Genomic DNA, 61028 nt, shown 5'->3' with positions numbered 1-61028 from the left:
GAAATTACATATTTTCAGATTGTTGGTGGTGGTGTTGTGATAATAAAACTTTCCGGCATAGAAAAAGATTATAGCTGGTATAGATCTATTAGTTGTATCGATATCTTATCGATCTTCAATGTCGATCCAATTGAATTGGTGCCGTGTGCAGTATATTACGGTGAAAATTTAAGTGAAGTCGACTTCATGTGAAGTTGATATTTAAGAATTATTAGATAAAAAGTTAGTCAAATCAATTAAATTATTTAATGGCTCTCAAGTATCAATTTCATGTGAAGTCGATTGAATCTGAATTTTTACCTTATATTATATATATTAACCTGATGTTCATTCACAGAATTGCATGATAAAATGTATGATTTTTAATAATTGGATGGGTTATTAGTATACTAAGATTAATTATTTAAATTAATTATGATTTGTATAAGATTACGTTATGCGTATATTAAAATCAGTTATTAAAATTAATTATGAGTATAAAATATATTAAAATATAAATATATATTAAAAATAAATTTAATTATATATATTTATATACAAATATATTAATAACTGATTTTAATAATTAATTTTAATATATAAATAATATTTTTTATTTGTATATATCGTGTATAATTTAATTTATTTTTAATATATATTTTATATTTTAATGTGTATTATATTTTAATAATTAATTTTGATATACATTTAATATAATATTAAATTAATTAGCAAATGATCATTTGATTGGTTTGGTTCATAATATAAACTAGTTGTGAGCAAATTGATTAAAAAATAGAAAAAAATTGATAATAAATGATCAATTTTATCTGAGTTTTAAATAGTTGATTAATTTAAAATAATAAAATATAAAAAAATAATTTTTGAAGATATATATGTTTAAAATATAAATATATTATTTTATTATATTTAATTATGATTGAATTTTTAAATTTTTATATAATTATAAGATGTATAAATGAATTTTGATATAGTGTGAGTCTAAATAAGTGTAAGACACCTATAATTTAATTTGATTATTATTGTGGAAGGAGTAGGGTAGGGAAGATAATAATGAAGTGAGTGGAGAGACAGGTGGAACCCACGCGCCACCAAATGATTTGCGCGTGAGTATGTCTAGACCTAATCAAACAAAACGACAACTAACCTTTCCTCCACTACAAACTAGGAGTGGATGCCACGTGTCATCTTCCTAACTCCTATTTGCTTACTCACTAAACGACACCCTCTTCCCACGATATTAATAACAGTAGTGCTACGTTACCAATTTTTTATCTGTCAAAATCTGCCAATTTGAGTTGGGTTGGACATAAAGTCCATTTACTAAATAAAGTCACATCTAAATTAATCATGGTTTAATCCTAATTTATCACGTGTTGGTAATAGTTGACAGACTCTCTCTTGATAACGTATACTTTTCCTATTAATAATTACCTTACCCTTACGCCCTTTCAACTTGCTGGATAATCTTACGATATTAACACACCAATTCTCTATTAGCTTACTTTAGCTTCCATTTTCTTTTTAGACCATGCATGCCTAATTAAATTTTCAGTTTAAGCTCTATCTACTTTGGTTTTTCGCGATATTTTTCGATTCCACATACCACAAACCTAATTCGTTGTAGAATTTGAGATTTATTTTAAAATTTATGATTGGAAGTTATTATATGCAAAAGACATGATTTAAATTTTTAATATTTTTTAAATAAATTAATAAATTAATTATTAGAATAATCCAATTTCGTTGTTTAAGGTCTATCTATGATTATCTACTAGTGTATATATGAGAGAAAAAATTGAGTAGTTACGTGGGAATATATGATTTACATTTTTAAAGATATAAAATTAATCATAACTCAAATCCTAAAAGAAAATGAAATAAAATAAAAAAAATTATTATTTTTTAAAACTCTAAAGTACAAAGAAGTACACAAGAATATATAAGAATAAGTCATATTTTTATTAGAGAAATAATGATTTTGTTTTAATTTATAATATAAATTTTTTTTATTAAATATGTCTGTATCTGAAAACGATAATAATAATTGTCATTGCAGTCAACAATATTAAAGAAGTTATGGTTGTTTTCTATGTATTTTTGTATACTCCTATCTGTTATATGTATATGATCATGACTTAAAAATGTGAGTTTAGTGGATTTTGAAAAAAATTGAAATAAAATTTGTTAGAGTGTGGCAAATCCGTCCTAAATAAAAAAAAAAATCATTTTAAAATATTAAAATTGAAAAAAAAAGAAAAAATAATGATTTTTTATTTTATTTTCAAAAATATCCTAAAAAAAAAGTTACATATGTAAATATAAGAGTTAGAAAAACAGCAGAATAAGTTGGAAAACTGAGCCCAGTAAAAAAAATTATCCGCGTAATCTATCATGCTTAATTAACCTACGAGCTTTAGTGGGGAGTGACAGTGGATGTCCGCCAAAATTTTATTTTATATAAAATGCAAAGAGATTAAGTATTTTTTATATTTTTAAATTATTTTTTTAATTTATAAATTTTATCAAGTATTTTTTTATAATGAATTGATTATTAAATTGTAAACTTAGCTTTTTATTTAATTAATTTGATAAATTAATCTTTTAAATTTTTCAAAAGAAAATTATGGTAGATCGATCCTTCAAAAGTTGAGTCAAAATAGTAAAACGAGCAAGAATTTTAGAGTATTTATTATGTTTACAAACAATAATATTAAGGAAACAATCATCTAAAATTATTTTGTTTAATTTAATATTTATAATTTTATGTATTTAATATTTAAAATTATATATTTATTACATTATTATTATATATTTATTTTAATCAATTATATTGTTTACATTATTATTATTGTCATTATTATTATTTCATTGATATTTTAAAATAATCAAATGATATAATATTAAAAATAAATATAAAATCAAGTAAAATAGTATGATAAAACATCATATTATTATTATTATTATTATTATTATTATTATTATTATTATTATTATTATTTAGTAACATATATTTGAATCATGTGATTCAATATTACTTATTCCACTTAATAATTAAATAGAACATCGGGTTCAATACTAATGATGAAACAAAGTTCCATTGTTATATTAGTTTTTTAGTTTTACTAAATTTTTAATTAAATTTTTATATTTTTTATTAAATTTTTATATTATATGAATTTTTGTAATTAAGTCTATTTTATGATAAAAATATTATAATTAATAGAATATTTTATTAGATAAAATAAATATATGTCTAACATTTAATTAAATATTTTTTATAGTTTAACAGAATATTTATTAATTTTAATATTTTTATCATAGTAGAAATTTAATTATAAAATTTGATATAACATATAGACTCAATTAAAAAAATAAAAAAAATATAGAAATTTAATTAAAAATTTGATAAAATTATAAAAATTGATGGAATAATTAAATAAAAAATACTAGCAGTAAATATTTTGGATACTAATAAACGCCTAAATAAACTAAAAAATATGAATATATTGCATTATCTATTTAAATATATTAAATGTTAACTTACGAAAAATAGATACTAATACGAATACGAAACACGATATGACACAACATGAAATACATAGACGTGCGAATTTTAATTTTCTATAAGACACAGAAATATGATATATATATATATATATATTTTAACTATTTTTAATATTTTTTTAATTATATATAATATTTAAAATAATTTTTTGCGTTAATAAATGATAATATATATTATTTTTAATCTCATTTTAAGAATATATATAAGTTAAGAATAAAGTTGGACATAAATGATATATAATAGTATTTAAGTGTGTCCAATCGTATCTAAAAAAGTATTTTATATTTTTTATTAAGACACAGTTAAATACGAAAGACATGTGTGTCAATTGTCATATGAGTGTCATATTTAAAATATATTTGACACTCAAATACGACAACTCAAAAAAATGTCTATATATACTCCATAGAATATTAACAAATTTAGCTCATTTAATTTATGTAAAAAAAAATAATTCACTTCATCAAATATATAATTATATTTACCACAAACCAAACGAGTTGAAATATTTCTTTAATCAATAAATCTTATCTCTTTTTCTTTTTTCTGCTCATATCAACTTAAATTATTAGCAAGTAGCAAACAATTTCATTAGCATCCTCAACTCGTTATAATAATTAGCAGCCCTAACAATGCAAGATTCAAGCTAGGGCTATACACTACTTCAATACTTTTTTTGAAACATTATTATAAGCAGGGGCGGAGCTAGGTACAAGCAAAGGGGGGCAATGGCCCCCTCTAATTTTAATTTTTTACATGTAAATTATATATAAATTTCAGTTTAGTCCCCCTTAAAATTTTATTTTAGTCTTATTTTATTGTGTAAATATTTTTTGCCCCACTCCAATATTTTTTTTAGCTCCGCCCCTGATTATAAGTATAATATAGATAGATTGGAGTATACCATTGAAAAATTTATGCCTTTTGTCTTTCACTATTACAAATTTTGGGAGTGGGTTGGTGGTGTGATTTGAGGGGAAAACAATGGATTTGGTTAGTTGAACTTAAGCTACCTCGGTAATAATAAGCTAAGACAATCTCACAATCATTATCATTTAAAAATTTGTATGTACAATCAATCAATCATCGATCCACATACATTACATGTATATTATATAATGCTATCATTATGATTTATTCATGCATATCTACTATTTATATGATTTAATGACTTAGATTTAGACGGCTTAATTATAATTATTTGACTCTAGTAGTATTCCCATCACACTATATATGAGTGTGAATATCTTCTCTATATATATTGTAGTACTTTTGGCCCCTACAAGATCAGCATATATAATTTCCCACTTTTGACGACTCCACTCTATCTATATTCTATTGTCTCTATTAATTAATTAATTAATTAATTAATTAATTAAGGAGATCATCATTTGCTTTAATGGTATTTGATAAAATTGTAAAAGAATAAAAAAAAAGAAAGAATATTATATTTTATATTTTTTTATTAATTGAATTGAATTATGAAAATAAAATTAAATATGTATAGAGCATTGTTTAGTAAAAATAAGATAAGATAAGAGGATAACATAAAGATAAAAAAATAAAATAATAAAAATTAAAATTATAACTCAATTTATGTATTCTGTTAGACTAAATTTGTAAATCACGAGATTTTTTTATTATTGTCATGAGTTAAGATGAAAAAATAGTTTAACAGTATTTATTCTCTCTATATATAAAACTAGAAATAGAGGTTAATAATATTATTCCAGGATTTTATATTATATATAATAAGGATGAAACATTTATCTTTCTAATTAGATATTTATAAACATCTAATTACTAACAGAAAGATGGAATTAGATACTTTAAAAAATCGAGACATTACAAATATTTATCTATTTTTTATTATATATAGTATTCAAAAAAATGTTTAAGAAGATTTTTATATAAATATATAAAATACTCTTTTAATTAATAATTTATTATGTCTTGAATAATGAAAAAGTGTATTTAATTTAACAACATAACACAGGTTGATCAAAGATTACATTAGGGAATTTTTATTCTATCTTATTGTTATAAATTATTGTCGTAAAATAAAAATATTCTATCTTATTGTTATAAATTATTGTCGTAAAAAAATTAAAATTTTAATATATACTTATGGTTTTTTGGATCATCCATAAACATTTCTTAATAAATAAAAATTAATATTCTGCACTTCCTTCTTTTATCTGAAGTGTATTAGAATTCGTGTACATTTTTAACAACATAATTTATTCACAAAAATATATAGTCTTAATTTTTTTACATAAATTTATTTTCAAACGATATATATATATATATATATATATATATATATATATATATATGATTTTCTTTAAAAAAGAAACCTCTCCTTGGAAATAAAAATAAATTAACATAAAACAGTTAACTGTAATACATTGAACTTGATCATCCAATTCATGGAATCGTGGTCCTTTAGTTGATTTTTATTTTTAACTACTAAAGCTAATGCACTGGTAAGAATAATGGAATCAAAATTGAAATTTCACACATTTACATTATTCAACTTGACAAATCAAAAGTTTATTTGTGCTAACTTTAGAAAGTTCTTGTACAAAAACATTTTTCAATTTCTTATCTTGTCATGTCCATCATATTGCGTTCCACTAATATTTTTTAAATGTATAAGAAAATATATGTGTTTTTATTCTAAAATTGTATTTGTATGTTCTTATATTAAAATAAAAATTATTTTATTTATGTCAAAAATTTATTAAATGAATTTAATTATTTTGTATTTTAAAGACGTATTTTAAGAGCATAATAATATAATTTTTTAATTAATTTAATTTTTTTATAATATTATTAAAATTACTATTAAAACACATGCTAGCAAGATCCTATATATTAAATCAACTTAATACCATTCAATTAATGAACTTATTTAGTAAAAATTTTTATTTTTAAATTTTTTACTCGATTCTAATATTTACTATAAATTACATATGTACTTTTCTCAAACATAAATTGAATAAAATCATTTAAAAATAGTTGAAGACTTGAATAAAAATTTGGATCCCGTTAGAAAAACAATGACTTATTTGTGTTCGGGTTTACAAAAGATCGAACTCTTGACCTTTTAAATTTAGAGCTCAAATACTATACCATAATATCACTTATTCCTAAAGCTTCAATCGATGAAAAAAAGTAATACTAATAATTATATTTTTAATATTCTCTAATCCTCTATGGTACATATTATACAAATATTTTATTGACTCCTCATATTTTTCTTAAAAATTTTATTGATTAAAAGATAATTAATAATAAAATATTGTTGAGTATTTAATATTTAATATTATTTAATTTTATACATTTTAACATATTTATATAAATTTTTTATTATTTTTATATATTAAATGTTTAATCTCACGACTTAAAATTTTTAGATCCGCTGTTTATCGTATATAAAAATCTTCTCCAAATTGTAAATTATTTTGCAAGCAAGTCCCTCGACACAGTTAATTTACTATTGCGCATGTCTTACATGATGGGGAAATAGAAATATAAGTATTGCGTTGAGTTTAATCTCAAAATAATTAATAATATAATTAAATAGTATATGATATCTTAAATTAAATCTCAAAACTCTTATTAATAAACCAAATATAATCTGAGAGGTCGCGAATTTGAATTATTCTATCTTAAAAAAAATATATAATCATATATTGATGCGCTAAAATGAACATGAATGTATATAGAACAAAGCATGTTATTTGTTTTTTTTTTTTTTATTATCTTAGAAGCATCTAAGACTATTTTTAATCGGTGAAAACTTAGGTGCAGTCGACTTCACGTGAAGTTGATACCTGAGAGCCGTTAGATGATTTGACTGATTTAACTAAATTTTCATCTAACCGATCTCAAATATCAACTTTACGTAAAATCGACTTCATCTGAGTTTTCACATTTTTAATCACCGATCTTTCTTTCGTAAATCCCCACGTACCCCTTAGCTTTTTTTTTTTTTTCACTTTTTCATCCTTTGAATTTATTCTTGCCTCTTATACTTCATTTAATGTAAAGTTTTCACTGTGCGGCACAAACTTTGTGTGTACTTCAAACTGCAAAGAAATTCAAAGACGTGTTCCATTATTGAATTCGAAAACATATATCATATTTTTCTTAAATCTCGTTCATTCATTTTATTTATTTATTATTTATTTATATGGAGGGTAACTAACATAAATGGTTATCACATGCAGAGGAAGGAGTAGGAAGAGAATAATAGAATATATATATATATATATATATATATATATATATATATATATATATATATAACCTTTTTTTTTTCATGTTAGATGGTTCCTTTACTCAAATGCTTGACCTATAAACTAACACCAAAGCACATGGGGGAGACAAAATCATTTTCGAAAAATAATACTAGAAAGTAAATATTTTTACCCTGTTTTTGGAACGGAAATTGAGACTGAGAGATTGAAATTGAGATTGAGAGATAGAGATATATTATATTTGGTATAAAATGTACTCAATTAAATTATGTTTAAGTATTATCAGAGGCGGAGTTAGATGAAATATTAGAGGAAGTAAAAAATATTTATACAATAAAATAAGACTAAAATAAAATTTTAAGAAGGGCTAAACTGAAATTTATATCTAATTTACATGTAAAAAATTAAAATTAGGAGACCGTTACCCTCCTTTTCTTATACCTGGCTCTGCCCCTGAGTATCATATTTGGTTTAAGATAAATATAAAGATTAAAAAATAAATTTAAAATTTAAAAAATTATATGAAATTATTTTTGAAAAAAAAAATATTATTAAGATTTCAGTATTCAATTTCAAAAAATTTAATTTCCTCTGATAACTAAATACAATTCTAAATTCTAATTTACAGTCTTGGTTTTAATCTTTAGAAACAAACACTATCTTAGTAAAAAAAATTAGTTAATATTTTTTTAAATGTAAAATAAATATAAAAAGTCATTATTTAAAATTCTTTTAATAATGATAACAACAATTATAATATAAATTTAATTTTAATATACTGACTCACAAATAATGTAAAACTTTTATTTTATCGTTTAGTTATTATTTAATATTTGTTGAATACTATTTTAACCAGCATGTATTATTAAAAATAGTTATTTTTATCAACATAATATGTAATTATTTATACAAAAATATTATAATAATAATAATATTTAACTGGATTTTTTAATGAAAATTCAAAAAATAACTATTTTTTTATTAAAATGACAATATATAATTGTATACTTCCTTTAATTTTGTGTCTATGAATAACGAAGAATTGGTTAAAATAACAAATATTTGGACTGTTAACTAAATGTTTTAGACTGGATCATTAGAATGAAAAATCTAAAGTTTCTTTTAAAATCTCTATAATTCAAACCAAATTAGTGGAGTTTTTGATAAATAATGCCACCGGAGATTGCAGATTTTGTTTTTGATATTGGAGTAGTAATGATGTTTTTTCAAAATGTGGGTTGATGGGGTGTTATTCTCAAATGTGGAACCGTTTAATTAGATAAACAAAAATCGGACCGTCCGATTTGTGAGAAATATAAAAATTAGACCGAAGAATTTGTGACAGTACAGGAATCGGATCGAGGGATTTCTGTTAAAAAAAAAATTTAAAGTATAGAAATCGGACTTTTCGATTTGTGTATCTTCCACACTTTTAAAAAATACTAAAAATTACAATATTATACAAAAAAACCCCGGATATTGTACCTTTTAATGAAAATAAAGATTATTCTTTTTATAATAGAAAAAATTCACTAAAAAAAAATCATGAACAATACTCATATTTTCTACAAATTTAGTGAAAATATTCGTTCATAAAAAAAAAAAAATCCAAATCTAAATTATATACTAATAAACAAGTTTCTGAATTCTCATCCATCCATTCATTCAAATATATGAAAAAGGTGTTGATGAGTTCCATTACTATTTATAGATAAATTTGCATTTTCCTGTTATGAACAATGACAAATGAACCATACAGATGTCAGGATCCTCAAAGATATTCTCTCTCTCTCCACTTCAATCAGTGTGTCTTTAACAAACATAGAATTCTTTTGAAGGGTAAGAAACAACCTGAACAAGAAAGTGAAAAATGCATGCAGAGACATGTCATTAACCACTAGCACTAATGTACCATTTTCTGCTCTCATAGTACATCTATATTTATATATGAATGAAGGTGAAATCAAATGATAAAAATCTCAGAACACCTATAGTTTAGTGCCTATATATATAAAGATTTCCTTTTCAAGTTTGAGGGTATATTGGTAATCAGATTCTCATCATAACAGCTATGAAGATGCTTAAACCAAAAACACCTTTTTCCTTTATAGACATTGGATATTGTTATTAGGTCTGGTTTTTCACATTAATCTTAATTATACCTTAAGATCAATTATTCCAAAAAATGAGAATTATTATTGGACAGAGAGAATATAACAGCTTCCAAAAGAAAATGGAAAGATAACCTCCAGAAATGGTTAAACTAAGAACTAAGAAGGTTTAACAATGATAGATATGTAGAAAGATATATGTTTATATATATATATATATATATATATACACTCTGCATGTTTTGTATTCTTGTTAACATGGTCTTAAATAAGAAAGGCATTATGGTGAGTGACCCTGCAGTTTTACATTATTCAAATAGTGCTTTCTGTTTTTTCACATGCCTACAACATAGTATGAACAATGCATTAATAATAAAACCTCAAAAATTAAAGTAGAAGAAATCTAACATCAGAAAGCTCAAAATCTCTCTCTCTCTCTCTCAGGTGTATATCACTAGCTAGGCATGTTAATAAAGAGGCCACTTTCTTATATCAATTATGGTAATGTGGGCATAGACATTAATAGGTGCATTGCTGCTACCACTAATATTTATTGTCAGATCAGGTGGTACTAGCATTCTCTTTTTATAGGTTTCAAATCAAATCTTACATGCCATATTAAATCTATCTATCTATCTATCTGTATTGCATAAAATACAAAACAAAAATCATATGATGCTGTTTTACCATTTCCTTTCTTCTTGTCTACTTGTGCCATTTCTAGTCTTTGTTTTCTTTGTACCTTGAATTTTGAACCTACCCTTTTGGATTTTAACATATAAATGAAAGTGGAGTTTGGTTTTAATTTGCATCAAATTACTGTTTATATTATTTGGTCTGCATGTAATAACATTATTGCTATTCCAATTTTAATGTCTATGAGTTGCATATGTCAATTTTAAACAGTCTTACTAAAAAAGTAGCAGATGATTAAGAGAAAACAGTGATGTCACCATTAAAGTTAAGATCTCACAAACCTAAATGTAGTGTTAATAATAAAAAAAAAGCAATGGCTCAGAATTTCTAGAGGTTTTGGGGTGAGAGCTTGGTCATGATAAAGAATAATGTGAGGTAAATAAATAAATAAAGGTGGGATTCCACAATGCAAAGGAAGGCCTAAAATACTGTATTTGAACACAGTGAAGATCCTAAGCCTGTGCTATATATTTATGTGCTTTCTTTCTCCTCACATAACACATTGACAAGAAGTTAAAAGGAACTTCTTAACTTCTCTCAAAACCCCTCCATTATATTTCATCATTCACCACCATAAATCTCTATCATATCATCACTTTCTTTTATATTCTTTAACCATCATTAGCCATGCCACAAAACTGCATAGCACCAAAACCAGAATACAACACTAGTAGTAGTAGTAGTAGTAGTACTCATCATCACTCTATGGAAGCAGCCTTAGAGAATAATAATACCAATGAACAACAATCCATACAGAAACTCACTATGTTCCCCATAACTTTGAAGGTAACACACTAATATAAATACTAGTTATAGTTACTCATTCATGGCATGTATATCAGTGTTGCAAAGTTACTTTGCGTTTTTTTGGTTGAATTTTCAGTTTGAGGAATTGGTGTACAAAGTGAAACTAGAACAGAAAGGAGGATGTTGGGGAAGCAACAAATGGAGCTGCAAAGAGAAAACAATTCTGAATGGAATCAGTGGTTGTGTTTGCCCTGGTGAGATTCTTGCCATGCTTGGCCCTTCAGGGAGTGGCAAAACCACACTCCTTACAGCTCTCGGAGGCCGTCTCACCGGAAAACTCTCCGGCAAGATAACATACAACAACAATCCATTCTCAGGTTCAATCAAGAGAAGAACAGGTTTTGTAGCACAAGATGATGTTCTATATCCTCACCTAACTGTAACTGAAACACTATTCTTCACTGCACTTCTGAGGCTTCCAAAGACTTTAACAAGAGATGAGAAGGTTCATCATGTTGAGAGAGTGATCAGTGAATTGGGATTAACAAGGTGTAGGAGCAGCATGATTGGAGGACCTTTGTTCAGAGGAATTTCTGGTGGAGAAAAGAAGAGAGTTAGTATTGGACAAGAAATGCTTATTAATCCTAGCTTGTTGCTTCTTGATGAGCCTACTTCTGGTTTGGATTCCACAACTGCTCAGAGGATCTTGAACACTATTAAGAGACTCGCCGGCGGCGGAAGAACCGTTATAACCACCATTCACCAGCCATCTAGCAGGCTATACTACATGTTTGACAAGGTTGTGTTGCTCTCTGAAGGCTCTCCTATTTACTATGGTCCTGCTTCAACTGCTTTGGACTATTTCTCTTCACTTGGATTCTCTAGTTCTGTCACTGTTAATCCTTCTGATCTCTTGCTTGATCTTGCCAATGGTAATTAATCAATATTTTGATATATATATATATATATATAAAGTTTAAGAATAACAATAATGTGATGATAACAATGGAAAACTTTGATTCAGGGATTGCTCCAGACTCAAAGCATGCAAGTGAACAAAGTGAGGGATTAGAACAAGAAAGGAAGCAAGTTAGAGAAGCTCTAATATCAGCTTATGATAAGAACATAGCAACAAATCTGAAAGCTGAGCTGTGCAGTGTTGAGGTGAACAACTACAACAACATGATGATCAAAGATGCTTGTGCAAGTAGGTCTTTCTTTTCCAACTACCCTTTTTGAGTTTTCAGTGAAAAAGATATTGCTCATCAATGGTCTTAATCCTTCTTTCTGTTGATGAAAATTTGATGCAGGGAATCAGATCAATCAGGAGCAATGGTGCACAAGTTGGTGGCATCAGTTTAAAGTACTATTGCAGAGGGGAGTGAGGGAGAGAAGGTTTGAAGCATTCAATAGGCTGAGAATATTCCAAGTCATAAGTGTTGCTTTTCTTGGTGGACTCTTGTGGTGGCATACCCCAGAATCACACATTGAAGATCGGGTAAGAAAATTTTTGCATTCAGTTATCAAGTTTATCTTCTTTTTCTACTTTTGTTATAACTCATAATAACATCATTTAACCTTGAACAGAAAAAGAGGTTATGGAATGTAATTGACCTTTAACATATGAATGAAATTTACTTTATTTTCCTTTTCAATTTCCCTTGTCAAACATCACATCTTGAAATATCTAAAATTCTGAAACTAATCAAGATTAGTATTGATTGATTGAACCACATTTACTTTAATAATCTAGTTTTATAGTTTTCAAAAGGTATCAACTTTGTAAATCAAAGTTATAACTAAAAGTAAGTTATTAGGTGTAGACAACCATAGTAAAAAGTACTTAAATTTCTATGCAGTTCTGTGATATGGATTAGAAACAGTCCAAGAAATCTAAAGTTTGAAACTTTGAGTATGTTGTTTTAAAGCCCTTAAGAGGGGCTAACATGGGGTTATTGTGTGGTGAAAATGCAGGTAGCATTGCTGTTTTTCTTCTCAGTTTTCTGGGGATTCTACCCTCTATACAATGCAGTATTCACATTCCCACAAGAGAGGAGAATGCTGATAAAGGAAAGATCTTCAGGAATGTACAGGCTGTCTTCCTACTTCTTAGCAAGAACAATAGGAGACTTGCCATTGGAGCTTGCACTTCCAACTGCATTTGTGTTCATAATCTATTGGATGGGAGGACTCAAACCTGATCCTGTTACATTCATCCTTTCTCTTCTTGTTGTTCTCTACAGTGTCCTTGTTTCTCAAAGCTTAGGCTTAGCATTTGGTGCTATATTAATGGAGATCAAACAAGCAACCACTCTAGCTTCTGTCACAACCCTTGTGTTCCTCATTGCTGGTGGATACTATGTTCAACAGATTCCACCTTTTATAGTGTGGCTAAAGTACTTGAGCTATAGCTACTACTGTTACAAGCTTCTTCTTGGTGTTCAATACACTCAAGATGATTACTATGAATGCTCAAAGGGTGTGATGTGCAAGGTTGCTGATTTTCCACCAATCAAATCAATGGGATTGAATCATCTTTGGGTTGATGTTTGCATTATGGCACTTATGTTGGTTGGTTATAGACTAATTGCTTATTTAGCACTCAATAGAGTAAGGTAGATTCATACACATAGCAAGGAGAAGAAGAATTTCAAGAAAGGTTTTTGTACTAATTCAAACTGAGCAATAATATTACTACTAATAATAACTAGAATTATATTAGGCTTTTCATGTTACTTCATGTAATCAAATCAAATATAAATATATATATGTATCAAAATCTCCCTCAAGGATTGAGAGATAAGTAGCAAGATTTTTCTATAATACTACCAAGGTGTTGTTACTTTAGAATAAGTTTCATTCATGTGCCTAAACATAAGGGATATGCCACTTGATAAGAAGTAATGATAATAATATCACACACAAAATCTAATATGTAAGAGAAAAAGAAAAAAGGTCAAATATATCAGCAAGATGTTAAGTCTCTCAAGAGTGTCTTCCTCTGAAAAAATAACTCTTCTGTGGACTATTTTTGAGGCCTTAAAAGCCATAATTTACTCGTTTCATGTTTTCCTGCATAATTTGTGACTAGGGAGATTACATTTGTGGCTCGGTAAGAAGACGTTTAGTTGGGAGGACAGGAACTTTGATTTTGGTGTTAACATGTTTCGGAAAAACACAAATTCTTGACCTGACTATGTCTTTAAGGAGACTTTTTCTACTGCTGCATTTCGTTTTAGGAGGGGCATTTCGCACATGAATAGCTGTCCATGATGTTTTTTATGTCAGGAATCGATTTTACAATGTATTTGGGATTGTCCAAAATTCCAGTTAGTTTGGCAAGCTTTGGAGATCTCCGGTCAACAACTGAATTTGATGAGTTGGTTCTTACATAATAACAAACAACCTCCTTTTAGATTCTTTTCTGGTCTCTAATGAATTTGGCATTCGAGGAATAATGAGATTTTTCATCCCCACAAGCCTTGGACCGCTAGGTTCTATAAGTGAGTCAAGCCAGCTCGAGCTCGACTCGTTAATAGCTCAATAAGCTAAACTCGTGAGCTGGTGAGCTAAGCTTGAGCTTAGAATTGAACTCATAAATTAAATGAGTCGAGCTTGAACTTGAATAAGCGTAGCTCATTAGCTCGTAAGGTGGCTTGATTATATATATATATACATTTAATCTATACTTTTAATATTATATATATGCATATGAAATAGTAATATATAATTATATATATTAATGATCTTAATTATTTAAAATTTTATATTTATTTTTAATGTATAATTTTGATGTAAGACATAAATAAAAAAATTATAATTTATTAATAGATAAACAATATATAAAATTGATCTTTTTAAATATTTTAAAAATATATAAGTTATAATTTATTGATACAGAATTATCGATTATGTTCCTATTATTTGAGCCAACTCGTGAGCTCGAGCCAGTTCGTGAGCTTTCGATGAGTCGAGCTTGAGCTTAAGAAATAGGCTCGATTGTTAATGAGTCGAGCCGTGAGGCAAGCTCAATTTTTGTGAGTCGAGCTTGAGCTTGGTCTAGCTCGGCTCAACTCGGCTTACTTCCAACCCTATGGACCACGGACAAGGTGACTGGTATGGCTTTGTCCTTGGAAAAGGAGCTCTAGAATATTTTTGAGTTGCAACGAGTGTCTATCCCCTCCACCATTAGGAGCTCTTGGATTCCTCTCTCGGTGGGTACCTTTAAGATTAATTGTGATGCTAACTATCCTGGCAATGGTGCTTGGGTTGGTTTTGGCTGTGTTAGCAGAGATTGAAAAGAAAAGTGGCAATGAGGCTGTCTGAGAACAATTGAGAGTCATAGTATTCTGCAATGATAGTTGTTTGCTATTTAGAGAGACTTTCTTTTAGTTTGGGACTCGGGACAAAGAGATATTATATGTGAAACAGACTGTGTAGATGTCTTTATTATTGTCAATAATTTATAGGATTGATATGGTTTTATTGATCATTTGGTGTTAAAAATCCGAGATATCATGTCTTGGAAATGGCATGCTGATCTTCAATTGATCTTAAAAGATGCAAATACAATAGCAGACATTATGACAAAAACAACAATAAAGACCCTTTCTCTTCAAGTGGAGCTTCTATTGCCTTGAAAACAGTTTTTTTTAGTTGTTGTTTGTTTAATTGTTTTTTTTCCAATCACAAAAAAAAAATTGAATTCTCCAAAAGGCACGAGTAATGTTATAACAAGAAGTTTTTAATATTAGCAAAGTTCTAAATATCAGTCCGATCAATGAATCAGTAAAATTATACGTTCAAAGTTTAACAAAAATTCAACCAAAATTAAATTAAATATAATAAAATAATATATTTATGTATAAAGTATATATTTTTTTAAAAAAAATTAATGTCTCTTGTAATTTACTATTTTAAATCGGTTTGACTGATTAATTCATTTTTTGACTATTTTTTTTATTTTTTAATTAATTTGTTGCCAAGAGGTTTTTATCTTGAACCAAATCGATTAGTGACCAATTTCTAGTTGACTGGGTCAAACCAGTAAATTGATATGGTTCTCAAAACCATGGTATTTGGTTATCCGATTGACTGAAGAATATCATCACAAACTTTGGTTGAATTTTCACTTATGATATTTTAATTAGAATGGCCATTATTAACACTTGAAACAACCAAGTCACATTCATCATCAAGTAATGCTAAGATGATGGCAGTTGGAATAAGCTAAGCTTAATTAACCCAAAAATAATGAAGAAATAGCACTAAAATAATTGGTGATAGAAAGTGGTGGGTGGATATAGCAATGTGTTTTGTGTGTACCCTTTAAGACCAATGAAATCATAATGTTGATAATTGATGTAAAATAAGAAATGACATATAAAAGATCCGTGTCACACTCTACTTCAGCATAGTGCTTTATCCACTCTAAATCACTTTGAATTTGAGAGAAAAAGGACTATAACCACAGTAACATTTCAAACAGGGAACACTATCAATATCAGAGTAAAATAAAGATGAAAACTTCAAACAAATAGTATAGGAAATATTTCAAGTGCTTCGGAGAGCACTGATGCACCAATTATTTTAACCGTTGATTTTAATTAATATATATTATATATATTTTTATAATTCAGATCAACGGTTAAAATAATTAGTGCACCGATATTCCTGGTGCACTTAAAATGTTTCCAGTAGTATATGGTTTACCCTTATGAGATCAATAAAGAAGCAGTAAAGAATCATTACTACAGAAAAGTAGTTAAAAAGAAGAGTGACTTCATAAATTAAACATGATTATGAACTTGACATTGCTCATTTTTCTACTATCTTTATGCAAACTTATTATCAAACTATTACTCTTTTCAAATTATTTACCTATGTGTCAATGGTGGCATTCTTTTTAAAAAAAACTGCATCACACAAGTGTCATTAGATGAAAAAAGCGCATTTAATTTAGAAGGTACTGAAGCATTTGGCAATTTCAGTATAACAATGCTAAAATAAAATAAAAAAATACTAGATGGTTAAGCACCTTCCGAGTCAAATGTATTTTTTCATTTAACAACTCCTGCGTAACAAGAAAAAAAATGTGCATTACTCTTGGCATGCTCCTTTGCATCACGGAAATGATTGTATAATTAATTAATTAAAAATGACATTTGTTTTTTAGATGTTAAAGATATAATCATTTATATGTCTCATTTTATTCGTTTAAATTTTATAGAGAAGTAATTCTGTGATATTAGAATTATTATGTATTATAGTTACTATTCATAAACTCAAATATTAGAAGTGTAAAACCGTTAAAATTATCTCAAAAAGTGATAATTTTTTATAGATAAATTGGTAAAAATGTCTTTTAGCTACAAAAATGCTCTAAATATTAAGAAAACGATTAGTTCAAATCGAACGCTTTTTAATTTTCATATTGAAAAAACAGTGGTGTTATCTATTGTTATTGGAATTTTGTGTGTTATTCAAGAATGTAGAAGATGGCTATCAATAAATCGAAAGGTTCGATTTAGGGTTTTTAACCACAAGATCAACCCACCGATTTGCTCCAAACTTAAAAAAAAAAAAAAAGAAGCTGGTCACACAATACCAAAGATCCAATTTATTCATCACCCGAATTTGAATTTAAAAACTTCAAATCGAACCCTAAACTTTCTCTCCTCCACAATTCTGACCCTCCGATTTGTAGATTGTTATTAAAAAAAAAATGTCTCTATATCCATTAAAATCATGACAACAATTCTGAAAAACACGTAATGGGAATCCATTACTAAAAAAAATAGCCTCAAATCGATGTTTCATAACAGAAAAGGAACATTCCCTTGTTTTGAATATCATCCATTAGAGGCCTAAAGTTTATTGTACAAACCCCACGTTGAGATGTCCAAACAACCAAAGGAATCTTATACTCTTAGGAAGATTAGGTCCTAGAACAATGCATGCCACTGACCTTAGCATACATATTTGACCAAAAATATGAAAAATAAAAAGAAAAAGGGTCATGATGGCAGTAAAATATGCTGTATGTTTCCCAACATTATAACTAAAAAGAATAAACTAATTTGAGGAATCTTAACTTATGAAAGAAAGAAATGAATCATATCCTTAACAGATGTTGTTTATTAGCATTTAGTTAACCATGAATCCATGATATAGTTCATTGATACTAACACAAGAAATTTTTGTCAAAGTTGATAACAAAAGGATTCCAAAATTTTTTTGTCATAGGAACTAGATACCACTAGAAGAGTTCAACATTTGTAGGCTTTTCTAGATTGATGAAATAAAATCCAGTGGGAAACCATGGAATTGAAATTTGAAACATTGTAACATGTGAGTGGAATTTTGAGTGGTATGGACTTGTCCATGGCAGTGATGCTATATTCCCAGCACATTGCAAATGTCCAAAGTGCTGCTAGCATAGCATCATTGAATTTCATTCATTCAAAATAAAAGGCCAACATAAAAGTCTTGCTTGCTTCTCCATGAAGAATAAAAGAGAAAAAAAAAATCAAGAAATTCAAATGACATGTACCTAATTTCTACACACCAAACTAACAATATTCTGAATTGTAACTAAACTAACAATATTGACATTCTCTGCTGCTTGTGATAGTTGCCTACTTGGTTTATGAGCTTTGACAATAATTGAAGTTCATAATGAAAGTTTTATTATGTAACAATTGATCTTTGTTTTCCTCTAAATGAAATAATACCCTATTTCCATACTAAGTATGCTCAAGTAAATTGTTAGTTGTGATTAAATGAGACACCAGGTCTATAATAAAAATAAGAATAAAATTTCATAGCAGTTCACAGTAAGAGTGAAATTTACTTGAGGTATAGTTCAAAGTTAAATCAAGAATTTGATATCTAAATTTGAGAACTTTTTTTTTTTTTTTTTTACGAATATTGTTTTACTTTTGATAAATTAGATAAACACTTTTAGGCACCATAACATTAACATTCACCTAATATTATATACCTCTATAATTATATTTCTTCATCCTTTTTGAACTGCATTGAGATTCTCCAGTGTGCTGCTTGTAACTCTTCTTCTAGGGCCTCAAAATCCTCCCGGCCATTAGTCCTTAGAGCAAGAAGTATGTTTTTTAATAGGAGTCAATCTTATTCAAACTACGAAGACTTATTTTTTTTTTTGGTGTCTAAAAAGAAATAGTTATAGTTGTCATCATTGTAGTTAATCATATACAGTTATTTTTTTTGGTGACTTAATCATATACAGTTTGCTTAGGGAACAAATTTTTTATTTTGATCAATAATCAGTAAATAGACAATGATTAAGATTTTTTTTTTAATTAAGCTTGAGACTCAAACTCAAAATTTTTAAATAAAAATAAAAAAATTATACTATTTAAGTTATAGTTCGTTGGATTAAGATTTAAGAAAAAAAATTAAAATTGATTAATTATTAGTTGAAAAACAGTTTGTTTTATATTTTTTTTTACCACTTATTAATTCAAGTTAAATTGAAAAAGAATTAAACAATAAATATTTATTATTTTTTAATGCAGAAACTCACCTGCAGTCGACTGCAGGTGAAGTTGCTTCTGAATAGCTGACACGTGTTACTATATGGTTTAAAAAAAATCGGTTTATTTTATATAAATGGTTTATTTTAAAAAACCGGTTTGAATTGGACCAAGTAGTTACTTTTATTCCCTTCTTCTTCGTTTCGTGCGTAAAATTCGTTCTCTTTCAATCCCTTTTTCAGAACTAATATGAAACTTTCAATTAGATATGTTCCTTTTATTTATATTTCTTAATCAAATTTATTATTTCAAATGTATTTCTTAATTTATGTTTTTATTCATTCCTCTGTGAATGATGAAAATTATTTAATAAATACGTATATATTTATGTCATCACACCATTTTGATGTTCAAGATCATAAATGCCAAGATGGAAGACAAAAATGTAATTATGGTATAACGTAGATTAGTTGATAGCATGAGCATTGTTGAAATTTTGGCATGATCTCTTTCATATTTGTTATATGTCTCTTTAGTTGGTGATGTTATAGTTTATTGTGATGATATGATAGTAGTTTAATTGTATTAGTTAGGTCCTTTTTATTTGGTTGAATTTTTTCTATGGCTATCCTATTCTTGATGGCAATGTCAAAATAAATATTTTCATTAGTTGTTTTTTTTTCTCTATTTTTGAATCAATTTTATTTTGAAAAAATTTATTAAAAATTTTTGTTGTAAACAAAATTAATAATATTATGTTTAATTATTTAAGGAGACTAAATTAATATTTTGATTAGATACTTTTGTTTTATTGAAAATAAATTCTAGTTGATAAGTAAAAACACAAAAACGTGCATGACAGTGAAATCATAATTTCTAGACAAGTAAATTATAGTCTTATTATCTTAAAAAAATAATTTATTTATAGAATAATATTAAAAAATCAACAATAATTTGCATGAAAATAGTTTATTAGTAAAATAAAAGTTAATTGATTGATTACCATAAAATTTAATTTAACGATAAATTTGCAATTGAACATATTTTTACAGCTTAATTTAAAATCTGTTTACAACTTAATTTAAAAGCAACTGAAAATACACAAAAAAAAGGAGATAATATTATTTATGCCATTCCTATAAAAAAAACCGTAAATTTTGTTTCTTTTTCAGAATACTAAATTTTACTTTTTCAAACAATTTGTATACATATATTTAACAAAAATTAAATAAAAAAATTTTAGATAAATTTAAATTCAAATCGGTTAATATAAATAAAGAAAAAGAACATATCAAATTCATCTGTTAGGAATTTAGAAATAACACGCAGAAAGAATTTAAATTATTTTAAAAGTAGTTATTTGATCTATTCAAACCGATTTTTTTAAATAAACCATTTGTATAAAATAAATCGATTTTTTTTAAACCATACAATAACACGTGTCAACGATCTAGAAGCAAGGTGAGTTTCCACCATTTTTTAATTTGTTTTAAACTTAATTATCCATTATTATTCAACAAAAATAATAGAAACAATCAGAAGAAAGAAACGACGCCCGTTCCGCCGAATCATCTCGTTATTCAATAATCTTGCTCGGAGAGAGAGAGAGAGAGAAGATGGATGGAGAAGAAGGAGGAGGCATAAGGCTGAGCAAGAGGTTCAACGACAACGGCGGCGGCGGCGAGGTCGACTACAAGACGAAATCTGGAACCGCGTGGAGCCACTCTTACCTGAACCAGAAGCCATGGCACCCTCTCTCTTACCCGAACCAGCGCCGCAAGTGGATCGCCGAGCAGACCCACGCCCACCGCCAGCGACGTTCCGAAGAGGTGGCGCGTGAGTACGCTCAGGAGCAAGAGTTCTTCCGCCAGACCAATCTCATCTCCAAGAAAGACAAGGAAAAGGTATAAAGCTCCCTCTTTTATACCTACCCTCTTCCTTTTTCCCTATTTCCTTGATTGGATCGCAATTTTCTCTTCAATTTTGCTAATGGGGTCAATTGGGTTTAGGTGGAGTTGATGCAAGCTGTTAGCTTTATGTATGTTCGTCCTCCTGGTTACAACGCTGAGGCTGCCAAAGCTGCCGAGTTAGCTGATGAGAAGAGAAAAGAGGAATTGAGTAATGGTGCTGGAGGACCCTCATCCTCTTCAGTGTAATTCTATTTGTCTACTACTTCTGAATTATTGTTGTTTTTTTTAGTGAATGAGAGGTTAAAAGTTGGATTTTTTTTTCAGTTATTTGGTGGCTTGATTTGTTTGTTAATTCGTTCCATTGATTTGCTATGCAGGCCGCCGAGTTCCTTGCCTGACAAGGATCATTTAGGTGAAGAGAAGAAGAAGAAACCAAGGCCTAAAGATGTTTTTGGTCGCCCTCTGCCAACCGAAGAAGAATTTGAGATTCTGAAAAATGCACCAAAGTATGTATATCCATTAGGTTTATTTATTTTCTGTGTTGTTTTGTCTTTAATTATGATTTAGAGAGCTGTGCTATTTTCTTTTGTTAAATCATGGAAATGGGAGCTGTGTTAAGTCAACATTCAGATGTTGAAAGTGCTTGAAATCTGTAGTAACAAGTGCTGCCGAGATTAGATCACTTTGTTAGGTGATTGTAAATTTCTGTGTCATTTCCATACATTGCCTTTTAACACAATTCAGTGTGTTTCATGGTTAAATTGTTTTGCTTCCATGAGTACTGGTACAACATGAATTGTTATTGATTTATTTAGTTGTAATCTTAGTAACTGAATGTTTTTTAGGCTGGAAACAGGAGTTGCTGGTAGGGTGAAACCTTTTGGAGTTGAGGTTCGCAATGTAAAATGTTTAAGATGTGGGAACTACGGCCATCAAAGTGGTGATCGTGAATGTCCCTTGAAGGATGTTATAATGCCTAATGAAGAGAGCAGATTGAAAAGAGATGACCCCTTGAATGCTATCCTCGCGCACACAGACCCTACTGAGGTCAGTTACTCACGTTTAGTATACTATTGTTTTGAGAATTTCACAATTTAGTCTTGACAATGTCAACTGTTTCACTTATGCATCATTTGAGTTTGGCTTATTTAAAATGTTATAAGTTAATTCTTTGACAAATTTGAAATTTGTTTGCATATGAATGTTACTTGCTTTTCTTTTACTTTTTTTTCATCCTTCCATTAAGTAATACATTGTTCAACTCAATCACACCATGATACCACTAAACTGCAATATGTTTGTTACAGCCTTACCAAAAAATAAAAAATAAAAAATAAAGGAAGAAAGAAAGAAAGAAAAAGAAAACAAGCTTATATTGCATTGTGTAGGTGTATATCTGATTGCAAATTGATATTCACATTTGCTGAGAATTGCATTAAGAAAAATGTCAATTGTGCCTGTCCTCCTAAATCTCTAACCCAATTTCTATTTTCTCTGATATCTAAGGAGCCTAAATTGCATGTATATGGACTTTGCATATTTTTTTTTCTACATGCGCTGATTCAGACGAAAGTCTTAGAAAAGAAAGATCCTTCCCATGTGGATTAGGAATCTTTAAGTCAGGCTCCCACCAAATTCCATAATAGTTACACTGGTTTACTGTTGGTTATTGCATTCTTATGTACTTGTAATGCAAATTATTGTCTAGATGCAGTTAAGATGAATATCACCCCCCCCCCCCCCCCCCCAAAAAAAAAACATTTAAACATATGAATATATATCTTAATCTTAATTCTGCTGTTTGGCAATGATTCAGCCTCTAAAATGGGAGCTCAAGCAGAAGCCAGGAATCAGTCCTCCTCGAGGAGGGTTCAAACCGGATGATCCCAACCAGCAGATTGTTGCTGAGGAAATATTTGACGAGTATGGAGGTAACTGCTTGCTGCCCTTATTTAATAAAATATTTGGTACACCTTGGAGTCTTGGATGGATAGTATCCCTGATTTTTCCAAGTCCACCATGACCACCATTTTACAGGTTTTCTTGGTATGGATAGTATCCCTGATTTGTTGACCAACTTCTCTAAGAAACCAAAGAAGTCCAAAAAGAGCAAGTGCAAGAATCAGCAACTAAATTCTGGAAGTGAGGAATCTCTAGATGATGGAGAGAAGAGATCAAAGAAGGTGAAGCTAAACAAAAAGAAGAAAAATCATGTGTCGAGTTCGGCAGACACTTCAGATTATGAAAAGGATCGAAGAAAGAGCAGACGCAAGAGTTCTTATTCTTTAGAAGATTCTGACAGGGACAAGTTTGACCATAGCAAAAGGACTAAACATGAGATGCCCAAAGGTTCTTCTCGTCATAGTTGTAAGAGTAAACATGACAGACAAAGGCATTCTTATTCAAGTGAAGATTCTGACAGTGACAGGGATGACCACAGTAGAAAGGATATACAAAATCATAAGAGGAAACATGGTAGAAAAAGACATTATTATTCATCCGAGGATTCGAAAAACAGTGAGAAGCATTGTTCATCTGATGATTCGGACAGCGACAGAGATGATAAAAGGAGAAAGATTATACAAAAGCACAAGAGAAAACATAGCAGAAAAAGGCATTCTAATTCATCGGAGGACTCTGGTCCTGACGATCATCATGGAAATGACAAGAGTAGGGACAAGAATTCAAACTCCTCGGATGATTCTAATCATAGAAGGTGCAACCATAGGAAGTCTTCAGCAGCTCATCGAGATTCCCAAAAGCATAACAGAAATGATGATTTTGATCCCTACCACGGAAAACAGAAGAACATGTCTAAGAATTCATATTCATCTGAAGATTCAGATGTTGACACAGTTGATCGGAGTAGAAAGATCGAACAAAAGGATCGCTATATACCCGAGGGTTCTGAACATCCTAGGCGCGATGTGAGTAGGGAGAGAAGAAAAAAGGATTACTATTCATCTAAGGATTCTGGTGCTGACAGATATCACAGATATGAACATTCTTATTCATCTGAATCTGATAGTTATCATCATCAGAGGCATTTGAGAAGGCAAGGTCACAAGCACCGGTAAGATCATTCTGATTCTCAGAAGCATCACAGAAATGGTTAAAGTAGATCAGGGATTGGGATGCCAAAATAGTGAAGACCTCTTTATCATCATTATGATGAACGTATTCATTTGTTTGATCCATGTTTAGATGTTCCTTTCCTTTGTTCTCCGATCCTCTTATAACATTTGTGATTTGTGTGCTAGGCCAATGTATATTGTTACTTATAGTTGCCTGCTTTAGTTACGCACGTGGAGGCTGAATTCAAGCTTGTTTAACATTTAATCACCTCTTTTTACTCGTAAAGCATTCAATATTTCAATGTGGTTCTCCAAATGGTGCTGTGTTTATTGTCCAATGTCCACAGTGCCTCAGTCACATATACACATAGTTTCTTATTTTCCAATGCCTTAGAGTAACTCATAATTTACAAATAACTGGTCACTAGATTTCTTAGAAATCATTATGCATGACGAAGTGTGACACTATGAGGAGGGGTGAATCAACACCGATCCCACACTGGGAAGCTGAAAAATAAGTCTTAGGAAATTGTGATCTTGCAACTAAACATAATATGAAACATAGGTTACTCAATTTGACGTACTACCACCATTTTGATGCCATGGAGGACGTTCTAGGTAACCCAAAGTTAAAAAAGGAAGAAATATTATTTCTTGCACAAAGAACCAAAATCATAGTTCTGTAACCCGAATTGTCCGAACCTATTGCATGCATACCTTAATTGATATTGAAATGAATTTGAGATAAAAGGGATATTAGAATAGAAACCTGAGTGAACAACCATCCTTAAAATAGCATCACGGACCAAAAGGTGATTAAAACACATGGCTTAGAAAATAAAAAGCACATATATGCATAATCTTAAACAATGAGATAGCAAACGTGAAACAAAAGAACATCACGTCGGAACCCAATTGTCTGAAATTACAAAATCCAAGTTTCTTTAGTGGTTGGTCACAAACCATGCACAAAAAAAGACCTACTTAATGTACTAAAAATCAAGTTACCATCATCATCATCATCATCTCAACAACAGTCCAACAAAGGTGAATATCACTAGCTTGATTTTACAAAATGGGTAGCTAGCAATCTTGCAATCTCTGTGAACCCGACCTTGTCTTTCCCATCAAAAATAGTCTTCAACTTGTCATCACAAAAGATCTCCTTCTTATTACTAGGATTCTGCAAAAGAACACAGCCCTGTTATGCCATTGCAGAGACCAGCCAGCAGCAAAAAAGACAGAAAAATGTCACACAACAAGAGAATAGGCTTCCAATCTAAGACTTCTTAAAACAGAAGTTTCCACCAAATCCGTCAGGCCAGCATAAACAGAATAAACAAAATCCGAACAATTATTTCAAGCTTGCAACACTAACACCACAACCGAACCAAAGAATAAACCGTCTCAAAGCTAAGGATCAAACATCAAAACCAAAATCTTAGCACAAAGAAGGCAATCACTATTTGCCTAAGAAGCTAAAGTTTTCAATACTGAAGAATCACATTGCAAAAAACATCATAGCTAAGCCTAAGAGTTATTATGCATTTACACAAACCCTAAAATCAAAGCAGAACTAACACAAATAAACGTAATTACAACAAAAATGGTAATAAAATCAAACAAAAGCCGTAACTTTAAGCGAGGAAATGAAAGAATCAGTGAATAAAATGGCTGAAAAGCACGAAAAACACAAAGATCACAAATGAAAACACCCTTATTGAACCACAAAATAAAAGGAGAAAGAAGAAAAAAAACGAAGATACCTGAAGATTCTGCAGCTTGATGTACTCCCACACTCTCTTCACAGCGTGAGTTCGGGACACCTCCGAAGCACCGAGGAAGCTTCCGAGCTCGGAAGACACCGGCACTACCTTCTGTATCCCCACGTTGTTGCGCGGTCTGCTCGGCGCCTTCTTCGCCGCCTTAGTCGCGGTGGCAGCTCCACCGGACGCCGCCTTCTTGGCCGTGGCGGATGCTCCGGCCTTGGCCGCAGCAGCCATGAGCGCTCTTCCGGCGAAAGCGCCAAAAACCCTAGCTGGTGCCATGATCGCAGTGCAAAAAACCCTTGGTTTTGTTGGAATATTTTTGAAAAGTGAAAAACCCTAACAGGGAGTAATGGTAGAACTAGTGTAGAGTGAACACAATAAACGAGACTACGAGAGTGTGGGTTTTGGGTTCTCTTTCGCTCTTCCTCTTCCAGCTTGCTAGATACACGGTCGGAACTTTTCAATGCTTCGTACAAGTGACTCAAATTAGGGATGACGTGGCATGTTTTCATTGGAAGCTGGCCGTGCGGGCCTTGGGTAGACGCTGATGGGCTCACAAGTTTCTCTGTTTCCCGCTTTCTTTTTATTGTGTGAATATGAATATTTTTCTTCACATTATATGGGAATTTTTTCGGTGGAGAGTGAAGATGGTAGTTTTTACGTTATGTCTATATTTTTTTTTATTCTTTTTTCTTTTTTCTATTGTAAAAACTATAATCTTCACTCTTCACCATAACATTACCCCCTCCCCCCATATACACGTGTGTGTTAACAACGGGTTAAGCTTGTGCGGAGTTAGCTAGAGAAGGATTCAGGGAACCTTTTATAGATTTCGACGTTTAAGTCAATGGTAGTCTAAACAGTATGAAAATGTTGGAATGACATCCTCTAAAATCAATGTTGTACGAATGAATATTTTTATTGAGATAAAAGATGGAAAAAATCTCAGAAACTGTGAGTGCAATTTGGCAAATGAATAGTTTAGTTCAAAAGATAATTGCTAGAGAGCATTATCATTTTGTTTGATCTATGCTATTTATTTTTAAAAACCGTTATTGCTAACTCTTCTTTTTTCTTCATAAAATCTCAAGTGATAGTATTTTCAAACTTCACTCCTCACACATTTTTACCACATTTTTCTTCAATTGCAATCTCTAGATTTGAACCCTAGACCTTTGAGGTGGAAAGGAAGAAATATGCCATGTGAGCTAAGACTCATTGGCTTTTTTGGTTGTATTGAAGAAGCTAGAAGTCGAGACCTCTCTAGGGGCGGGGGACAATAATGCCACTTCAAGGGAAAACTCATTGACTTATTACATTCAAACTTGCAATGATGGACTATTGCATGAAAGATCAAGACCATCAAACTTAATTTTGTGGTGCAACAGCGCTATCAGCCCAGCAAAAAAAGAAAGAAAGAATAGGGACTCTTGGGGTAGGAAGTAGGAACTAGGAACGAAATCAGAAACTAGCGCAATTTCGATGAAACCAAGAAATTTTTATCCATGATACATAAGACTTGAAGTTTATAATTGCGTTCTCTCACAACCCCAAACCAAATCAGTCAACAAATCAGTAGAGTGGATTCAATAATCTAACTGAAGTTGAACTGAATCGATTTAACTAAATATAAAATAAAATTATTAAAAATTAAAATTTTACAATTTTACATAATAACTTATCTATAATTTATTATTAAAAATTTACAAACAAGTTCAAACATCACAGTTTTTAACTAAAAAAATCAGAGAATACAAAAATGATAAACACATGTTCCATCACAAAAAAAAAAAAGTTTTAACTAAACAAAACATACTACTCATCACAATTTATAATCATCATTAAGTGTTCCAAATTACATATAGCCAATAACAACACAAATTACATTTTAATTAGATTTTGGATATACTTTGGTTGCATCAACAAATTTGCAGGATGAGGATTAGCAACATCAGTTAGCATGCAGCTGATTTTTTTTCTCTTAATAATAACTAACTCACATAAATTTAGAGTTATTGGGTTGTTAAAAGAGAGAAAAACTCCGTTCTTTAAAAAAAAATAAAACGGTGTCGTCTTAAACAGATTAACACCAAACCAAAATCCCTAAAAAAAACTGAACCGGTTCACATGATTTACCAGTTAACCGTCAGTTCAACTATAGTTCTTTCACTGATTTTTTGCTTTTTCATGTCAACCGAATTGGCCAGAAGACCGATTCCCGGTTAATCAAGTGAAATTGGCCGGTCCAGTGTGATTTTCAGAACCATGCTCACAACTATAGGATCGTAATCAAATATTTGTGTCGCTATCATACTAGAATATAAATATATCCAATGTATGAATTATGTCTAAGCAAGAGACCATCTCTTTCAGGCTTAAGACTAATGAACGTACCAAAAGAGCAGCAGGAAAGACACAATATTATTTCGAAGGACAAGACACTTAATAGGAAAACTAGTTTTCTCATATAGAACAACCAAACTAGTTTCAATAGTTAAAACTCTAGTTTTGTCATTGGATTTTTCTACTTATGATAGTGATGCAAACTAAGAAACCACAACTCTTAATATCTAACTTGGGGTCTAAGAGGACAGAAAAACGATATGCGAAAACCTACTTCTTTGATGATTTCCCTTTCTTTTTTGAACCCTTCCCCTTTGTGTTGTCCGTGTGAGAATCCATGCTACTGTCCTTGGTGCTGATTCCACCCTGCTGGCCAAATTCTGGAGACAGAATTCTAGCAACCTCAGGAAAACCAATACTAGTTTTGCCACGTAACAAAGTATTCAAATTCTTCTCCCAGATATCATCTTTCTTAATACCAGGACTCTGCAGTGCAACCCATATCATTATAAAGTCAATGGCATAACAACAATAAAATCCAAATGAAGATATAAATGATGGAAAAGAAACAACTGTAAGTCACTACAGAAATCACAAGGATATGCAAACTGCAATCCATTATCTAAGTTCTCCCTCCGAAAGACCACCTCAAAAGTAGTATCAACAGCTCAAACCGACCAAGAACCAGGCTTCAATAGCATATAAAAACACCATACAGAATCTCATAATCATCATAGACTAAATCATGGCTGACCAAATTAAAGGTTGCAGTATTGCATAATCTAGATCGAGTTAAAAAGTTCAAGATCACAATTAACAAAGTAAATAGCAATGTGTAATAAATTAAGGTATCTTTGAGTGAGAACATTTATCAAACAGTTGGTATGCAGGTCCCAAATAACGAAACAGAGAGCCAAAACGCTGCAATGATAACACGATAATAAATATGAATAGGGTTGAAGATGGAAACCCTGGCATTGTAGAGCTTCATGAACTTAGAGAGGGTCAACGCCATCTCTGAACGAGACTGATGAGGGATGCCGAGGTAGTTGCAGAGTTCGCTCGTAGCTTTGCGATTTTTGCCCTTCTTCCCTTCAATTATTTCTTTCGCCTTTGACACCGTCGACATGCTCCTCCGCCATACTCCTCCCTTTTCCGCCGCCGCAGCCACGGCGGCAGAGGAGATACGGAACCCCACGCGCATCCGATTCATCTTGCAACTTCTACTGCGATTACACCATAGGCCATACTCCCCTAAATTACTGAATTGGGTTTGGATTTAAAAATGGCCCAATTTAAATTGGGCTTAGTTGGATCAGAGGCCCATCAACACCCCAAACTTTCTCTAGATTGTACCTGATGTAGTTGCATATTTTGTTTTGGTGTACTAAACGGGGCAAGAGCCCAATGTAATTGCATGTTTTTTGGTGTAGTGTAGTTGCATATTTTGTGGCATTTCATATTGTTGTTGTGGGTGGGGTTTCCCGGCCCATGAAACTGTCCAAAAAAAACTTTAAAGAAAGATCTAAATCAGATAAGATTTAGATCTAATATAGATCTTATCTGACCAAAAAAAAAATATATATATATGTATATATATGTCTATATCCGAATATGCTAGAGAACCGGACAAAACCCGATTGCTTTCAAACCGGTAGGGTTGACCCGAAACGCATCCAACCGTTCATTCCGTTTCTCATCTTTCTCCATCTTCATCAAATCCTTCATCTCTTTATTTCACCTAACCCCCATACAATTCCGGCCACCGGAGCTAATTTCTCCCGGTTTTCCGACCGGTGACCCGTCTTTCATTCATCTTCTCTCCGGTTTCCGTTCCATCTCTCATCGATTCCCTTTTACTTGTGTTTCCGTGACGCCATGACTATTTCCGAAGACGAGGACGAAACCCTAGCTCACTTTCTCGAATCGGAGGTTCTCTCCGAAACCTCTGACCAGGTATTCACTATGTTTGTAAAATTGTTCCCTTTTTGTGTGGTAATTTGTGATATTATCATGTCAGATGATCGATTAGGGTTTTGAATTGGGATTTAGGTGAAAGCTTGGGTATTTAGCAGATTTTGTTCGAATTCTAAGGTGTGAAGGATTAATTGAGTTGCTTTGTTGCAGGAGGAGGAGAATCCGGAGGAGCCTGAACCAAAGAGAAAGAGGGTAGAGGAGGCGGAGAGTTCTAAGGAAGGTGCCAAACAAAGTTTAAGTTCAAATTCATTGTTGGAGCCGAAGAATTACAGTGTGAATAACGTAGTGGTGCCGAAGAGGATTGAGACCGGTTCTTTCAGCAAAGTCCCACCTGAGCTCTTTCACCATATCCTTAAATTCCTGTCCTCAGAGGTTGCCTCTTTATATATTTTTGTGAAAAAATAATAATAAGATGAAGGAGAAAAAACCCTTGAATTTTAGGGTCTCTACGTATATAGATTGTTTAGGGTTTATTGGCTAACTACTGTTGTTTTTTGATGGGTGCAGGACCTTATTTCTTGTTCCTTGGTCTGTAGGTTTCTAAATTATGCAGCATCTGATGAAGCATTGTGGCGTCGATTGTAAGTAAATGACATCATCTCAAAGTTTGCAGCCTTGCGTTGTTGATAGTTGTTAAATATTTAGCATCTGACGACATGAGCTGACTTATTTGGATTACATGCTCTTAATCCATGATATCTCCTCATTTTGCATCGTCCTTGTAGTTGATGCTGAAGTGATATGAGACCATGAACTGCCATTTGAAGTGGTGGCTCTCACCTCCTATCTCAACTCCTATCAGATTGGGTTTTAGGAGTGGGTTCTCCTTTACTTCAATAGTTCATGTTGATTATGATTCCTTGTTTCATATGATTTGTGATATTAGGTTTTCATGAACCATGTTTATGTCCATTGTCATGATAAAAATTATTCAGGTACTGTATGCGATGGGGTCTTCTTCCCCCTACAAGAAAGTTAAGGGAATGTCCATGGAAAAATTTATATATTCAGGTAATTGCTCATTTCGCCCATTTTGTTTGATATCTATTTTTTCAACATTTGTTTTTTATGTATTTATAATAATCATATTTCATCATTTCTCTCATGGAAGCTTGAGTTGAGTTATTCATACATTTTATTTGTGCATGCGTGTTTGTGGATCCTTTCATTTGTCTCATCATTGTGCAGCGTGATGGAGAGGATATGGTTGAACTTGTCAGAAGCTGCCAAAATGAGTTTAAGGAGTATTACATTCAAATGCAAGCAGCTAAGCGGAGTCAAGCCCCTCATCCTTCGCAGGTAATGGGAGCCTCCATTAGTGTGGAATATCTACTGATATATTGAGAATGATCTTAGGGAGATAAATAGTTATGGTACTTGTACCATTGTTCGTGCTCCCCTGCTGTCCAAGCTATTTGATGAAGGGGAAAGCTGAACTTTATATTGTAATGCCTGTTTGATTTTGCTCTGTATGTATATAAAACTTAACAGGGATTTGGGATTTCATAACATTATGCAAATGCTAGGCTGGAAAGTAATTTTGTTGTTAATTCTTAATACTATAATGTGTTTTGATGTGAATGCTTCTTGCCTCCATAAAAGATGTGCCTCTTAACTGTTTGTGACCTCCCCTAATTGTATTCGTTTAACATGTGAAGGTGAAGGACGACAGAATAATCCTTGACAAAACATTAGCTGATCAAGTGTCATCATGGAAAAGCAGCAAGGGACTCAGCGATGCAGTGGTAACTGATCATGCTTGTTCTGGGGAAACATGCTCTTACTATGAAATCGGAGATGTATTTATTTGTGAGAAGACCGGGCAAGTTCATGGTATGAAACATGTTTTATGGACAATGCTACAGTGTATTTTTACATTGCATAAGTTTAAATCCTTTAGTTTAGACTAAATCTAACAATTCAATGTTTCTTTTTCTTTTTCTAGTTTGTGATGAGACTTGTAGAGAAGTAATCATGGATCCCACCAATGAGCTTTTGGTCTGTACAATATCAGGGCACTGTTTCGATAGATTTCTGTCACCGTCCGAGATGGAGCCGGATACTGTAGGTCTAAGTCTACTTAATATAGCATAAAATTAATTATCAATAGCATCTATTATAATACTGATACATAACCATGTACACAGTATAGCTTGTCCTCGTAACGCTTTCTGTTCTTTCGAAACTTCAGGAACTGCAGCAAGGTGGTGCAACTGATGAGGCAGAACCATTTATGGGGTCGGGCCGTTTTGGTAAACTCATCTCTCCCTGTCTCTGGCTTCTGTTCTTTGTTCAGTTTTATGATCAAATCAAATCTTGCACATCCATCTCATTATGTTGCTTCTCTGTAATCTTTAAACAGCAAGAGCTTATTCGCTGGGATACAATTGTGCTGATGAGAAGGAGCTGAAAGCAACTTTAAGGTTTTGCTGATTCCTCACTGTGTTCTCTTCTCGGTTGTAGATCCTATTAAGAATATTTCAGTAGTGGTAGATTATAAAACTCCCATTTTAAATTTCGTGTAATAGTCTTATCAATTATCATATGCCTTAACTATTTGTATTTCGTGTGACAGTCCTATGCGGTAGTGTATAGTTGAATATCATTTGAGGCATTTTTTCATTCTCTCTCTCGTTATTGCAATAATTGTTCATTTATGTTTTCGAAAATTTCTTGGTACTTTTGGAAGAAATAATAAAGGAATTAGATATAAGTAACGTACGAAGAAAGAGAAATGATAGAATAATGATTAGTTTCAATTTTTAGTTTAGCATTAACCAAATGCAATTTGTCAAGCACGTGTTACCTCATCCAGTCCATCAAAATCAAACATGTCTTTTAAACCATACACGGATGGTGGTTGAGTTAGGTGTTGGATCGAAGAAACTGAAGCAATCACTATTTTAATCTTCTTGATTGGTGTTCTAAAACTTTTTTTTGTTAAAAAGAATGTAAAAGAAAAAACGTAATATCTAACAATGCTCACAACGGGGAATTTGTTTTTGTTAATCATATTAACAACAAAGTAGCTTTAGTTGTTAATGATAGATGGTTAGTAGTTATGTAAAACATAATAATGTCACTTTTTCACCGATATTGGTCCATTTATTTTTGTTAATCATATTACATCGTGTCTATCAAGTTGCCAATACTTGCCATACTTATTCTCCCTCTTAATAATATTCCAGCTTAGAATCAGATTCACCACAACACAAGTTGGGGACCAAAGAAAAAGTGCTCCAGATTCTTTGATCGCAATCATTGTTTTAGCTTTGAAAGAAGTTCCTTCTTTAGATGCAATTCCAATTAACTAAGAATTCCTCTTAGAATAATTCAATGAAATCTAATCTCCCCATCCACATAAAATAAATAAATCTGAACACGTTTTAGTTTTTAGTTTGTTTAAGAAATATTACTCCAGCATAAATTAAATTAAACTAGTTTAAATTATATAATTAGTATATTTTTGGTTACTAAAAGAAGAATTTAATTCTCATATACTATATCAATAAATTTTATATACATCTAATCACATATTATCATATTAAAAAATAACTTCTTTTCAATTATTGCATTAATAGTCATTAAAAAAATATTTTATATCCTTGATACATCAAAATTACACTCTCAGAAAAACAAAGTTATGTAATTTTTCATTTGACATGTCTCCTTCTAAAAAAATGTTAAGAGTGAAAAAGATAAATAAATCATTGATTTCTTAACTCACAAATAAATAAAATGTTAATTAATTAAAATATAAAAATATTTCTTACTTCTTAAGTATGAAAATAAATAAAAGAGTCCTGCTAGGAAGCTAATGGAATATTTGTACAATGTATACAATGGGTTATATAAGTTAAAAAATGAACATCACTCATACTATCAAGAATAATCATCCGAGTAGTAGGAATAATAAACATCTCATATCATAAAACCACTCATCCCAAAAGTTTAAGCTGATGGGAAAAGGTAACACTAACTGAATCCGACATTCCTAAACCTCTATTGTATACATTATATAAATATTTCATTGACTCTCTATACTTTCTTTAAATAAAATCTTTAAAAAAAAATTAAAAGTCTTGTTTTTAAAAATAAAAAATATATTTTACATTTTTAATTAATTAAAATTTTATGTATTTTTAAGTTGAAAAGTCAGAAAAATATAAATATATATATTTTGTACTACAAGGATGAAAATCCACAAGAAAGTTGCTTAGATTATAAGTTAGTAGTTAGTGAGGAAGCCAATAAGATCCTGTGCCTAAAATCGAGGAGGGGCAACAATTTCGGAATATCCACGTGTCAACGTGTGAGAGCAGCATGCAATGCTTTGACGCGTATATGACAACAAACGCGTACGGCGTGCATATCTTATTTCGCGCTCATAACAAATCTAATCAAATCAAATTCATTCAATATATGCCATCCTCATCATCATCTTCTTCCTCTATTTCTAAAGATCCTCCAATTTCTTCACCCACTTCTTTCAAAATCCCTAATTCGGTAAGCTCCTTTATCCGCTTTTTATTTCATTTCGTAAAATTTTCATCCTTGTTTTGGAACTTCTTGTTCACAAATTAAAAATTTGATATTGCTATTGGCTTTTGCATGCAACACTAACATTCACAAATTTTCAATTAGGTTTTAGTTTTAGGTGAATTTTACCTTTTATTTATTTAAATCTGATTGTGTGTTTTAACCAAATTACGAATGTTTGTGCAGATTCAATTTTGGAATCACTGAATCAGCCTTGATTATTATCTGATCTTGATCATGGGAGGTGGAAAGGAGCATGATGAGAAAGGGTTGTTTTCACACCTTGCTCAAGGGGCAGCATCAAGTTATGCTCACTCACATGGACATCATGGAGCATACCCTCCTCAAGGGTACCCTCCCCCTGCTGGATATGGTGCCTACCCTCCAGGACAACACGGTTACCCTCCCGCCCACGGGTACCCCCCTGCCGGTTACCCTCCTCCCGGTGGCTATCCTCCTCCTGGTGGTTATCCACCAGCTGGTTATCCTAATCCACATGGTATGCATATATGATCCCTCTTTCTTAGTTTTGTGAAGCTACTTTAGTCTGTAGGTTATGTAATTTCACTTATATTATCATGGCTATATAATTGATATATAGTGTTTTTTAATTTTTTTAAAAGAATTTCATTTTGATTCATTGTGAATGTAAAACAGTTTTATAAGTGCATCGAATCGCGTAATGTCTTGTTAGTAAAAATAACTGTTTTACATTGACAATATGAATTGTCATATAAGAAAACGGATGTGAGACTATTATCTTAATTTATATTGTGAATCTTATACAACATAGTGATTTTTTAATTTTTATAGTAATTTTTTAAGTTTTAGTTTAAATTAGTTGTGACTTTGTGTTGACTGCTAATCAAATTGAGCAATGTTATATGCAGTCCCAAAGATATAATCATAATCTTTGATAGAAATTGTGATTAGTCTTTTGATAAAATGAGTCAACACAATCTATTTATTAATTCAATAGTCAATAGTTTTGACCATGCTTTGAGATTATTCTAACAATTTTCATTTAGGTTTATTTTGGCTGTTCTTTACTGCATTTGGAACTTGCTAATGTTTGCTGTTGAATGTGTTGTCATGATGTTAAACCCTATCCAATGATGCATTTGCTAGATGAAAAAGCTTTTCATGAGAATGAATTCTCGTGTTGTGAGTTGTTATTGTGTGATTTTTTACCACTCATTTGAAATGTGAGACCTGCACAATACATGTGACTTTAGATGATGAATGGTGAGAGATCAAACATGTTAAAGTAATGTGAAAAAAATAAATATAAGAAGACTCATTTTCTCTTTTATGCTGTCTAATAATGTCTACATTGCCGAAAACTAACTTCTCTGCCTTGTCACCAGGGCATAGTCACCACAGCGGCAGCGGGATGGGAGGATTGCTTGCTGGAGGTGCTGCCGCTGCGGCTGCCGCATATGGCGCCCACCATCTTTCTCACGGCCACCATAGCGGACACATGGGCTACATGGGCCACATGGGACATATGGGACACATGGGACATGGGAAATTCAAGCATGGCAAGTTCAAGCATGGAAAGTTCGGCAAGCATGGGAAATATAAGCGTGGCAAGTTTGGTAAAATGTTCAAGAAGTGGAAGTAGTTCTATCTTCTATGTAGAATAATACCCTATTTACTACTATGCTTTATATTTATAGCTTCTATCAAAATTAAATAAACGACAACTTGTGTCGAGCTCTTGAATGGTTTGCAAGAGTTTGGTTTACGCCAAGATCAATTATATTAGTTTATATTGTAGAAATTAAATAGAATTTAAAGATGAACATGAATTTGATATCAAACCATGTCAATCACGTTAAATTGAAGGTGAAAATGCAGTGTAGTTTTTGTGTGAAGTTACTAATTAAAAATTATTAGATAATTTAATATATTTGACTAAATTGTTATTTAACTGTTTTTAGCTATTAATTTCAGACAAAGATAGTGCATATGAGAGTTTTCACCTACAATTGGATTATGCTGAATCAAACTAAATTACACTGAATTATACACACTATATCAAACCAAATTCAACTCGATTGAAATGTGAACTTTTTAGAACCTAATAACAAAGCAGTACTCTGTTTATAGAAGGCAACAAAGCTGAAAGAAAATAGATAATATCCATTTTAAGCTTATTGACTTAACTAACATAAGCTCTCTGATTTTTCATGTCTAATAGAAATAGAAATCAGTAACTTACAATTTATAAAGCTCTTAACTCTCTAACTACCTTAACAATCCCTAAACTCAGATGAGTTAGGATTTAAACGTACGGAGCAAAAGATGCTAATTATGGGTGTTCAAAATCGATCCGGATCGAACTAAACCGATCAATCGAATCAAAAAAACCGAAAACCGAACAAACCGATCACAGTGGAAGGCTTTAGTGACTTCCCTCAAAAACATGCGAGTTTTTTTGGATAAAGGTAATTAAGGAGGACAAGTAAATTTAGATAGTATTTAAATTTGTGAAAATATTTTTTTATTTTTATTTATATACAAAATAATTGTTTAGATAGTTTTTTAAAGGCCAACAAGATGGTTTTTGGATTGCTTAACAACTCAATACTCTCAGTATAATTTTTTTTTCTTATCTATCTATTAAATATTTACAACACAAGCTAATGAAAATACGAATTTTAGAATTTGAATTACAACAGCAATTAAATTTCGGTTTATTTATAAGAATTTTTATCTTATATTTAAAAAAAGGTAACATTATCTTTTATTTAAGAAAAAGATATTCCTATTTCTTAGTAGTAAATATAAAAATAACTAAAATAACAAAAAATATTATATGTATTATTGATAACGATTGCAATATACTTTATTACTAATATATTTGAAAATTAAATAGTATTAGTAACAAATTAAAAAATATTAATCATTATTAAATTTATAAATTCTATCATATATAAATTTTATTATCTTAATTTAAAAATAAAAATTTAATTTTAATACACAATATAAAATATTTTATACCGTTTGTAATTATAACTATTTTTTTAGATTATGCAGTTAATATAAAAAATTATTTTTATTAATATAAAATTATATTATTAGATATATGTATAAAATAATTTTACACTTATAACAGATCAAATTAAATCAAAATTAAATTCTAAAATTAGATATTCATCTTTTCCTTGTTTGAACCCGAATTGAAACCGACCCAGAAACCCGATTGGAGTGGTAAGAAGGTGAAGCAAGTAAGTAACCCTAGCTTTTGCTTTAGGCCTTTAGCCATATGCTATGTGCTTTTCTTCTGCATAAGAACGTTCCCACCACGCGTCCCTCTCCCTCTCTCTCTCTCTGATCGGTGTTCGGAACCGATCAATTCCTTCCATTCATTCTTCAATCGCCGCCATAACCACAACATCAAAGAAGGCTTTTTTAATCGTTTCTCTTAGGCGGCGAGATGGCGGATCGGTTGACGCGTATTGCTATTGTTAGCAACGACAGGTGCAAGCCCAAAAAGTGCCGCCAGGAGTGTAAGAAGAGTTGCCCTGTCGTCAGAACCGGTAATTCAATCGATTTAGATCTCTTCATTCTCTGTTACGATTTTGTTTTGTGAATTGTGATGGATTTCAAATTCTTTTCTTGTTTTGTTTATATACCTTGATGCCCCCAGCAAGTTTCAATTTTTTGGTACTTCAGCTCAATAATAGATTTAGGGTTTTTTATTTTTTATTTTTTTTGTTTAAAGGTCGTTTCCCCAGAAATTGATGTTATCAGGTTTTTAGTGTGTGAAAAGTTACGTGCGTACACGTGGATTGTGTATTTAAGTTCAAATTTCATACTTTAGCTCAATCATAGATTTGGTTTTATCCCCTTTCTTTTGGGTTTGATATTTAGGGAAATTGCTGTCTTCGTAGTTTTGTGTTTCTTAATTCTTATGGGGTTTATGGTGACTGAAGAATTGTGTACGTGAGTGCAGGTAGATTGTGTATTGAAGTTACTTCTGCTTCAAAGATTGCTTTCATATCTGAGGAGTTGTGTATTGGGTGCGGTATTTGTGTTAAGGTATTTGTTGTCATTGTTAAGTTTTGTTTGGTTCTAGTTTGATGCGTTTGTGTTCTGAGACGGTTTTGATATTCGGTGGTGTAGAAATGCCCTTTTGAAGCCATCCAGATTATCAATTTGCCTAAGGACTTGGACAAGGACACTACACACAGATATGGTCCCAATACTTTTAAGCTGCACAGGCGAGTCATTTAGCTGCAGTTATCTAGAAAAATGGTGGCCATATGTTTGCTTTTGGTTGTGATGAATGGAATTAAAATCGCAGGTTGCCTGTGCCAAGGCCAGGTCAAGTGCTTGGATTGGTTGGTACTAATGGTATTGGGAAGTCCACTGCCCTTAAAGTTTTGGCCGGAAAGCTGAAGCCAAACCTTGGTCGTTTCACCGTAATAACTAAACTGGCCTTTCGATTTTTTTGTCCAAAATGTTCAAGGTTTTATTTTGTTCATTTGATTTTACTCTTGCTTCTGCAGAATCCCCCTGATTGGCAGGAGATTCTGACCTATTTTCGAGGATCGGAATTGCAGAATTATTTTACTCGAATTCTTGAGGATGATCTTAAGGTGATGTCTGTGTCCTTATTCTGTATGTATGCAGTGATGTTTTTACTGATTTTCTTATTGTCACAATGAAAATAGTAATCACATATTATTTTCTTTTGCATACCTGTGCATATTGTCAATTCCTTTCTCATTCAAGTCTTCATACTTGATCATTGTTTAATTATGTCCTGGTAGAGGCTTAGTGTCCATTAAGTTAGTTTGTAAAACTGCTTCAAAAGAGAAGCAAATGCAATGATTTTGCAAGTAGGTTCATGGAACTTTATTACTTATTATGTTGTTTCCCTCACAGGTGATTTACAGCATATGTTGTTGTTAAGTTAATGTACCTGAATATATGTTAAGCCAGTTTGTTTTTGTAAATAAGTATCAAGTCACAAAATTAGTTTGTAGGAGACTGCATCAAACTTTGGTATTTGGTACATTAAAATGCCTTATTCTCATAAATATACTATATTAACATTATCACACATGAAATGTTACGTTGAAGTTGAGCACCCATTTTACACTACCACTACCGATATCAACAAAGTAGGTAATACAGAATTGAAAAGCTTTTGAATGTGTTGATGCAAGTTTGAAGGCGTTGTAGATTTAGATTCTCATCATGCACCTAAAATTAAATGCTTTACTTTGGAACAATCACTGTAGGATTCTTTGTCCTAGTGTTCAGAAAAACCGTTTAATTCTGTACTTGGTAATGTGGGTTTTGGTATACTGACAAAATTTTGAGCATTCATTATTCAACTTTAAGCTGATGCTTGAATTTATTTCAAAGGTATCATACTTCTTGTGATAAAAAAAATTGTATACATCTTGGTAGTTGTGCTTATTTTGATTATTTGTGAATTATATAGGCTATCATCAAGCCTCAGTATGTTGACCACATTCCAAAAGCAGTGCAAGGGAATGTGGGGCAGGTGCTTGATCAGAAAGATGAGAGAGATAAGAAGGCAGAGCTTTGTGCTGATCTGGAGCTTAACCAGGTTATAGATCGTAATGTTGGTGATCTTTCTGGTGGAGAGCTCCAAAGGTTCGCCATTGCAGTTGTTGCCATCCAGAATGCAGAGATATACATGTTTGATGAACCCTCTAGCTATCTTGATGTGAAGCAGAGACTGAAAGCCGCTCAAGTTATTCGGTCATTGCTTAGGCCTAATAGGTTTGTGTCTTTTCTTCTGTGTTTTATCTGCTTGAAATCTTGTTCGTGTCACTTTTGATGATGTATGTTGATTTTTTTGCAATTGTCGTTTTCCAGCTATGTAATTGTTGTGGAGCATGATCTGAGTGTCTTGGACTACTTGTCTGATTTCATTTGCTGTTTGTATGGCAAACCTGGTGCATATGGAGTTGTGACATTACCTTTCTCAGTCAGAGAAGGAATTAATATCTTCTTGGCTGGTTTTGTTCCAACAGAAAATCTTAGGTTCCGTGATGACTCTCTTACCTTCAAGGTATGTATAATACTTTTAGACATCTCCCTCTCATATGTACTGGATATAAATACAATTTGGCTGGTGAAACCGGAATGCATAATAAATCATATGGGTTTGCTTTGTTTAAAGATTCCAAAGAAAAATTCAGTGAAATGTTGGAGATATTCAGCTCGTGAAAGAACACCGAATATATTCAGCAGCAGTTCCTTCCTAATTAAAGTTATTATAGAACAAATAATTCCCATCAGTGTTGCCTGATTTACATTAGTGTATTTGAAACATAATAGCTCAACAATGAAAATGTCCTAAAATATTAGAGATGAATTCCTAGGTTTGTGTTTTTATTCCAACAAATCTCACATACCTCACTCTTGCATTGTTTAGGTTGCTGAGACTCCACAGGAAACTGCTGAGGAGGCTCAGTCATATGCCCGATACAAATATCCAACCATGACCAAAACTCAGGGCAATTTCAAGCTTCGTGTTGTTGAGGGAGAGTTCACGGATTCTCAGATTGTTGTGATGCTGGGAGAGAATGGAACTGGAAAGACAACATTTATTCGAATGCTGGTATTCTTTTATACTGTCATATTTGGTATTTTATGGAAATCTGTAATTATTCCACACGTGTAATTACCATACTACTTTGAATTATTCAGGCTGGTTTGTTAAAACCTGACACAATAGAAGGTGGATCTGACGCAGAGATGCCTGAGTTTAATGTTTCTTACAAGCCTCAGAAGATTAGCCCAAAGTTCCAGTCAACTGTTAGAAACTTGCTGCATCAAAAAATACGTGATGCATACACTCATCCCCAGTTTATATCAGATGTGATGAAGCCACTTCTTATTGAACAATTGATGGACCAAGAGGTTGTGAATCTTTCTGGTGGAGAGCTGCAAAGAGTTGCATTATGTCTCTGTCTTGGAAAGGTATTATAAACTTCTTTTTAGAACTGCTCAAGACTGGTTGTGTGCCCTTTAATCGCAGTGTGCATTTTGCCTGCCTGAATTTGGCTTTACCCTGTACATTCTTGAGTAGCTGCATATTTTCCTATCCACAGTTAGTATCTTTATTTCCATATCATGAAAATTAGATTAATAGCTTAATTTTGTTGTGTGAAGCCTATACTATTGGCTCTAGTTGAACTAAATATATTTTTGGAATCACATCACTTGTTTTTGTTGTTAGTTTTCTGTCTCTCTAGATGTCTCTGTTATAAACAAAATAGCATGTGAAGATTTCTGACTGTTGCTATTTTACATGACAGCCTGCAGACATTTATTTGATAGATGAGCCAAGTGCATATCTTGACTCTGAACAGCGAATTCATGCTGCCAAAGTCATCAAGAGGTTTATCCTTCATGCGAAGAAAACAGCTTTTGTGGTTGAGCACGATTTCATTATGGCAACTTATCTTGCTGATAGAGTTATTGTTTATGAGGGTAAACCATCACTTGATTGTACTGCCAATTCTCCGCAATCATTGTTGACTGGCATGAACCTTTTCTTGTCGGTAAGTGTCATTATATTCAAGTATTCCATTTTTCCCCGCTTTTGATTTCTGCGCTAGTCTTTCATAATTGATATAATGTATGCCATTGCTGTTGCAGCATCTCGATATCACATTTAGAAGGGACCCAACTAATTATCGTCCTAGGATTAACAAACTTGATTCAACCAAGGACAGAGAACAAAAGAATGCTGGGTCTTACTATTACCTTGACGACTGAGTTTACACTTGCGGACAGGTTTGTCCTTAATGCATGTCTAAAATCAGAATGCTTTTCAATGCCTGCTGGGAACTGAATCTATTCTCTCTTCTTGTAGTTTCTCTAGGCCAACTCAACATTGCTTCAGTTTGAGCTTTTCATGGAATATCAACTTTAGTTCATTTGATGCCTTGGCATATAAGGAGATGATCATTTTGGCCTTGAGGGCATCTTTGGCAATGAATTGAGGAGCCTGTATGCATGCATGCAGGCGGCAGGCCATTATGTTGGTTGGTGCATTTTGTATATTTTATTCCCTAAATATTTAGTGCAGTTGCTTATCACCAGTTTTGGTATGACTTAGGTGGGTGGATATGAATGTTTTACATTAGTTTATATTGGTCTTGTTTTACATATGTTGCCCCAAATTTAGAGGGACAACCATTTGAGTTTAATCTTCTCTTGGGAGCTTATAATTTATTAATTTATGAGTTGGATATGTAACGTGGAGTATTATGTTTCACTCCCTTGTGACTTGATTTTGATAGATGCCTATACTTTGGAATATATTGCCACCGGAGTGGTTTTTACTTTTTATTTACTTTGGTCTGAGCAGCTTATTTTTCTTGAATGCTTAAGAAGTTAAGATTCGAACCCAAGATTTGTGGTGACTTGCTAATAATCATTTCATGAAATTTTAGCCATCAAATGAGCCGATTATAAAAGATAAACTATATTCCTTTAATTTTTAATTAGAGTGAACTATCAATCCGGTTCCTGCTTATTTTTCGGTTTATTTTTCAGAATAACAACACCTGCTTATTTTTCGGAATGATAACATGATTTCTCAATTATTTCTCAAAATAAAAATGTTCCACTTTGGCCACCATCTCTGATTTCCATGAACAACGCATAAGGGTTTATGTGTTACGTTACATGACTGAGCTATCACGTTATACTTGTTGAGGTGATTCTTATGTGCCAATGTATAAGGGTTTAATTGTCTCTAAATTTAAATTTGTTAAGGAATTATTTGTTCTTATCTTTTAAATTAATTTTTTCAAATGATTTTTTATTTATTATATTAATATATTTTTTAATAAATTATTGAATATATGATATAATAAGTACAATTTAATTAATAAATTATTCAAATTTAAAAATAATATTTATTATAAAATTAAATAAATAATTTTTAAATATATAAATAATAAATATTAAAATACGATTAATAATAATAATCTTATGATATGTTATTAGTATTATAATTTTGATAATTTTCGCAATAAAGTAGAAACTAATGAACACATTATTTGATATATATTAAAATTCCTTTGAGTAATATTAAACTTAATTTTTTATCTTTTAAAACTAAATTAATAATTTTATTTGATATCTTTGTACTAAAATACACTATCAGCAGGTTATTAATACTAAATGAAATAAAACATAATGTATATTATGAAGACCATTTATAAATTCAACAAACTCAAAGTATCAATAATATTATTAATCTATTAATAATACATATTGTCATAAGATTATAGATCGATGAAGATTTATCAATATAAGAATAATGTAGATTAATTAAAATTTTATGTATGTTAAAATTCAATTATTTACATAGTATAACTAAGAATTAAATTTACATATATTTTACTCAAAATCATTATATATGACTATATATTACAAGCAATTGAGCAAAAGGGAAGTTTTTTGACATTTCTCAAAAAAAGGAGTGTCATTTTCTCTTAAAAATACAAAGCACATGCTCTTTTAATTTGTTGAAATTAATATCTTTTTGTATTTTCAATACTTAGAATTATGCATCAATTAATTTTGATAATAATAATATTAGTACAGATTAGTTTATTGATTTTTTTTGTTAAGGTTAACATTGACTTTGACTTTTAAGTTACTTCTCATCAAAGAAGAAATTCATCAAAGAAGAAGCAGCTGGATCTTGAGAGAAGCTCTGCTGCTAATTCTGACTAAATTAAGCTCTCTCTCTTTCTCTCTTCTTTTAGTGAGGTCCAAAATTAGAAGGAGAGACTGTAATAACATCTGCTGATAAAATCAATAAACCAAAATTTGGTCCTCATGGCTCTCTATTTTATCCTATTCTTTTGTTCTAACCTGTTACTAATTACTTAAGAATAATCATCATTAACCGATTAAAGTATAATTGTTAATCCATCAAATACTAAGAAATTTGTTTGTGAAAAATTTGTGTGCTATTAATCCTTACTTACACACTACTTCTCTAGTAAACTAATACTGTAATTTACTGGTAACTGTAAGGTCTTATTTAAACCAAAAAAAATATGGCTGCTGCTATTGTGGGAGGGGCATTACTCTCTGCTTCTGTTCAGGTGCTGTTGGATAAAATCATTTCCACTAGTGTATATAAAAAGTTTTACCCATAATTAAAGTGATCTGCGTGCAAATTAATAAATAAGATTACTTCAAACATTACAGAACAAAATGAGGAAACACCCAAAATTGAAGTAATCTGTGATCCAACAATAATAAGGAAACACCCAAAATAATCACAATGACCTGAACTTTTTCCTACGCCTACATGAAATGGCAAGCATTTAAAATAAGCATAACTCTGAAGAGGAATTGAATTTTAACAGGGTTGAAATTTTAAAAAGTTAAATGATACTCTACTATCTACCACAATAATGCAATAAACCCTAAACAGATAAACATATTGGGTGTTAATATTGCAATTCACATCAAAAACAGATTCAGTGTCAATATCCTAACTTACAACTAACTTCATTATATTATAATTTGCAAATACTAGCTCACTTTTTCATGACATTATCTTGAATAAATTCAAAATAAATTCACCAAACAACATATTTAGAACCAAAATTAGCATGATGAATAAACAGGAACAACAGTTAGTCAAACTAAGGGAACACCAAAAGTATTTACGGCACCCTGATCTTCTGTATCCATAAATGAAATGCAGGGGTTTAAAACCACTTGCATGATTTCAGAAGAATTCATAGAAGTCAACCGTTGACAAGCAACTTAATTGAAACATCATTACTAAGATTGAAAATATTGCTCTTGGTCTTCAATATAACAAGATATTGTCATAAAATGTCTAGTTGACCATAAGATATGATAGCACCCATGGAAATCATGAAAACAAGTAAATATTTTAAAGGAACTAATAACATTGGCAAAGGAATCACCACACATATATATCACCTAATAACTGCTTCTAGTTCTATAAAATTTTGGTTCTTAATCTTCACTGCTTACATTCCTATGCTTGCAATAACATGCTACACATGTTGTATCATCTAAAGTTCTCAACATTACGGTTGCAACATGCTAAGATCTAATCACTATAACTACTACTAGTAGGAAGTACCATTCTTGTACCCAAGCCATATGATTCAAGCTCTATTGCACTCTTCTGGTCTATCTTTGTAATCATTGGTGTCACATTTTCCAGACCCTGCAGATAGAAATTGTTGTTTATATTTCCATTGACAACTAAGTCTGTAATTTAGTAACTTGCATATACGCACTTATTTTTCCATTCACTTCTTCCACAATGAAAGTTTTGCAAGCTATTAATAAATAAATATTGATCGAAATTTGTTGGAATAAAGTTTAAACAAAGAGAGAGAAAGAAGGATTTTAAAAAAAGACATAATGTCAATTGACTTTTAGCATTGAAACTTATTGTGACATAATGCATCAAACTTATCATTTTACAGTTCAATGTCAGTTGTGACTTTTAGCAGTATATTTTCTAGTGCATTGAAACAAATTTTCAGCTGCTAATGTGATATGTAATTCTTGGACTTGATAATTTTGTTGACAAAACAGCAATAGAACACTAAAAGCAGCTCCCTCATTAAGTTTTTGTTATGATACCCCTCCCCTCCCAACCATCCCTCTACAACATCATTTTAAGATCTTAAGTACATCTAACTTTTCTAGTGGCAAAAAAATTCTCTCATTAGTCAATACTTCATCATCTTTTCTTCGTATTAAGTATTTCACAGCAACAAAATTCAGAATACACATAGTTACCATCCTATTAGACATGTATGTAACAATCTAACAAAGCAATCTTATTTTAGTTGCTATCCTATTAGACATGTATCTAAAGATTCAAGAAATCATATGCTGCATGACAAATTTACTCCGAAGAAAAAAAGAACTAAAAACAATCCTCTGACACGTAAGTTTTTTGGTTCCAACACTATTGGAAATGGAGATACACAGGATCAAAACCACCTTCACATAGCCACATAATTTCCACGGAAAAAAACTAATGAAGGTATATACATCATAAATAGAGCATCTACATCATAGATAGGGCATACTTAGGGTACTTTTGGCAGGGTAATAGGATGTCATAATTTATTTCCATCCTTATATTATTCATTCCTATTAGTACAATCCAATCCCATGACTACTATAAATAAGATTTCAGCTTGCCATCAAGCTAGTTCACCATACAAAACATACCTCATGAAAAGATAAAGTAACCAATAACTAAATAAAGTGAAAATTTCATTACTTTTACAATGGGATAGTCGCGAAAATCATTCTTCACTCCAGAAAATCATGTTCTAGATTCTTACTAATGAAAAAATCAACGCAACTTCATTTGTCTTTAAACTTCATCTAACAACTAGCAAAAATTAATAAACTTATGCAACAAGTAGTCATGATAAGGATGTTAGAATTTTATGCACCTGTATATATAAAGTTTTTGGATCCAACAACAAGAAGTAGCCAAAGTAAGGAAACACCCAAAATAATCACAATGACCTGAACTTTGCTGACAGAACAAAAAGCTGCAGAAGCAAAACTTTGAATAGGAACCAAATTTTAACAAAGCTGAACCAAGCTCTCAACATAATCAAATGCATCGATGTAATGAGTGTTGGAGGAGATATTAACGCGTTTAACACTATTATCTCTTCGGTCATAAAAAACTGCCTCAGAATCATGCCTGCCTCTCAACATGAAGACATTTCCATTCACAAGTACAAATCCTGGAAATAGGCATTCAACACCGAGATGGTGAAAACTAATCTTTAGCAATTGAGTCCAAGAATTTTCATCTCCAAACTCCTTCATTTGCCATGCAATAAAATGAGTGCTGTTGTAATCATGAAGAAGATACAGGCTATTTCCCCAAACTCCCAGAGTTGGCTCTTGACCGGGGATCTCATCGATACCCTTTGGAAGCGGAATCTGTTTACTTGTATCGGATTTCAGGTCAAAAGAAACAAGCATTAACATATCAAGTGTAACAGCATACCAATCATAATCAGCTCCATGCGGGTTACGGAGAGCTATCCAATTAAGAGTGCCACCGATGAAGTAGCCATTATCTTGACAAGAAAACGGAAAAGCAGGAAAACTCTTGATCCTCTTCCATGAACTGCCACCAAAGCTATAAACTTGCGTAATCAGTGTTCCAGAAGAATCCCAAATGATAGCCAGTACCTTGTAACTGCCACTTGACTCATCGTACCCAAATCCAAGAGCATTGAGCATATTGACACGTAAGCACGGCGAGTTCTCTGAAATATACCCTGTGAGAGGGTTCAATAAACGCACCCAGATATCCCAAATATCCGTTGCATGAACCCACAACCCAGTCGTTTACGTGTAGAGAGTAGCGATTCTCTTGAGCATCAAGAGTAGATGATGGATTCTGGATGAAAGACTCAACGCTACTAAACACTAAGCCCCATTTATTTTCTTCGTCGAGGGGCGTAAAGAGGAGGATGGCATTTTTGGGTGAATGGTGAAGCTGAAGTTTGACGAAGTGAGGGTCGGAGATGATGGAGTTCCATGACTTGCACACAAGCTTCAGCCGCGTCAGCCAAGAGAGGATCTCCATCACCACCACTTCACACAAGAGGACCGCCGCTGTTGGGTCTTCAGCCTCCATCTGCATTCCCGTCTTCTGAAAACGAAAAATTTGTGATCGCGCACAATGTTTTTTAAATTTGAATAATTGAAATAGTGTTTTACAGTATTCTTTCAATTTATTTAGTAGTGGAATTTTATTTTTTATTTACCTTTCTTCTGTACAGTGGTACTAATTTTTTTATTTAAAATTTAATTTGAAAGATAATTATTATAAATTTCCTTAAATAGCAGTTACATACAAAGCATCTCACTTTTTCTTTTTCGTGTGGAAGAGAGAAGAGTGTAGCCTCTTCTCACATCATCCTGAAATACACTCTTCTCTCTCTCACAAAAAAGAAAAAGAGTCTAAGGGGGTTACTTTGTCTCCTAAATACAAATTAAAATTGTCCACAAATCTAATATTCAAGACAAATAGTAAAATAGTTAATAACTCGTGGGAATCTTTCTTAACTATATAACATAGATTTGATTTTATGTCTTTACCATGTAATTTCAAGTCTCAACATAAACATAAATAGAAAATAGTTGTAGCTAAACGCAACTTACAGATAATTTAACCAAATATTAATTTCTAAAATATTTTCTAGAATTGCATCATACACATTGTGAAGGAGGATGCTCTCGTTAATTTAATTAAAGAAACCATGGAGTTTACATTACACTCCTGATGGCATTGTCGAATAGAGAGGTTAGTATAACTATTCAGTCATATAGTAGTTACTAAAGGATGAATGAAATTGAGAAGATATAGTAGAAAAAACTTCAGCAAAGATATTAAAATTTTATTGAATAGAAGTGTTGCTTATTTTAATTATGTGGTGTATATCTGTTGTAATCATGTTTCAAATTTGTTTCTAGCCAATTCTCAGTTTGAACATGATACTTTGCTTAAGGGGTAAAAAAAGCTTTAAGAGAGTGTCTAATCAAATCTACTCTGCATCTTGGTAGATATTTTCATTAAGAAGGGGTGGATCAAATGATAGATATGAGACTGCTCACTATAAAACTAGATTTACATATCTACAATTTAAAAGCATTTCTATTAGTAATTAACTTTATCCCTTGAAATTTGATTAATTTTTTAAGCACTCTCCTGTCCCAAGCCAACATCAATAAGGCTATAGCCTGCAGCCTTTTTTAATCCTTGGTCCTGTACATACTCTCTCAATTCAGTGGCATCTTTCCAGCTTCCTGCAGCAACATACATATTTGACAATGATATGTAATATCCAACATTCTGAGGATCCACTTCAAAGAGATGTTGAGCTACTTGTTTCCCCAACTTGATTGCTCCATGATAGTTGCATGCACTTAGAAGTGTTCCCCATACACCTGAAGTGGCCTTTGATTCCAAGCCTTTTGTATACTCATAAGCCTCATCAAGCCTACCTGATTTACCTAGCATGTCGACCACATAAACTTGATGCTCAATCTCTGGTTCCACGCTGTATTCCTCTAACATTCGGTTGTAGAACCAAAGACCTTGGTTAACTAGTCCTGAATGGCTGCAAGCAGATAATAGGCTAACAAAAGTGCTCTTTGTCACCCTTGTTCCTGATTTGCACATTTCATGGAAGAGTTCAATTGCTTGCTCTCCTTTTCCATGATATCCATATGCAGCAATGGTGGAGTTCCAAGCTGATTCTGACTTCTCTGAGTGTCTAAACACTTTGAGAGCAATGTCCAGTCTTCCACAGTTGCTGTACAAGTCTACAAGAGCTGTTGCTATGAAAGAATTACATTGAATTCTGGACCTGAACACATGACCATGAACTTGTTTTCCATGTCTTAGGATGCCAAGTTGAGAACAAACTGACAGAATACTCACAATGGTGAATTCATTTGGTTTGAACCGAAGATCACGAAAGAATTCCAATGCTTCTCTACTTTCTTTATTATGAGATAGAGCTGAGATCATGCAGTTCCATGAGCATAGGTTGGGAACAGAGCAGAATTTGAAGACTACTCTGGCACTGTCGATGTCCTCGCATCTGCCATACATGGTAATTAGCGAGTTTTGAACACGTGTATCTGACTGCAAAGGAGATTTGTGGGTAAGACCATGGAGAGTTTTTCCTTGGCTGAGTAGTCCTAGGTTTGCACAAGCTGACAAGACGCCCACAATGGTTATGGAGTCATGGTTGAAAGCAGCTAATTGCCTCATCAAACTGAAAGTTTCTAAAGCCTCTTGAAAATGGTCACCTCTTACACAACCTACAATAAGAGTGTTCCATGAACCGATATCTGCAACTGCAGAGTTCTCTTGCAAAATTGAGAAACCAGCTTTCAGGTCACCACAATTGATATACATGTGCATGAGAGAATTTACAAGAAGAATGTTGTTCAAAAATCCAGATTTTAACTTCCAGCAGTGAATTGATCTTCCAAAGTGGAGACTATCAAGGGAATCACAGGAAGAAAGAATAGCAAAAACAGTTGAAGGACTGCAATTTGGAACCCGGTTTAGCAACTCCCTGAACAAGTCTCGAGCTTCCTCAGAATAACTGTTTTGGGAATAGCCAGATATCATTACATTCCATGATACCAAATCTCTCTGTGAGGCAGAATTGAACAAGATCCTGGCTTTCTCCACAAGGTTGAACTTTGAGTACATGTCTATCAGGCTGTTCAGCATAGGAAGATGATCAGGTACCATCTGTCGTCGAATTGCGAATGCATGGATAGTTCTTCCTTCTTTGGAGAGCAGAAGCTCTGCACATAGTGGAAGTATGGTGGTAAATGTTACAACATCAGGTTGGAAAGATCCTGTTCTTTGCATTTCAAGCAGAAGATCAAATACTTCATTAACTTTTTCATTTGAAGCAAATCCTTCCATCATTGCATTCCAGGAAACGACATCTTTCTGTGCTATTTCCCTGAATACTGTCTCAGCGTCGCTGATGTCGCCACTTTGTGAATACAACGAAATGAGAGAGTTGGAAAATGAAACATGTGATCTGTCCCTGTAACCTAGTTTGATTCCCTGCCCATGAATGGACTGGCCAAAAGCCAACTTTCCCAACCTTGAAGAAGCCGAAATAGCACAAGATAGACCAATGCAATCGGCTGTTTCTCCAGCACAAGTCATCCTTTTGAAGTAATATAGTGATTTCTCTGGATCACTATTGTAAAGGCTCCCTCTCATTATTGAATTCCATGAAACAACATCTTTATATTCCATCTCTTCAAATAGACTCTCAGCGGAGCTTAGATCGCCGCACTTTGCATGCATATCAGTTAAAGCATTACCTAGACTGATATCCACAAGCATCCCAGATTTTACACTCAAACAATGAATTGCCTGTCCATGTTCAAAATTTTTCATGTGGAGTGAAACTGATACCATAAGCAATAGAGTGGTGGAATCAAACCCAATTTGAGCCTTACTCATTTCATCTAAGAATCCCAATGCTCTACTATAGCAGTTATTTTCAAGACATGCTGCAACAATGGCATTCCAAGCTATGATATCTCTGTTGTTAATCTCACCAAACAAATCTCTTGAAGATTTGAAATCTCCAGCCTTGGAATAAACAGTGAGTAGAGATGTTGAAATAGGTAGGTGACCTAGAGCACCTATTTTTAAGGAAGCACAGTGAGCAACATAGGCAGTCACAGTTCTTGGTCTTTTGAGGGACAATCTAATGTAATCAAGAACTAATCCAAAATCAACATTATTGACATGAAAGATCCTTTGTGGCATTTCCTCGAACAGTTGAATGGCAGTAGAAAAACAATGACCAAAAAATGACAACAGAGGACGAGAATTTGATAGAATAAGATCTCTTTGCCCCTTAAAATTTCTGAACCTTCCCTTATGGTAGTTCTGTGAAGAAAATGAATTGGATGATGGTGATCTTCTTGGTGGAAGAAAGGCTAAATTTTGAGAAGCCCATCTTGTTATATGCTTTATGAGCAATTGAAAAGGAAAAGCTACCCATGTTCTCATTTTCACATCACTGCAGAATACGAAAAATCTTGCAATGAAAGGCTTGCATTTGCAAAAGAGAAATTTCCCTATTTGATGTGTAGGGTCTAGGATTTCTGGAGCAACTGCCAACTCAGGTGTTGATGTGGATTATCTTGTTCTATAACTTTTTTTTTCTCTCTTTTATTTTTAACACGAATTTGTTTGCAAAAGAATTTATTGAACTATTGTGTTAGGCATTAGGTGTTATATTTCCATAATCTAATGTGATTAGTATTAAGTTTATTATAAAACATGCAATTCAATATCAACCAAGATATCAACGTGCAAAAACTGCAACCTCATGTTAAGACATTGTAGGCTTCACTTTCTTTTTTCTTGCAATGTTGAAAACTTGGTACAAGGCAATTTTACTTACAAATGTTACACAAGAACCAGTCTCATCTCAGTGGTAACTTACATCTTCAAAGTGGATACAGGATTCTTTAGACTCTTTAGCTTCTGTAAGTATGGAAACCTTGGTCTTGACGACGAATCAGAAACCAAACCATCTTTTAAACTCTTGCGTGTATTACTATTAACAAACATAATCCTGAATTTGACCTCACCAAGGTGGATGATCATCTGCAGAAGTTTGAGGAGGGAGCGGCGTCCATCCAGGTTTCTCGTCCCAGTACATGTCATAATAAATGTGACCCGGGGTGTGATCCAACACACAGCACCATATGCCTAAATACCGTTTGACGCGTTTTCGGAATTTTTCTTCCCTTTCCTGATTAAAACCAGAAAGGATGGTAACCAGGACTGGATGAATCAACACAAGTTTCTTTTCATTATGCAACATACTAATAGAAAAATTCCAAACAGCAGACAAAATGGCCGTACCTTGTCGGTGAATCCTGCAAAAGCATCTTGCATCGAACTGAACTGAATGACTTTTACATCCTTGAATGACAGGAACACTTTCTGGTACTGTGAATTCAAGCAAAACTACGAATTTCAAATGCAAGTAAAATGAAAATATTGTAGAGTCTATTTGTAGTTCTTTCTTTGTATCAGCTCCTTAATGCAAGTTAAGGAGTTCCCTTGGTAGAACCAAAAAAGTTCTAGCATTCTAATATGATCATATCAGTGTACTTTATAAGGTTGTTTCGAAGAATTTGAACTGAATTCAATACTTAGCGGATCAAAATTTCAAATACCATCTCTTCATTGCTATGCTTTGGAAATTTAAGTACTCCCCCAATGGTATTATCTGATGCATTGCAGTCTTGACTGCCTTCTTTACAGAGCTGAACATCAAGCCATGATCTTTTAACCTGATCAAGAATCCAACCATGATTTTCACTCAGTAAACTACAACAATATAGCAGAACTCATGATCTAAAATTTGATGGAACTTGGAATAATATTCACCTCAGGCGGCAGAGAGGGATTATCAAATAATGAGTACTCTCTAATATCTATTCGAGGGCCAAACTCTTCCTCGGGGAGTTCTTTCAACATGACATTCACCTACAATGGGGCCAATAATATATGGTCATGGGAAAGAGGGTGGTGAAGTAGATAAGGTTTTGAGATCTTTTCTTTTCCCCCTTTATGTAGCATTGCCTTGCAACTAAAGCATAAATGAACAATAATAACAATAAAGGTCACCAAATCAAAAGGGAAATACCTCAAATACATGATCCAAAGGACAGAGAAAAGGTTGTCTGGTCATAGACCCCTCTAAAACGCCAGGATGGGGGAACCATAGCCTATCAAGCCTGCACCATATTGGAGGCATGACCTAAAACACATATATTAGAACCGATTTTAAGATCATTAAATATAATCTATGAAGACAGAATAAACTGAAAAAACAAAAAAGAATATTATCATAGCCGATTACTAAGAACCACTTGAACACTCAAATCGATTACCTTAATCAGATATCATGGGCAACATGTTAGGCAAAGATATTTTGAAAGGTAGAACTCCTTGCAAATTTATTAACTTGGAAGTAATTCGATAATTGATACTTACTTTGTTTTGTCCACATCCATAATCTTATAAGAAAAGCATATAAATCATGGGGACATAATTCCAGGTCCTCCTCAGAGTGTTACTTGTTCAAGATGAGTGCTGCTACCTATCACTAAAAAACATGCATTTAATATGCAATTTTTAGATTCCAGAAAACAATTCTCACCAGTGTTCTGTTCAGAATGGAAGCAATAGCAAGAGCTGTCCTAATCTGTTTTATCTGCACAAATTCATTTTATGTATCACAAACTACAACATAAAAATTTCTGTTCAAAATTTATAAGCGAAAAGGATCAGGTATATACATGCATACTTGGTAATTAACAAGAGTAAAATGTGATCCAACAGTATGATTCCCACTTAACAACAAGCTTTTTGGAATAGATGGCTTAAATGACAAGAATCCTCCTGGAAAAGTTCATCCAAGAGTTAGGCTGCTGTAATTTAATGAAAAGGAGTCAAAACGTCCAAAAGCAGACCCGTTTAGGTGACAGTTAACTATAAAAGTATGAATGTGAAAGCCCGCTTGAAAGATGGACAGCATGGAAATTTCTCAAATGCATGAAGTACTAAGTAACAAGCATAGACAAATGCAAATAGTAATTCTCAGTTCTGCAATGAAAAATAAAATTAAGTGAATGATCTCCTCAACAGAATAGCAGGAGGCAGGAGCATTAACTAATTACCAGGAGGATTATAGTATTCTGGTGGATCACGGAAGAACATGGCTTCTCTCAGTCGGTGGCGCTTTCCTTCAGTCCCTGCAAATTGAAATGTTGTGTGCACTGCATATGGTTCCAGCCTGAGTTGCTGATACATAGCCTATACAATGATAGCATCAAGAATATTAATAGTAATGAGATCACAGGGTCCAACAAAAACTCCTTTAGATAACTTGCGTAAAACAGAACCCATCATATGTAAAATCAAGCCAAAAAAGAAAAGAAAGAACTCAAATGGTTGAAATTGTTTAACTAGATCCAACCTGGATAAAATATGTGTGGCCACTACAGAAGATACTAGCCGGTAAAATTCCCAGCTTTAGATTTCCATCATAAGCATAAACAAGCCCACTGTCTTCATCTACAGAAGGTCCTAACTGCCTGTGAACAATATCATTAAAGCCAGTCTGATCCCATATCTTTTCATCAGCTAGAACCAATTCTTTCCATTCCAAAGCCAATGTTTTCGCAGACTTTGTTGGTCTCCAATGAAAGATTCCAATGTTGTAGGCAGCACCGACTATTTAAGATGATAGACAGTAAAATTAGTATATGGTCAGAAAGAGTGAGCCACAGGATGTATATCTCAGTAAGATTAAATTTTGTTTCTGAAACCAGAGAATACCAATAATACATTAATACTACAATAGAAAACTTCATCCTGAAAATAAATTTTGCTGGTTTCATATCTTAAGTCATTCCAAAAGCATGATGAGGAAATCTAAAATGATGCCTGAAAAACTAAGTGTGTACAAGATGACATAAAAGGTGACTATCATTATAAGGAGCATTCTCATGTAAATAGGTTTCACTTGATTATCACTTGCAAATGATATGTTAAGAGTTCAACATGACTCATAATTATGCAGTTGCAATAAATAAGCCCCACTAGAAAAGAACACTAAAATCTAAATCATTAAGCTCTGTTCATTATCAGATATTCACCTTCTTGCCAAACTTCCAGACTATCATCAACAACTGTTGGTATAACTTGATCGCTAGACGTCAATACATCTGCTTCAGGATAACGAGCAAGATATGGAAGGGGGTTCTGCTCCAAAATCACCAAATTGAATATATATTTGAAAAACAACATATATAAGAAGTTGAGAACAATCACATACTAGTGTTGGAGACATCCTTAACTACGAGGATAAAAGGTTGATATAATGTGATAATGGAACATAAAACATGTAGCAAAAGGATAAAATGAAACCATACTAAATAAGATTAGTGAAAAAGAAATATAACAAGGTCAAAAAGAAACTTGTTCAATTTGGATGATGCACAAAAGAACTTCGCAAGCTTATCAGTCACCATTATAAGCAAACAAAAATATTGAGAAAATGGAGGAAAGTACCTTCAACCAAACCATGTCAGTGTCACACATCAATAGTTCATAACCAAAAGGAAGTATTGAGTTTATCAGAATAACTTTCTCTCTCCCCATCTTATGAAATGTTGGAGAACCCCAGCCAACATCCACTGTGCTCATATGGCTATCCATGTCAAATACTGGAACCCCTTTCCAAAACAGTGCCTCCAACACTTTGGTGTCCATTGCACCTAAAAGTTAGATTTCAAGCTCATTTAACAAAATCTTAACTAGTCAACTGTAAAGAATACCTAACATGCTTAGGAAAATGTCATGGCCAACTAAACAAAAACAATATATAAGAAAAAAGAAAAAATAATGAAGGCTTAAACGGCGATGCTCACCGACAAGATAATTAGAGACTCCAAGATCATCCAGGTGTCTAACCCAAGTCATAATAAAGTCCATGAATGCATAATTCCCAAAAGTCACTATTACGATGTTATCTTTCACTCTTTGCTGAACCAGTTCTTTGGTCAGTCGGAAATCCTCCAAAGGTGGCATCTTTTTAGGGTGAGGCGGTGGTGGAACATCCAAAACAGGTCTTTTCCATAATACTTTTTGTGTTTCTGGGGTTGAAGGGTGCACATCATGCACAGTTTCTGACTTAGAAAAGTTGAGTGTCTGATCTGTAGGACCACGACCCTCATCTGGAAAAGAAAAATCCAAAACCATTTTCAATTAAAAGTTTAAAATCCCACCAACACATGACAGGCTGAAAAGTATGTTACACAAGCCAATAACAAAATCCGGTGAAGGTGACAAACTAACAAATAAAAAAGGTCTATATTGAAAGATGCCAACAATCCATTCATTCAAACAAACCCACTAATATAGCATCAAAGGCAGGTAAAACTAATATCACTGCATGTTACCAGACTCTTAATACCAAAGGGTGCTCCACATTCAAGCCAAAACTGCCAAGTAACAAGAAAAGGCATGATTTTGATGCTAAAAAAGAACATGCAACCAATACATCAGAAGTTTATCAATAATTGATGTCATAGTCAGCTATATGACTTTTATCAAACAGCTTCAATGCATTAAGAATAGTTAGAGTGAGTGAGTACCTGAAACGGGAGAGGAAGGTTGAGAAGACAAAGAGAACCATGTGGAGGAAGAGGAATCAGGTGAAGAAGGGTTGGCAGCGTAAATAGCGGAGAAGACGTAGCATGTGGAAACGACGAGGCCAACGATGACAACTGTGTAGATCGTCAAGAACAGAGGCCGAGAATGTGTGACTTCTTCGCAGGTTTTAACCAACCCCATCTGATTCTGGTTCCTCTGTCTCGCATTCACAAATCATCACCCTTTGAATCCATCTTCGTCCTTGAAATTGAAAGACGGTAAAAGTTAGATTTTGGTGCAGATTGCTGTTTCCCAAATTTGACTCTCTTCTGTTTGTTCTGTTCTGATTTCTCAGTGTTGTTGTGTTCTACTCCTTGCTGCTTCTGTTTAGCGTTCAAAGACATGAATTTTTTTTTTTTCTAAATTAATATTACTATAAATCAAATCATTTTAAAACCTTTTAGTATAACCAAAATTTATTGGAAAAGAACGTATGTGATAAGAATCTTTTGGGATTAATTTAAGTATCTATTTATTAAAGATTTACAAATAAATTCTAATTATGGGGTTGTTTATTAGCGACTTTAGTTGTCGGTTCTTTTATCATCAGGTTACCAAACTCCTTTTATGATAGACACTCTTTTTTCTAAAGTTATTAAAATATTTTGTCGAGTTTTTTTAGAGAGAATTGTCTCGTATTCCTAGGTATTCTACCTATTCAACGGTGTTGGTTTCGGATACAAATACCCTTTTATTGAAGGTCGTTCGAGTTTTTTTTTAGAATAAGGCATAGGTTACTTTAGCGCTATAGCATCTGGCACTCGAACATTAACTCGAGATATTTTCTCTACCCTTTTCTTGTCCTAAAAAAGCAAGGGAACCTTGCGTCTTTGAATCGATATGGTTAACCTAACCGCTTTCGTCTTTTGGGACCAACAATGAATAGTATAAAAATATTCACATGTTATCCATAGATTATGCTTTTCGTCTTGATCTTAGGCCGTAACTCACCCTTCGTAGATGAGGAAGAATCCTTAAATTTTTAAGGCATTGGATTCTCACCAACGTTTGTGTTACTCAAGCTGATATTTTTACTTTTGCTTCGTCTACCATTGCTCGCGCAGGTCCTTTTTTGTAAGGCGTAACATTTCTCTGCTAATTCATTTTTACATCCCACAACTTCAACAGATTTCTTATCTATTTATCTTCAACGTAAGAGCGTTCAATTAGTGGACTAGTTTATTACACACTTTTTTAAAAGTGGTTGTTTCTAAACAAACTTTCTGATTATCTTGACATTCCCGCCTTTTTTATCACTCAGCAATCATTTAAAGACTTTAATTTTTTGTCTTATATATTTTAATTAATAATTTTTAAAAATGTTATAATTTTTACATGATATATTTATAAGATATTTTTTATTTCATTAACTTATTTTATTGACTCAAATAATTAGAATTAATTCATTATATCAATTATTTAATTTATTTAATTCAAATATGCATTATTTTATTTAGTTTATTGTCACCTTATTGTTTAAATGGTTGTTTATCAATTTTTTTATTTTTTATTTATTTTAAATTTCAAAAAATTATTCATTATTTATATTTTTTATTTTAATATAAAATCTAATATTTTTATTAACATTTTCTTATAATTTATTAGTTAATAGTTATATGCCTATCATCATAGTGATTAAGTTTTATAATCAAAAGTCAAAACATTAGAAATGAAACCTTTTTTTTTTGGTCTTAATGAAGCCTTGATCTCAATCAAATAAACTCACTTTTGACCAAAACATTCAATCAAGGCAACTCTCCTTTATCAAAAGAGACTCATTTTTTTTTATGGATTGGACAACCCCCAATCTTAGGCATTACATCCATACACCCATGTATTATACATTCACACACACTACATGGAAGTACACATAAATAGTTCTATATTCCTTCGGGAGGACTTGAACCCGGTGCAGCTCTATAGGAGGCACACAAAGTGATCATCTAACCCAGGCCTCGGCTGCAAAAAAAAAAAGAGACTCATTGAAAAATGTCGAAAGAATCCACCTATGTGGGCCAATATTCAAGGCTACCTTCATGGTCCATGGGCCACTCTGTGAGGCATTGTCTTGAAAATTCCCATAGGCCCATATTCAATATCTATTTATAGTGATTAGGGTTCATGATACCCTTTATTGAAAATTCATGTGCAATTAATTTTCACAATAGTTAAACCCAAAAAAAAAATAAAAAAAATCCAATCACTTACATAGAATTTTGTGAATAGATCATCTCAAATGAATTTTATCCACGTCCAAAAAAAAAAAATGAATTTTATCTAATTGTCAAATGTATAATTTTGTTATTGGTTGACAATTGACAGTATAGACCCTATTAGTACAGGTCCCACAAAAAGTATCCAATCAAGAAAATATATCATTGACCTTACTTAAATAAATATTCTATAAAAAAAAATGTTTTGTATGTTAGGTGACAGGTGTTGATGATCACCGAAGTCAAAGCAAACTAGCAAGTAGACCCAATTGTCAATTAAGGTGAGTAAACTCCAATGGATTAATCACTAATGTTATAAATACAAATAAATTATTCAAAGTTTAATTTAATTTCTTCTCACGTGGTGGCTGTCAAAGCAACCAGTTTTTCAATTCAAATAAGAGATCAGAGGCAAATTCAATAATAAGGGGACTAAGTCTTCACATAA

At 32.1% G+C, this 61028-nt stretch overlaps 10 protein-coding genes across 12 annotated transcripts; 5 read left to right on the top strand and 5 right to left on the bottom strand.

Moving 5' to 3' along the window:
• Window positions 1-10199: 10199 nt before the first annotated feature.
• On the top strand, window positions 10200-14212 carry LOC112800200 (ABC transporter G family member 14-like). The gene is made up of 5 exons (XM_025842340.3): window positions 10200-11426; window positions 11524-12319; window positions 12412-12594; window positions 12698-12885; window positions 13362-14212. Exons 1-5 carry the CDS (start codon window positions 11268-11270, stop codon window positions 14004-14006), a joined length of 1971 nt encoding a protein of 656 aa, XP_025698125.1. The 5' UTR covers window positions 10200-11267; the 3' UTR covers window positions 14007-14212.
• A 7145-nt stretch (window positions 14213-21357) lies between these two features.
• LOC112800196 (uncharacterized) lies at window positions 21358-25197 on the top strand. Its single transcript, XM_025842334.3, has 6 exons — window positions 21358-21801; window positions 21907-22049; window positions 22185-22313; window positions 22653-22854; window positions 23624-23738; window positions 23845-25197. The coding sequence occupies exons 1-6, from the start codon at window positions 21514-21516 to the stop codon at window positions 24882-24884; spliced, it is 1917 nt and encodes a 638-aa protein (XP_025698119.1). The 5' UTR covers window positions 21358-21513; the 3' UTR covers window positions 24885-25197.
• Window positions 25198-25711: 514 nt separating this feature from the next.
• Window positions 25712-27260, bottom strand: LOC112800199 (upstream activation factor subunit UAF30-like). The gene is made up of 2 exons (XM_025842339.3): window positions 26648-27260; window positions 25712-26064 (listed from the first exon to the last, which is right to left on the bottom strand). Exons 1-2 carry the CDS (start codon window positions 26927-26929, stop codon window positions 25939-25941), a joined length of 408 nt encoding a protein of 135 aa, XP_025698124.1. The 5' UTR covers window positions 26930-27260; the 3' UTR covers window positions 25712-25938.
• Window positions 27261-29053: 1793 nt separating this feature from the next.
• LOC112800198 (uncharacterized) lies at window positions 29054-30616 on the bottom strand. Its single transcript, XM_025842338.2, has 2 exons — window positions 29964-30616; window positions 29054-29479 (listed from the first exon to the last, which is right to left on the bottom strand). Exons 1-2 carry the CDS (start codon window positions 30204-30206, stop codon window positions 29264-29266), a joined length of 459 nt encoding a protein of 152 aa, XP_025698123.1. The 5' UTR covers window positions 30207-30616; the 3' UTR covers window positions 29054-29263.
• A 127-nt stretch (window positions 30617-30743) lies between these two features.
• On the top strand, window positions 30744-33592 carry LOC112800197 (F-box protein SKIP31-like). 2 transcript variants are annotated; one of them, XM_025842335.2, is made up of 9 exons: window positions 30744-30949; window positions 31121-31342; window positions 31478-31551; window positions 31906-31981; window positions 32159-32269; window positions 32629-32803; window positions 32916-33034; window positions 33162-33222; window positions 33333-33592. In XM_025842335.2, exons 1-9 carry the CDS (start codon window positions 30872-30874, stop codon window positions 33401-33403), a joined length of 987 nt encoding a protein of 328 aa, XP_025698120.1. In that variant the 5' UTR covers window positions 30744-30871; the 3' UTR covers window positions 33404-33592. The 2 variants fall into 2 exon arrangements, with proteins under 2 accessions (XP_025698120.1, XP_025698122.1); XM_025842337.2 differs by having other exon boundaries at window positions 32916-33038.
• A 1573-nt stretch (window positions 33593-35165) lies between these two features.
• On the top strand, window positions 35166-37386 carry LOC112800195 (uncharacterized). Its single transcript, XM_025842333.3, has 3 exons — window positions 35166-35476; window positions 35696-36008; window positions 36877-37386. The coding sequence occupies exons 2-3, from the start codon at window positions 35747-35749 to the stop codon at window positions 37131-37133; spliced, it is 519 nt and encodes a 172-aa protein (XP_025698118.1). The 5' UTR covers window positions 35166-35476; window positions 35696-35746; the 3' UTR covers window positions 37134-37386.
• Window positions 37387-37826: 440 nt separating this feature from the next.
• On the top strand, window positions 37827-43858 carry LOC112800194 (ABC transporter E family member 2). Its single transcript, XM_025842332.3, has 12 exons — window positions 37827-39054; window positions 39471-39556; window positions 39641-39738; window positions 39822-39939; window positions 40027-40116; window positions 40971-41275; window positions 41372-41567; window positions 41934-42119; window positions 42209-42481; window positions 42820-43065; window positions 43163-43300; window positions 43380-43858. Exons 1-11 carry the CDS (start codon window positions 38952-38954, stop codon window positions 43280-43282), a joined length of 1821 nt encoding a protein of 606 aa, XP_025698117.1. The 5' UTR covers window positions 37827-38951; the 3' UTR covers window positions 43283-43300; window positions 43380-43858.
• Window positions 43859-46435: 2577 nt separating this feature from the next.
• On the bottom strand, window positions 46436-49329 carry LOC112800193 (F-box/kelch-repeat protein At3g23880-like). Its single transcript, XM_072196270.1, has 2 exons — window positions 47998-49329; window positions 46436-46742 (listed from the first exon to the last, which is right to left on the bottom strand). Exon 1 carries the CDS (start codon window positions 48806-48808, stop codon window positions 48134-48136), a length of 675 nt encoding a protein of 224 aa, XP_072052371.1. The 5' UTR covers window positions 48809-49329; the 3' UTR covers window positions 46436-46742; window positions 47998-48133.
• Window positions 49330-50270: 941 nt separating this feature from the next.
• Window positions 50271-53705, bottom strand: LOC112800190 (pentatricopeptide repeat-containing protein At4g19220, mitochondrial-like). Its single transcript, XM_025842327.2, has 2 exons — window positions 53578-53705; window positions 50271-53148 (listed from the first exon to the last, which is right to left on the bottom strand). Exons 1-2 carry the CDS (start codon window positions 53703-53705, stop codon window positions 50271-50273), a joined length of 3006 nt encoding a protein of 1001 aa, XP_025698112.2.
• On the bottom strand, window positions 53443-58905 carry LOC112800191 (arabinosyltransferase XEG113-like). Of its 2 annotated transcripts, none has more exons than XM_072196269.1 (13): window positions 58310-58905; window positions 57584-57889; window positions 57225-57430; window positions 56810-56915; window positions 56128-56384; window positions 55829-55964; window positions 55456-55550; window positions 55309-55362; window positions 54793-54906; window positions 54534-54632; window positions 54320-54436; window positions 54003-54089; window positions 53443-53921 (listed from the first exon to the last, which is right to left on the bottom strand). In XM_072196269.1, the coding sequence occupies exons 1-13, from the start codon at window positions 58506-58508 to the stop codon at window positions 53847-53849; spliced, it is 1851 nt and encodes a 616-aa protein (XP_072052370.1). In that variant the 5' UTR covers window positions 58509-58905; the 3' UTR covers window positions 53443-53846. The 2 variants fall into 2 exon arrangements, with proteins under 2 accessions (XP_072052370.1, XP_025698113.1); XM_025842328.3 differs by having other exon boundaries at window positions 53443-53889.
• Between the last annotated feature and the right edge of the window lie 2123 nt (window positions 58906-61028).

The sequence above is a fragment of the Arachis hypogaea genome, chromosome 5 (genome assembly GCF_003086295.3).
Source record: "Arachis hypogaea cultivar Tifrunner chromosome 5, arahy.Tifrunner.gnm2.J5K5, whole genome shotgun sequence".
NCBI lineage: Eukaryota > Viridiplantae > Streptophyta > Magnoliopsida > Fabales > Fabaceae > Arachis > Arachis hypogaea.
This window is presented reverse-complemented; position numbering and strand designations above follow the sequence as displayed.

Excerpts from the sequence above, each read along its gene's own strand:
- LOC112800200 (XM_025842340.3), top strand. The coding sequence starts at position 11,268 with ATGCCACAAAACTGCATAGCACCAAAACCAGAATACAACACTAGTAGT. Across the intron at positions 12,320-12,411 it reads CTTGCTTGATCTTGCCAATG|GGATTGCTCCAGACTCAAAG; the intron begins GTAATTAATCAA and ends ACTTTGATTCAG. Across the intron at positions 12,595-12,697 it reads GATCAAAGATGCTTGTGCAA|GGAATCAGATCAATCAGGAG; the intron begins GTAGGTCTTTCT and ends AATTTGATGCAG.
- LOC112800196 (XM_025842334.3), top strand. The coding sequence starts at position 21,514 with ATGGATGGAGAAGAAGGAGGAGGCATAAGGCTGAGCAAGAGGTTCAAC. Across the intron at positions 22,855-23,623 it reads CGCACACAGACCCTACTGAG|CCTCTAAAATGGGAGCTCAA; the intron begins GTCAGTTACTCA and ends GCAATGATTCAG. Across the intron at positions 23,739-23,844 it reads AATATTTGACGAGTATGGAG|GTTTTCTTGGTATGGATAGT; the intron begins GTAACTGCTTGC and ends ACCATTTTACAG.
- LOC112800199 (XM_025842339.3), bottom strand. The coding sequence starts at position 26,929 with ATGGCACCAGCTAGGGTTTTTGGCGCTTTCGCCGGAAGAGCGCTCATG. Across the intron at positions 26,065-26,647 it reads TCAAGCTGCAGAATCTTCAG|AATCCTAGTAATAAGAAGGA; the intron begins GTATCTTCGTTT and ends GTTCTTTTGCAG.
- LOC112800198 (XM_025842338.2), bottom strand. The coding sequence starts at position 30,206 with ATGAATCGGATGCGCGTGGGGTTCCGTATCTCCTCTGCCGCCGTGGCT. Across the intron at positions 29,480-29,963 it reads TGAAGCTCTACAATGCCAGG|AGTCCTGGTATTAAGAAAGA; the intron begins GTTTCCATCTTC and ends GTTGCACTGCAG.
- LOC112800197 (XM_025842335.2), top strand. The coding sequence starts at position 30,872 with ATGACTATTTCCGAAGACGAGGACGAAACCCTAGCTCACTTTCTCGAA. Across the intron at positions 32,270-32,628 it reads AAGCCCCTCATCCTTCGCAG|GTGAAGGACGACAGAATAAT; the intron begins GTAATGGGAGCC and ends TAACATGTGAAG. Across the intron at positions 33,223-33,332 it reads TATGGGGTCGGGCCGTTTTG|CAAGAGCTTATTCGCTGGGA; the intron begins GTAAACTCATCT and ends ATCTTTAAACAG.
- LOC112800195 (XM_025842333.3), top strand. The coding sequence starts at position 35,747 with ATGGGAGGTGGAAAGGAGCATGATGAGAAAGGGTTGTTTTCACACCTT. Across the intron at positions 36,009-36,876 it reads TGGTTATCCTAATCCACATG|GGCATAGTCACCACAGCGGC; the intron begins GTATGCATATAT and ends CCTTGTCACCAG.
- LOC112800194 (XM_025842332.3), top strand. The coding sequence starts at position 38,952 with ATGGCGGATCGGTTGACGCGTATTGCTATTGTTAGCAACGACAGGTGC. Across the intron at positions 39,739-39,821 it reads AATACTTTTAAGCTGCACAG|GTTGCCTGTGCCAAGGCCAG; the intron begins GCGAGTCATTTA and ends TTAAAATCGCAG. Across the intron at positions 40,117-40,970 it reads TTCTTGAGGATGATCTTAAG|GCTATCATCAAGCCTCAGTA; the intron begins GTGATGTCTGTG and ends TGAATTATATAG.
- LOC112800193 (XM_072196270.1), bottom strand. The coding sequence starts at position 48,808 with ATGCTCAATGCTCTTGGATTTGGGTACGATGAGTCAAGTGGCAGTTAC.
- LOC112800190 (XM_025842327.2), bottom strand. The coding sequence starts at position 53,705 with ATGTTTGTTAATAGTAATACACGCAAGAGTTTAAAAGATGGTTTGGTT. Across the intron at positions 53,149-53,577 it reads CCTGTATCCACTTTGAAGAT|TGATGTGAAAATGAGAACAT; the intron begins GTAAGTTACCAC and ends CGTATTCTGCAG.
- LOC112800191 (XM_025842328.3), bottom strand. The coding sequence starts at position 58,508 with ATGGGGTTGGTTAAAACCTGCGAAGAAGTCACACATTCTCGGCCTCTG. Across the intron at positions 57,890-58,309 it reads ACCTTCCTCTCCCGTTTCAG|ATGAGGGTCGTGGTCCTACA; the intron begins GTACTCACTCAC and ends TTTCTTTTCCAG. Across the intron at positions 56,385-56,809 it reads TCTGGAAGTTTGGCAAGAAG|TCGGTGCTGCCTACAACATT; the intron begins GTGAATATCTGA and ends CATCTTAAATAG.